Consider the following 69,138-nt stretch of genomic DNA (forward strand, 5'->3'; position numbering starts at 1 on the left):
AGAAATACAGGTTACCACAGGTTATAAACTGAAAATGACATCATTAGTTCCAATACCACCCCGCGCCATCTCCGTTCCAGTACAAAGGCTGTATCTCGAGCCTTCCCACATCCGTCTCCCTACCAATTTAATATAATTTAAGGTTTTCTCGTGTAGATAAGCATTCTAGCCAGTCTGATTCATTTGTACCAAGGAACAGATAGTCATTGTTCTAAACTCTTGACCACATTCACACATTATATTCGGTACTGGGATCAGATAAGAAAATTCATACATATACAGTAACATTTAGTATTCTGATTAGTACATCCTGATTGAAATGTATACATAATCAGTCATTATAGATAAAAATTCCCTTAACACTTTGTGACTGTCTCCACTGCAAAGTGAAGTGGATGTTGTAAATATGAAGATGTACATTCTTCATGTTGTAAATGTAGTTATAGATTTGTGTGGGTTACTAAACCGCATTATCTCTCCAGGTTGAATGATTGCAACCTAACTGAGAAATCCTGTGAGGTGCTGGCTTTAACTCTCAGCTCAAACACCTCAAGTTTGAGAGAGCTAGACCTGGGAGGAAATGAACTCCAGGATTCAGGAGTGAGATTCATCTGTGCTGGACTTGAGAATCCACAATGTAAATTGGAGACACTGAGGTAAGGCAACCCTCACAGAGTTTAACTTACATTTCACTTGGTCCTGGATTTAATCCAAGGCAGTGCACTGGACAGCTGACAGTGTGACTTTCAAAGCCCATTTATGTTAGATCGACATGCGCTACATTTAGAGTGAATGCGATTTCCACAAACATTGGGATAATGTTGTCAGCATTGTCGGCTGTCCAGTCTCTGCTCAAAACGTGGATTAAATTCCAACCTTTGTCTCTGATGCCATAATTGGGACTTGGTCTCTGATGTCATAATCAATGACAATTTGTCCGTTTTTTATCATTAATTGTATCATCTTTAGATGCTAAACTGACATTTTCTGTAATATTTTATACTGTGTAACTTTTCCCCCTCACTTTCCACAGGCTGTCAGGCTGCAGCATCACAGAGGAAGGTTGTACTTCTCTGGCTTCAGCTCTGAGGTCAAACCCCTCCCACCTGAAGGAGCTGGACCTGAGTGGAAATACTCCAGGAGTCTCTGGAGTAAAGCTGCTCTCTTCTGTACAAGAGGATCCCCTCTATACACTGGAGAGACTGCGGTGAGTTTTTTTAAGATCACAGTTTTATGAACACAATAATATAGTGAACAATTAGCCATTGTAGACATCCAGACACCCGGATCATATTCATTTGTGCAAACTGTAGCGAAACATTTTTCAACACATGCTAGTTTCTTATTGGACAAGTTCAGGTAGTTCCTGCCAGTTTTGTTCAGTGTTCTTCTCTTTGATGTCTAGTGAATACGACCCCTATATGTCTAAGCTGCTGTATGAGGACTTAGATCCACTTCCCTTCTTTCCTTCCCAGGTTAAATGATTGACAGCTCACAGATTCAGTGAAGGAATGGCCTCAACTCAAAATCCTTGGTTGTGGGAGTGTGCTGCAGTTAAATGCTTCTGGGACAGTTACAAAATTAATTTCAAAGTGCTTCAATATAAATATTCAATGCTTTGAAATCGACAATGATAGCTCCTTGAATCAGAGAACCCTGGCAAAGTGGTGCGAGGAAAATAACCTCAACAAACACGTCACCGGGGGCCCACTGCCTGCCCTACAGGACATCTACAGTACCCGGTGTCACAGGAAGGCCAAGAAGGTCATCAAGGATCTCAGCCACCCGAGCCACGGCCTGTTCACCTCGCTACCATGTAGAAGGCAGAGACAGTACAGGTGCATCAAAACCGGGACAGAGAAACAGGACAGCTTTTATCTCCAGGCCATCAGACTGTTAAATAGGGGGAGGGGTGGGTGGTTGGATAAATGGGATGAGAGGTTGAGGTCCACTTTTTAGTTTTCTTGTTTGAATCCTGTACCAATATTTTTGATAACTGTAACACCCCCTCCCCCCAACAAAAAAATGGCAAAATAAACTGGTCATTCAGTTTGTTATTACTTTTACTTCACCTCATTACACTGTAGTATATGGACTGACTGTAGTATATGGACTGACTGTAGTATATGGACTGACTGTAGTATATGGACTGACTGTAGTATATGGACTGACTGTAGTATATGGACTGACTGTAGTATATGGACTGACTGTAGTATATGGACTGACTGTAGTATATATGGACTGACTGTAGTATATGGACTGACTGTTACCCCTGGCTGGAAGGATGACTTGTCAATCTGTCAGTAAGTTGGCGTTATAGGTAATGTAAATGTGGTTTGATGTTGGTTGTTTCTGTTGCGTGTCAGTGGACTGTGTGTTCTGTTCGCTCAGTAAAAAGCCAGTTTATAATTACATGTTATATCCATCACATATTGACTATAGTAGTAAGCTTCTTCAACTCAACAAACTTATTGTCTTCTTAGTAACTCTGCTGTGCATTTTACGAGACTGCTAGTGCAGCGGTTTAAGGTACTGCATCTCAATGCAAGAGCGGTTACTAATGTCCCTGGTTCGAATCCAGGCTGTATCACATATGGGCCATGATTGGGAGTCCCATAGGGCGGCGCGCAATTGGCCCAGCGTCGTATGGGTTTGGCCGGGGTAGGCCGTCATTGTAAATACATTTGTTCTTTATTGACTTGCCTAGTTAAATAAACAAATATTTCAGTGTATTTGATTTCTCTGTATTGTCTTGTGTGTTGTACTAATTGCTTGGATTTTTATTGTAGCACCATGGGATTTTGAAAAGCGTGTTACAAATCAACTGTATTTTTATTACAGTAATGTACAATTACTCACAGTAATGTACAATTACTCACATTGTATGTTAAATCTACGATAAACTGTATATTTCAAATTAATAATAAAAATGAATAATATTGAAATTCATTTAAGTTTTATTTCAAGTAGTATTTAATTTTCATAGTAAAGTTGTTATTCCTAATGCCATCTGTGATTAACTCATTGAATGACTTGGGGCGCTATTCAATCTGCATCACTGAAGCGGTTCAGATTGAGCTATAGAAATGTAAAGGTCATTTCCCATTGAGCCAAATTATTCAGCATTTACCATGAATGTAGTCTCCATTAAAGCGGGAACATTGCCTTTAAAATGTCAATCACGCCGTAATGCTGAACTTCCTCCATATGCATTGACTCTAATTTGAAGGGGTGGTCATATACATAGTGTATGTGGGTAGCAGGGGGTTGTTAATAGTTGCTACTACACAGCAGAATGCTGTCGTGAATTCGGACAGCATACTGACAGGGACTCAACCCCAGTTCTCTTCACATTCAGTGACAACAACATTTTTAGCTGTCTGCCACAGCATATTGAAGTTGAAATTAAACAATGAATATGAGCTGATATTGCAGACGTTCAGCTTTAATTTGGGGTATTTACATCCAAATCAGGTGAACAGTGTAGGAATTACAGCACTTTTTATATGTGGTCCCACCCTTTTTAAGGAACCAAAAGGTAATTGGACAATTGGCTGCTCAGGTATATGTTGCTGTTAACCCTCAATATGAAGTCCAAGGAGCTGTCACTGCCAGTGAAGCAAGACATCATTAGGCTGAACGAACCCATCAGCGAGATAGCAAAACCATTAGGTTTGAACAAATCAACTATTTGGTACAATCTTATAAAGAAAGAAAACACTAGTGAGCTCAGGTGCACCAAAAGGCCCGGAAGACCATGGAAAATACCAGCAACAGTGTGTGAAAACCTTGTGAAGACTTACAGAAAACGTTTGACCTCTGTCATTGCCAAAAAAGGGTATATAACAAAGTATTGAGATAAACTTTTGTAATTGACCAAATACTTATTTTCCACCACAATTTGCAAATAAATTCATTAAAAATCCTACAATGTGATTTTCTGGATTTTTTCCCCCATTTTGTCTGTCATAGTTGAAGTGTTCCTATGATGAAAGTTACAGGCCTCTCATCTTTTAAGTGGGAGAACTTGCACAATTGGCGGCTGACTAAATACTTTTTTTGCCCCACTGTAGGTGTGCCTTGTTAAAAGTTAATTTGTGGGATTTATTTCCTTCTTAATGTGTTTGAACCAATCAGTTGTGTTGTGACAAGGTAGGGATGGTATACAGAAGATAGCCCCATTTGGTAAAAGGCCAAGTCCACATTATACCAAGAACAGCTCAAATAAGCAAAGAGAAATGACAGTCCATCATTACTTTAAAACATGAAGGTCAATCAATCTGGAAAGTTTCTTCAAGTTCATTCGCAAAAACCATCAAGCCTTAGGATGAAACTGGCTCTCATGAGGATCGCCACAGGAAAGGAAGACCCAGAGTTACCTTTGCTGCAGAGGATAAGTTCATTAGTTACCAGCCTCAGAAATTGCTGCCCAAATACATGCTTCACAGAGTTCAAGTAACAGGATACCAATAATAAGAAGGATACCAATAATAAGAAGAGACTTGCTTGGGCCAAGAAACACGAGCAATGGACATTAGACCGGTGGAACTCTGTCCTTTGGTCTGATGAGTCCAAATTTGAGATTTTTGGTTCCAACCGCCATGCCTTTGTGAGACGCAGAGTAGGTGAACAGGTGATCTCTGGATGTGTAGTTCCCAATGTGAAGCATGGAGGAGGAGATGTGATGGTGTGGGGGTGCTTTGCTGGTGACACTGTCAGTGATTTTATTTAGAATTAAAGGCACACTTAACCAGCATGGCTACCATAGCATTCTGCAGCGATACGCCACCCCATCTGGTTTGCGCTTAGTGGGACAGTCATTTGTTTTTCAACAGGACAATGACCCAACACACCAGGCTGTGTAATAGCTATTTGACCAATAAGGAGAGTGATGGAGTGGTGCATCAGATGACCTGGCCTCCACAATCACCCGACCTCAACCCAATTGAGATGGTTTGGGATAAGTTGGACCACAGAGGGAAGGAAAAGCAGCCAACAAGTGCTCAGCATATGTGGGAATTCCTTCAAGACTGTTGGAAAATCATTCCAGGTGAAGCTGGTTGAGAGAATGCCAAGAGTGTGCAGAGCTGTCATCAAGGTGGCTACTTTGAAGAATCTAAAATATAAAATCTATTTTGATTTGTTTAACACTTGTTTTGGTTACTACATGATTCCATATGTGTTATGTCATAGTTGATGTCTTCACTATTATTCTACAATGTAGAACTGAGTGACTTTGTGACTGTCTCCACTGCAAAGGAAAGTGGATGTTGTAAATATAAAGATGTACATTCTTCATGTTATAAATGTAGTTATAGATTTGTGTAGATTACTTACAGTTGAAGTCATATGTTTACATACACCTTAGCCAAATACATTTAAACTCAGTTTTTCACAATCTAATCCTAGTAAAAATCACTGTCTTAGGTCAGTTAGGATCACCACGTTATTTTAAGAATGTGAAATGTCAGAATAATCGAGATAATTATTTATTTATTTCATCACATTCCCAGTGGGTCAGAAATTACCTTTAATTTGTTTTACTTGGGTCAAATGTTTCAGATAGCCTTCCACAAGCTTCCCACAATAAGTTGGGTGAATTTTGGCCCATTCCACCTGACAGAGCTGGTGTAACTGAGTCAGGTTTGTAGGCCTCCTTGCTCGCACACGCTTTTTCAGTTTTGCGCCATTTTTGCAAATGTATTAAAACTGAAATATTTCATTTACATTTAAAAATTTCAATCACGCTGTAATGCTGAACTTCTGCCATTTGCATTGAATCGTGCCCTTGGTTTCCATGCCTATGGATGTTCATACTCACAGTAATGAATAGGTCTACCTGTGTGGACTCAAGGTCTTTATGGTGTTCTCTGCTGGTCCAACTTAAATCTATTTCAAATGGGAACCAAAACATTTCACTACTATTCCATGTTTTAACAGTTGATGTCCTTCCTAGACACCCTGCTGTACGTCTTACCTTTTTATTTCAGTGTATTACAGATCTCTGTAGTCTCTGTGCTGTAGTATTGACTACTTATTGCTTAATGTGTTTTTATTTTAGCACCTTGGGTTTTAAAACAAGTAGCATTTCTTACATTCTATGTAACTCTGTGTGTTAATCTATGGTAACCTGTATTTCATGTTCCTTAAATATATGAAGTAAAACTGTCCTGTTGCCGTGTGACATTGTGTCAATCTGTGATTAATTGAATGACTTGGTTTCCACAGCTATGAATGTTCATACTCACATATAACTACATATTAGGCCTAACTGTGTACACTTTAAACAGTAACAAAGCGGTCACACTGCCACTGTTATGGAAATAAGATTAGGAATGGGGCTGGATAAATCTAACCACTATCAAATTAATAGACAAGAGTTATGGATGAAAGACTTGACCAACCATGATATTGTTTACAATGACATGGTTAACAAACAGAAATAAAACCATCTTAAATTTGGAGTTAGGATTATGTAGGACAGTTGAATTAAACTCATGAGGCATTTAAGTTATATTCTTCAAGAGTCAATGAGTAAATATCATTAATAAAATGTTCAAAAAATGGATGTACCAATTGCAGATGGCCCCTTTAAGGTGTTCTCTGCTGCTCCAACTAAAATGGATTTGATGTGGAACAAAATAAATGTCGCTACAATACCATATTTTAATAGTTTCTAAATGCTATATGAAGAAACTAGGTCAGGTGACTATTGCTCCCCTAACCTGAATCTATACAAAGCCACCAAATAATGAAGTAGATCTGAAAACAGGCAGACTGTTTTACTATTTAATACATTGTATTACACAAGAGGACAATGACAGTCTGACCTTTTCACAGAAAGACAACTCTAAACATCTCATTGAGGGTCTTCTGGTTGGTCAGTATAGCAGAGAGACATGCAGTCTCAGCAGCTCCTTACTGCTGTGTGTGTGTGTGGGTGTGTCAGTCAGTAACCAGACCGGTGTTGATGGTTTTGTTGACATCTCCGATAGTGGCCTAGATCTCTCTGCTGCCTTCAACATAATGAACCATCAGATCCTCCTCTCCACCCTCTCAAGGCTGGTCATCTCAGGCTCTATCAGATCCTCCTCTCCACCCTCTCAAGGCTGGTCATCTCAGGCTCTATCAGATCCTCCTCTCCACCCTCTCAAGGCTGGTCATCTCAGGCTCTATCAGATCCTCCTCTCCACCCTCTCAAGGCTGGTCATCTCAGGCTCTATCAGATCCTCCTCTCCACCCTCTCAAGGCTGGTCATCTCAGGCTCTATCAGATCCTCCTCTCCACCCTCTCAAGGCTGGTCATCTCAGGCTCTATCAGATCCTCCTCTCCACCCTCTCAAGGCTGGTCATCTCAGGCTCTATCAGATCCTCCTCTCCACCCTCTCAAGCTCTATCAGCTGGTCATCTCAGGCTCTATCAGATCCTCCTCCTCTCCACCCTCTCAAGGCTGGTCATCTCAGGCTCTATCAGATCCTCCTCTCCACCCTCTCAAGGCTGGTCATCTCAGGCTCTATCAGATCCTCCTCTCCACCCTCCTCAAGGCTGGTCATCTCAGGCTCTATCAGATCCTCCTCTCCACCCTCTCAAGGCTGGTCATCTCACCTATCAGATCCTCCTCTCCACCCTCTCAAGGCTGGTCATCTCAGGCTCTATCAGATCCTCCTCTCCACCCTCTCAAGGCTGGTCATCTCAGGCTCTATCAGATCCTCCTCTCCACCCTCTCAAGGCTGGTCATCTCAGGCTCTATCAGATCCTCCTCTCCACCCTCTCAAGGCTGGTCATCTCAGGCTCTATCAGATCCTCCTCTCCACCCTCTCAAGGCTGGTCATCTCAGGCTCTATCAGATCCTCCTCTCCACCCTCTCAAGGCTGGTCATCTCAGGCTCTATCAGATCCTCCTCTCCACCCTCTCAAGGCTGGTCATCTCAGGCTCTATCAGATCCTCCTCTCCACCCTCTCAAGGCTGGTCATCTCAGGCTCTATCAGATCCTCCTCTCCACCCTCTCAAGGCTGGTCATCTCAGGCTCTATCAGATCCTCCTCTCCACCCTCTCAAGGGTCATCTCAGGCTCTATCAGATCCTCCTCTCCACCCTCTCAAGGCTGGTCATCTCAGGCTCTATCAGATCCTCCTCTCCACCCTCTCAAGGCTGGTCATCTCAGGCTCTATCAGATCCTCCTCTCCACCCTCTCAAGGCTGGTCATCTCAGGCTCTATCAGATCCTCCTCTCCACCCTCTCAAGGCTGGTCATCTCAGGCTCTATCAGATCCTCCTCTCCACCCTCTCAAGGCTGGTCATCTCAGGCTCTATCAGATCCTCCTCTCCACCCTCTCAAGGCTGGTCATCTCAGGCTCTATCAGATCCTCCTCTCCACCCTCTCAAGGCTGGTCATCTCAGGCTCTATCAGATCCTCCTCTCCACCCTCTCAAGGCTGGTCATCTCAGGCTCTATCAGATCCTCCTCTCCACCCTCTCAAGGCTGGTCATCTCAGGCTCTATCAGATCCTCCTCTCCACCCTCTCAAGGCTGGTCATCTCAGGCTCTATCAGATCCTCCTCTCCACCCTCTCAAGGCTGGTCATCTCAGGCTCTATCAGATCCTCCTCTCCACCCTCTCAAGGCTGGTCATCTCAGGCTCTATCAGATCCTCCTCTCCACCCTCTCAAGGCTGGTCATCTCAGGCTCTATCAGATCCTCCTCTCCACCCTCTCAAGGCTGGTCATCTCAGGCTCTATCAGATCCTCCTCTCCACCCTCTCAAGGCTGGTCATCTCAGGCTCTATCAGATCCTCCTCTCCACCCTCTCAAGGCTGGTCATCTCAGGCTCTATCAGATCCTCCTCTCCACCCTCTCAAGGCTGGTCATCTCAGGCTCTGCACACTCCTGTATTGCATTCTACCTAGCAGGTTGCCTCTACCAGGTGAGGTGGAGAAGGCCAGTGTCTGCACCACGAGGTCGCGCTACTGTTGTTCCTCAGAGCTCTGTACTAGGCCCTCTCCTGTTCTCTCTGTACACCAAGTCAATTGATTCTGTTTTATGCTGATTATCCTCAGATGGTCTCTTTTACCACTGCTATGTGGTTTATAGTATAAACCATCTGTTCTAGTGGCACATGGAGTTATTGCCCCCCATGATAAAATCAGAGGGGGGACTATGGACCTGTCTCCCTCCATTCATCACACACGATATCTCAGTCACCACTGACCTGATTTTGACAAAACTTTGGTGAATGATGGGTCTTGTCATAGAGATCCGGTACGTACACAATTACACTGATTGGCCCAAGGGGAGGCGCTATATTAATCAACTGAAATTCTGAACTTTGAAGAAGCATATCTCCTGAGTCCTGTTCAGTTTGAATAGTTGGGAAACATTTTACTTGACACCCAGCGTCACAACACATTATGACACGGTCATAACCAAGTCATAATATGTCATAACCGCTGATATAACGTGTCATAAACTTTTATAATATGGTCATAACGCTGTTATGACACATTTTTAGACCTGTTGTGACATACTGTATTTTGTGTTATAGGTGTGGTTATGACAATGAGTGTGAAAACCCACAATACCTACCACACAAGGCAAAACATTTCATTACACCATGGCCTATGTGTCAAAAGTATATTTATGGGATATTTTATTTTTATTGACCATATTCAATTATCATTGTAATTACACACATGTTGATGTCAGACATGCACCTACCCCAATGCTCTGTTGCTGTTGACTGGGATGAATGCAGGAGCAGATTTCAGGAGCAGGATATCATGGGGAGTGACATTTTTACTGTTGGCTTGTTATGAAGTGTACTGCCCCTCACACTGCATTTTCAAATGGATTTGGCAAATCTCATTTTTATTTTATTTTTCAAGATAGTTAATTGTTTGTTCCAAATAAAAGCAAAGTGAAAATGAGACTTGGTCTTTCAGCCCTGTTCTTATTTCTTAAAAGTGCATCCATCCCTCCGCCCTTCCTTTAATCACTGATTTGACATGATTGGACCGGTGAACAAAAGGGCGCCTTGACATTCACTTGTACAGTTGTTTGCTTTATCTTGGCCAGGTCTCAGTTGTAAATGAGAACTTGTTCTCAACTAGCCTACCTGGTTAAATAAAGGTGAAATCAAATGTAAAATCAATTTAAAAAAGTTCCAATCAGTAATTAGGTTACTTAAATGAAGGGAGATGGGATGATGGTAGTTTTAAAATAATTTGAATGGTGTGTGTGTACACCTGTGTCCCTTTCCATAGTGTAGTTCAGTAACTGGAAAATGTTTTGTAATTTAGAAAATATATTTTTAAATGATCCTTTATTTAACTAGGCAAGTAAGTTAAGAACAAATTATTAATACAATGACAGCCAACAGTGGGTTAACTGGGAACAGTGGGTTAACTGGAAACAGTGGGTTAACTGCCTTGTTTAGGTTGCAGAAAGACCCATTTTTTCCTTGCAGCTCGGGGATTCAATCCAGCATCCATTTGGTTACTGGCCTAACACTCTAACCACTAGACTACCTGCAGTAAAGGTGTCACGGTCGTCGTCACCGTCCTACTAGCCACTACCGATCCCTTTTCGTGTATCTGTTGGTTTTGTCTGATTGGTTTCACCTGTGTGTTGTTTAGTTTATTAGTGTCTGTATATAATGTAGGTTGTCCAGCCCTTGTTTTGTGCGGGATTGTTTTTTGTATTCATGTCAGTTGGTGTAGTTCTTGTGTTCTTATTTTCCGGTTCGTATTTTATCCTGTGTTGGATTGTTCACCCTGTGTGTATTGGGTTGACCGTGTTTCTTGTTCACCGGAGAATAAACTTTCATATCGCTATCTGCTCTCTGCGCCTGATTCCACCCACCTTGTTAAGACGTGACAAAAGGAGTAATGTAAAATTGGAATTTTAGCCTAGATATGCAAATTGTTTTGCTTTAGTGTGCTCATACTGAACACATCACAGCCAGGGATGTTTGGCTATGCAGGACCATAAACAAAGAAAGAGAAACTGGTTAGCAGAACGTTTCTTTTGAAAGCCAGTTTGTGGGTTATGCCCTCTGAAAGCAGGTTTAATCCTGATGGCAGGCAGTGACGTGAGTCTTTGTGCTGACACATGTTTTGAATAAATACGTTGTGGGTGTGGTCCTACAGTAATGCTACGTGACCCGTTTGGAAAGCACCTGCCCCCGCCCCTCGACGGTATGAAAACAATAACTGAGAAGTTGGACGTTGAAAGATTATTGCTGAACCTGATTGCGGGGGGTTTCGCCGGAAATACTACCTCGAAACGTTAAAACATGAGAAGGGAATAAATTGGGGAAACCAGGGCCCTGTTTCAGAAAGCTGGTTTATTGAAAACTCAATGTTAGTTGACTCAGAGTTCAAGGAAACTTGGTTTTCGGTTTACCAAAGCCAGTTCAATTTAACTCTTGATTCAGTTATTATGGCAACATACTCCATGAAGTTAACCTGCTCGCTGGCACTTTCTCCTCCCCTTTAGCTTGAGGCCTGCAGTCTGAAGGAGGTGTCAGACATGGCGTGTCCTTTTCTTGAAGAGCCAGTTGATTTTGAAGCACAAATACTCTGCAGAAATCTCTGTCGGGAGAGGGTGATCAGACCATGCTTGGATGTTTAATCATTCCCTGATGATTATATTTCAGCATTTCCATTTTTCTGCACAATCGATCAATCATCTGAACAATATTCTCAGCCCTCATATCGTTCATATGACACATTGTTGACATGTTCTCAGTTCGGAAAAATGTCTTTGTTTTGCACTTTGTTGTTTTTTTGCCAACGGGAGTTTTCTATATCGGTGGCAGTGAGAATATTTCAATGCAACCGTCTGTTGGGCTGTCAGAAATGTGACTCTAGCACTGAAACGTTTACTATACACTTTTGTGGTGTTCCCAAGTCACAGACCATCAAATAAGAATTCCACAAAATTGCAGGTATCAGTCTAAGCAATTATTTATTTATTTAGTATGAAGCTTTGACACTTTAAGCACTACTCAGTTAGTTTGATATGTTTGAGGGTTTCCGGGTGTGATTGGCTGCATAGATGGCCCTCATATTCCTATCACAGATCCTTCAGTAAATGAAGGATATTATGTCTGAGTGTACACTGAGCGCTAGATTTGCCGTTGTGAGTTTTTATATATATAGCTATATCCTACTTTAATCAATATTTTGTTTCCTCCTATTGCAGCTGAAAATGTAAACTGTATCCTCGTATTCTCATAGGAGAGTTCGATGGTTACCTGCTCGGTGACAGAGGGTACCCCTGCCAGCCCTATTTGCTGACCCCTGATCCTGAGCCCAGCCTGCAGCAACGTTATAACTTGGCTCACTGCAGGACATGAGCCAGGGTAGAGATGACCATTGGGATGCTCAATGCCCGGTTCCAGTGTCTTCGTAGGCTCAGGGTCACCCCAGAAAAGGCATGTGTATTGTGGCATGTGTGATTCTCCTCAACATTGCCAATACTGAACAACATCTCACTGAGGTAAGTTGTGCTGTGGAGGTGGATGGACCCTCTTCCTCATTGTAATTTAAATCATTGTAATACATCATAATTTGCAAATAAATTCATTAAAAATCCTACAATGTGATTTTCTGGATTTTTTTCCTCATTTTTGTCTGTCATAGTTGAAGTTTACCTATGATGAAGATTACAGGCCTCTCTCATCTTTTTAAGTGGGAGAACTTGCACAATTGGTGGCTGACTAAATACTTTTTTGCCCCACTGTATATCATTAATTTGAATAACTAACCTCTTATGTAGGCCCTTGTGTCCTGGGGGGTGGTTGGGTCAGATGAGCTACCTCCAGAGATACAGTTGAAGTCGGAAGTTTACATGTACTTAGATTGGAGTCGTTAATACTCGTTTTTCAACCACTCCACAAATGTCTTGTTAACAAACTATAGTTTTGGCAGGTCATTTAGGACATCTACTTTGTGCATTACACAAGTCATTTTTCTAACAATTGTTTACAGACAGATTATTTCACTTTTAACTCACTGTATCACAATTCCAGTGGGTCAGAAGTTTACAGACACTAAGTTGACTGTGCCTTTAAACAGCTTGGAAAATTCCAGAAAATGATGTCATGGCTTTAGAAGATTCTGATAGGCTAATTGACATAATTTGAGTCAATTGGAGGTGTACCTGTGGACGTATTTCAAGGCCTACCTTCAAACTCAGTGCCTCTGCTTGACATCATGAGAAAATCAGACAAGACCTCAGAAAACAAATTGTAGACCTCCACAAATTGTAGACCTCTGGTTCTGTCATGCCGTGACCATAGAGAGCATTTTTATTCTCTATTTTGGTTAGGTCGGGGTGTGACTAGGTGGGGGGGTGTTCTAGTCTAGGTTGTTTATTTCTATGTTGGCCTGGTATGGTTCCCAATCAGAGGCAGCTGTTTATCGTTGTCTCTGATTGGGGATCATATTTAGGCAGCCATTTCCCCACTGTGTTTTGTGGGATATTGTTTTGAGTTTAATGCATGTAACACCTCTATTGTCACGGTTCGTTGTTTGGTTTTTCTCTTTTGTTTGGAAGTTTCCCTCAGTAATAAAGATGTGGAACTCTATGTATGCTGCTCCTTGGTGACAGGTTCATTCTTGGGAGCAATTTCCAAATGCCTGAAGATACCATGTTCATCTGTTCAAACAATAGTACGCACATATAAACACCATGGGACCACGCAGCCGTCATACCGCTCAGAAAAGAGACGCATTCTGTCTCCTAGAGTTGAACGTACTTCGGTGCGAAAAGTGCAACTCAATCCCAGAACAACAGCAAAGGACCTTGTGAAGATGCTGGAGGAAACGGGTGCAAAAGTATCTATATCCACAGTAAAACGAGTCCTATATCGACATAACCTGAAAGGCCGCTCAGCAAGGAAGAAGCCACTGCTCCAAAGCCGCCCTAAAAAAGCCAGACTACAGTTTGCAACCGCACATGGGGACAAAAATAGTACTTTTTGGAGAAATGTCCTCTGGTCTGATGAAACAAAAATAGAACTGTTTGGCCATAATGTTATGTTTGGAGGAAAAAGGGGGAGGCTTGCAAGCCGAAGGACACCATCTCAAATGTGAAGCACAGTGGTAGCAGCATCATGTTGTGGGGGTGCTTTGCTGCAGGAGGGACTGATGCACTTCACAAAATAGATGGCATCATGAGGTAGGAAAATGATGTGGATATATTGAAGAAACATCTCAAGACATCAGTCAGGAAGTTAAAGCTTGGTTGCAAATGGGTCTTCCAAATGGCCAATGACCCCAAGCATACTTCCAAAGTTGTGGCAAAATGGCTTAAGGACAACAAAGTCAAGGTATTGGAGTGGCCATCACAAAGCCCTGACCTCAATCCTATTTGTGACAATTTGTGGGCAGAACTGAAAAAGAGTGTGTGAGCAAGGAGGTCTACAAACCTGACTCAGTTACACCAGCTCTGTCAGGAGGAATGGGCCAAAATTCACCCAACTTATTGTGGGAAGCTTGTGGAAGGCTACCTGAAACGTTTGACCTAAGTTAAACAATTTAAAGGCAATGCTACCAAATACTAATTGAGTGTATGTAAACTTCTGACCCAATAATTCTCTCTGCTATTATTCTGACATTTCACATTCTTAAAATAAAGTGGTGATCCTAACTGACCAAAGACAGGGAATTTTTACTAGGATTAAATGTCAGGAATTGTGAAAAACTGAGTTTAAATGTATTCGGCTAAGGTATATGTAAACTTCCAACTTCAACTGTATCTATATATTTTTTATAATTATTTGTGATGCTGTGTGCATTTTAAGCTGTATATTACGTATGGAAAGTAGGCCTGTTAGTAGTAGTAGTAGGCCAATTAGTAATAATAGTAGTAGTAGGCCTGTTAGTAGTAGTAGTAGGCCTGTTAGTAGTAGTAGTAGGCCTGTTAGTAGTAGTAGTAGTAGTAGTAGTAGGCCTGTTAGTAGTAGTAGTAGTAGGCCTGTTAGTAGTAGTAGTAGTAGTAGTAGTAGTAGGCCTGTTAGTAGTAGTAGTAGTAGTAGGCCTGTTAGTAGTAGTAGTAGTAGGCCTGTTAGTAGTAGTAGTAGTAGTAGTAGTAGTAGTAGGCAGTGTTAGTAGTAGTTCAAAATAGTAGTAGGCCTGTTAGCTAGTAGTTAGTTACTGTAGTTTAGTTGTCTTTAACCATAGTGAAAGAAAAGGAGACCATAGTAGTAGAATGGTGTGAGCATACCCTAACAACAGAATGGTGTGAGCAGGCCTGTTAATAGTAGTGAGTGTAGTAGTAGTAGTAGAATACTAGCAGCAGTGTGAGCAGTATTTAGATAACCCTTCACAAACTAGCTTCAAAATAGTTTTTGTGTGGTATTGCTGCTGTTAGCTATTTAGCGAATGGTGTGAGCAATACTATTTGTTAGTTACTGTTGAATTAAAGTTTAAAATAAATTTGCTTGTCTTTAACCCTAACAACAGAATGGTGTGAGCATAGAATGAATAGAATGGTGTGAGCGAGACCAGAATGGTGAGTGAATGGTGTGAGCCAACAACAGTGCATGGAGGATTTGGTGTGAACATGGTCCATTTTCTGTTTTTGGTGTGAATACCCTAACAACAGAATGGTGAGCACCCTACCTAACAACAGAATGGTGTGAGCATAGAATGGTGTGAGCATACCCTCAACAGAACAACAGAATGGTGTGAGCGTACCCTAACAACAGAATGGTGTGAGCATACCCTAACAACAGAATGGTGTGAGCATATCCTAACAACAGAATGGTGTGAGAATGGTGTGAGCATAACAACAGAATGGTCCTAACAACAGAATGGTGTGAGCATACCCTAACAACAGAATGGTGTGAGCATACCCTAACAACAGAATGGTGTGAGCATACCCTAACAACAGAATGGTGTGAGAATGGTGTGATATCCAGAATGGTGTGAACAACAGAATGGTGTGAGCATATCCTAACAACAGAATGGTGTGAGCACCCTAACCAGAATGGTAACAACAGAATGGTGTGAGCGTACCCTAACAACAGAATGGTGTGAGCACAACAGAATGGTGTGAGCATACCCTAACAACAGAATGGTGTGAGCATACCCTAACAACAGAATGGTGTGAGCATACCCTAACAACAGAATGGTGTGAGCGTACCCTAACAACAGAATGGTGTGAGCATACCCTAACAACAGAATGGTGTGAGCATACCCTAACAACAGAATGGTGTGAGCATACCCTAACAACAGAATGGTGTGGGCATAAACCCTCATTAAAAATATTCACATCATTGACATCATCATCTATAAGGAAATAGAAAGCATTTTACATTAAGACCATTTTCAGAGCAGATCAGAATCCCCCTTGTGATTGATGCATTATGTTTGTCTCCTAACGTTGCTTTATTAAACTTGGAATATACTTCATGCTCGGGAGGAAGAAATCCACCAACTATCTCTGGTTTTCAATGCTCACATCTCTCAAATCAACCATACACTTCTAGAACATCATGTTTCTGTTCTATTAATTAATAGTGGTTTCTACCCTGTATATAATCTTAACGTTTCAGAACTCTATGACCTCAATGTTTAAATAGGGACTTTTTTTCTCCATTTTCTGCTTTCAGTTTAGTTGTGTTTTACTTGAGAAAGGATGCAAGCTGGGTTACACCAGTCTCAGAAGTTGTATTTCTGTTTAGCTTAAAAGTGATCTACCATTAGGCTGCAAGTGTTGTACAAGGTGTTGTTTTTTAAAAGTCCAGTGTACAAGGGGTCAAAATGAGTCTCTCTGGGGAGAATGAGGAGGCTGGCCCTCCCTCTAGTATCTGTGAAGAGACTGAAGAGAAAGCAACTGCTTCTAGAATGAATGAGTCCCTCCCTCTAGTATCTGTGAAGAGACTGAGGGAGAAATGTCCCTCAGGGAGTGAAAAATGTCCCTTAAAAGGAGTTTTCCTACAGAACAGGACACTGACAGGGAACATGAGAGGTAAGATCATCAAATAGGTAATTGTGAAGGAGTTGAGAGTTTGTAACAACTATCGAACAAGCCAGTATTGTTGTGATTTGTCTTTATTTCATACAATAGATCAAGTGAATCAGACATTTTGTTGGATACATTTACTATATCACAAATCTATTCCTAGCTGTTATATGAATTAAGACTGATGACAATTATAAAGTAACCATAGAAAAAACAGTTAAACATTTTTATAAGTGCGCGCACTCCATGTTGTATATTAATATCCTGCTCTAAACAGGATCAAGACAGACAGACCAGTCTCACCTGCACCTAGTGGTGTCTCCATGAAGAGTGACCAGTCAATGGGACTTCCTATTCTCTTTAGGAAAGCAGAACTTTCCACTGAGCAAAGGTGAGAACTGAGACTATTCTTTCAAATCTGCATTCATGGGAAATATTGGAATGCAAAAGTAAAAAAATGTGAAGTGTGTGAAAATTGTTCTATTTTGGAAACACATCCTGATTTAAACACTTAAATAGGATCAAGACAGACAGACCAGTCTCACTTGCACCTAGTGGTATCTCCATGAATGGTGTGTGTGTGTGCATTTCCATTGTAGTTCATAGTTCAATAATTGGTAAATGTTTTGTAATTTGAAATGGGGAAGTAGCCTAGATATGACTTCCTGAACAGATGTTCAGTTTCTGTTGCAAATTGTTTATTTTGAAAGCAAGTTTGAGGTGGTTATGCCCTCTGAAAGCAGTTTTAAATCCTGATGGCTGGTAGTGACTGGAATCTTTGTGCTGACAGATGTTTGGAATAAGTAAATACGTCATGGGTGTTGTCCTATAGCAGAAGGGCAACGCGAACAGAACAGGGAAGCACTTGAAATACTGTTGCAGCCCCAAAATAACAGAAAACATCAAGCTGTATTACTCTAAAGAACTTATGAGTCTTCAGATCTGCTGGCGATCAAGGAAATATCACATAATCTGATGTCTCCTTTCTGCTTGTTTGCTCCTTTGAGATGACAGTTTCCTTGGAGAGGTTCATGGAACCAGTGATCTGTCCAATGAGCACTAGATGTTTTTCATCTGAAAAATAAGACATCATCAATCTATTCTAGCCAATACATTTAAGTAATATTAACACACTTTCAATAACACACCCACATACTACACACAACCTGCACTTATTGAAATGCATGCATGAACCCCCCCCACCCCCACACACACACACACACTTTTGTTGGTATTGTAAATGGGTCATGTTTGACATAACTTTATAGATGGCCATTTCATGCATTTATGGAACCTGTCTTTAGGACAAATAGGACAAAGATAAACACTCACCACACATACACAGGTCCCATAAGTTACCGCAAATGTTTCATGGGCTACACATTCCCCACTTCTCTCTCTCGTGCACACGCACAATTCTCTCTCTCGTGCCCACGCACACAATCAATTACGGAACGCTGTTTGGGTCTTTACGTGTTAAAAAAGATACACGTCAAATAACACTATTTGACATGTCAAAAGTTGTACTGTTACACTAGCAAGGTACCAAGCTAAGGCTAGCTAGCTACCCCAGAAGTTGAAGTTGCCGTCGAGCAAATAATGCTTTATTACCAACGCGGCATTGTAAACACATCGTTCGTGGCCGGTGTTTGCTTGTTTGCAGACTTTTTTGTACAGCTTTGACAATGCTACTGATAGTAGTGGTGGCGCCTGGCTTGCACGTGCAAATTCATCACACACAACATTCTATAATAGAACGGTGTTATTTGACGCATCAAATGAAAAGCTTATTTAACGCGTCAAGTGTATTTTAGACACGCAAATACCCAAACGGCCCTCCATTATCAATCAATTACACACACACACAGGTCCCATAAGTTACTAGCCACATAGAGTAGTTAGCTACACATCCTCCACTTATCTGCCTCTAATGCCACTCACTCACTCACTCACACACACTTGGCTTTAATAAACTAGCCAGCTAGTCAGTATACTTGTGCCTCATCACACAGACACTGACAGATAACGTTAGACAGACACAGAAACACACAGCCAACATCTCATCTCCTTGGGGGTAAAAAGCAAATAGCAGGGCTACCCTTCGTTGGACTTGCAAGTGCACCTGACCATGCAAGCATTTTCAATTTGTTGCACAGCATCACTGACATATTTCACCTCGACTGACTGAAGCACAGTAATTGACCGGTGGTCTTCATCGGTTGCCTCCCAAGGCGGGGCTCGGTCTCGAAATTGGTGAGCTCGTCTGAGTCGCTGATGATGGCGGCGCTCCGGCTCAGGTAAAAAAGTAGTAGCCAATAAATTGACGCCACTGATCGACTGAACCAGCTCAACATCATTACTATTTAAACATCTAGCGATTTCACTCTCCCTGGAATCCATCGATACAGTAGAAAGCTAAGATAACTATCTACAAGCTCATGTGTAGTCAGTACTGATAGTCACCTTGTTGATGGGTTTTGAAAAGCGAGTGTACCCTGAGGAACACTTTTTTTCTGCGGATAATACAGTAACTTTTACACATTTGGGCAAACAGGAAAATCCTCCGATTGAATAGCCTGTTGTAGATTGATTCAAATATATTGTAACAACCCTGGGTTTATAAGCGCAGATATCGACTCTGCCGCTTGAGCATGCTTTTGCGGCACAGTCGATAGCGCGCTGGACTTCGGCTGGGTCGAGGGTTCGAGACCTGCTCCCTGCCTATTTCATTACAATATATAGCTAGCTAGCTAGTTTGTATTTCATTTATCATTTCGGAATAGGGGAGGGTTGCAACAAATCTAAATGTTCAAAAAGACAATGTGTATATATGCAAATTGCCCATTGCAACTTCCAACTGAATTTTCCAGACAGAGTGAGTCACATACAGGGGAGGCGTATACAAGCAGATATGGAAATGTGGATAGGGTGGAATACATTTTATATTAAAACCTGCAAAAGAGCAAATGTAAACTAGGGATACAATGCACTACCCTCCCCTGTATCCAATGAAAAACCACATAACACTCCCCAAAGGATTTTTTTTGGGGGGGATAACCCTCCCCTATTTCGATCTGTCCCCTTTTCGTTGGATTCCCCTCAGGTGAAACTCTATCTCCTTATATAACAGGTTCTGAATGTAGTTAGCTGTGTCTGGAAAAAGGTATGGTATTTGCAGTAGACAAAATACACGTATGCAAGGAAGTGCACACAATAGGCGCTGGATGTAGTTGTCTGTGTCTGGAAACTGTATGCTATTTTCAGGAGACAAAAGACAGGTAGGCAACTTCTCCGAATTGCTTAAAAGAACATGCACCAGTAACAAAATAGGCTAGCCTACTGTTAATCCATGTGTTTACAGATATACCTAACCCGAAGTTAAAACGCCATAAAGTACAGCTGCTAGGGCTGTGGCGATACCAGTATCGCAAATGGAAACGCAAAGCAGACCAACCACTTTGGTCCTTTAAAAACCTACTGTATGTGAAATAGTGTGTGCTAATGTTTTGTCACATCTACTGAAGAGATAAAGTACAGCTGCTAGGGCTGTGGCGATACCAGTATCGTAAATGGAAACGCAAAGCAGACCAACAACTTTGATCCTTGGCTGCATTCCAAAAACGTAAAAATGTCAAATACACACCATCTCCTCTCAGCCCTTAAATTAAGTGGACACTTCTGATTATGTATCATGATGTATGCCGTTGACACTTGCAGGGAAATGTGTCACTTATGCACTACAGTCATTTCATATCTTTACGTCGAATGCTAGCCATCCGACGATATCAAGTTAATCGAAAATTACAATGTATAAGTGTGATGTCAGGGAAAGTTGTATGCGCTAGCTAACGTTTCCAAACGCGAAACAAACAAAAGCAAAATTCATTTTACGATACTTGTTTGTGCCGTCATGTGCATTATTAGCACAATTTAATTTATTTACATGTGTTTTTACTTTTGTATGTTCACTTCTCCATATTGATGTTGGTTATACGTTTTGGCTGACCTTTCTTAGGGGATGTACAATCATCGCCAATAGAATTATGGGGCGTTTCAGGCCCCGGAGTGAACATAATTGTACACTCGCAAATTCAATCACAAACAAGGTGCTGAGGGGCTTACGTTGCTAACTTCAGCGGGGATTCCCCCAAGGGCATAAGGCGAGGGGAAGTGGAGGAGGGTGTGTCTTTATATGTTTGAAACGCAACCTTTGTCAATTCAATTCAAGGGCTTTATTGGCATGGGAAACATGTGTTAACATTGCCAAAGCAAGTGAGGTAGACAACATACAAAGTGAATATATAAGGTGAAAAACAACTAAAAATAACAGTAAACATTACACATACAGAAGTTTCAAAACAGTAAAGACATTACAAATGTCATATTATATATATATATATATATATATATATATATATATTATATATATATATATATATACAATGTACAAATAGTTAAAGGACACAAGATAAAATAAATAAGCATAAATATGGGTTGTATTTACAATGGTGTTTGTTCTTCACTGGTTGCCCTTTTCTCGTGGCAACAGGTCACAAATCTTGCTGCTGTGATGGCACACTGTGGAATTTCACCCAGTAGATATGGGAGTTTATCAAAATTGGATTTGTTTTCAAATTCTTTGTGGATCTGTGTAATCTGGGGGAAATATGTCTCTCTAATATGGTCATACATTGGGCAGGAGGTTAGGAAGTGCAGCTCAGTTTCCACCTCATTTTGTGGGCAGTGAGCACATAGCCTGTCTTCTCTTGAGAGCCATGTCTGCCTACGGCGGCCTTTCTCAATAGCAAGGCTATGCTCACTGAGTCTGTACATAGTCAAAGCTTTCCTTAATGTTGGGTTAGTCACAGTGGTCAGGTATTCTGCCGCTGTGTACTCTCTGTGTAGGGCCAAATAGCATTCTAGTTTGCTCTGTTTTTTTGTTAATACTTTCCAATGTGTTAAGTAATTATCTTTTTGTTTTCTCATGATTTGGTTGGGTCTAATTGTGCTGTTGTCCTGGGGCTCTGTAGGGTGTGTTTGTGTTTGTGAACAGAGCCCCAGGACCAGCTTGCTTAGGGGACTCTTCTCCAGGTTCATCTCTCTGTAGGTGATGGCTTTGTTATGGAAGGTTTGTGAATCGCTTCCTTTTAGGTGGTTGTAGAATTTAACGGCTCTTTTCTGGATTTTGATAATTAGTGGGTATTGGCCTAATTCTGCTCTGCATGCATTATTTGGTGTTTTACGTTGTACACGGAGGATATTTTTGCAGAATTCTGTGTGCAGAGTCTCAATTTGGTGTTTGTCCCATTTTGTGAAGTCTTGGTTGGTGAGCGGACCCCAGACCTCACAACCATAAAGGGCAATGGGCTCTATGACTGATTCAAGTATTTTTAGCCAAATCCTAAATGGTATGTTGAAATTTATGTTTCTTTTGATGGCATAGAATGCCCTTCTTGCCTTGTCTCTCAGATCGTTCACAGCTTTGTGGAAGTTACCTGTGGCGCTGATGTTTAGGCCAAGGTATGTATAGTTTTTTGTGTGCTCTAGGGCAACAGTGTCTAGATGGAATTTGTATTTGTGGTCCTGGTGACTGGACCTTTTTTGGAACACCATTATTTTGGTCTTACTGAGATTTACTGTCAGGGCCCAGGTCTGACAGAATCTGTGCATAAGATCTAGGTGCTGCTGTAGGCCCTCCTTGGTTGGTGACAGAAGCACCAGATCATCAGCAAACAGCAGACATTTGACTTCGGATTCTAGCAGGGGGAGGCCGGGTGCTGCAGACTTTTCTAGTGCCCGCGCCAATTCGTTGATATATATGTTGAAGAGGGTGGGGCTTAAGCTGCATCCCTGTCTAACCCCACGACCCTGTGTGAAGAAATGTGTGTGTTTTTTGCCAATTTTAACCGCACACTTGTTGTTTGTGTACATGGATTTTATAATGTCATATGTTTTACCCCCAACACCAGAGTCGAAAGCTTTTTTGAAATCAACAAAGCATGAGAAGACTTTGCCTTTGTTTTGGTTTGTTTGGTTGTCAATTAGGGTGTGCAGGGTGAATACATGGTCTGTTGTACGGTAATTTGGTAAAAAGCCTATTTGACATTTGCTCAGTACATTGTTTTCATTGAGGAAATGTACGAGTCTGCTGTTAATAATAATGCAGAGGATTTTCCCAAGGTTACTGTTGACACATATTCCACGGTAGTTATTGGGGTCAAATTTGTCTCCACTTTTGTGGATTGGGGTGATCAGTCCTTGGTTCCAAATATTGGGGAAGATGCCAGAGCTAAGTATGATGTTAAAGAGTTTTAGTATAGCCAATTGGAATTTGTTGTCTGTATATTTGATCATTTCATTGAGGATACCATCGACACCACAGGCCTTTTTGGGTTGGAGGGTTTTTATTTTGTCCTGTAACTCATTCAATGTAATTGGAGAATCCAGTTGGTTCTGGTAGTCTTTGATAGTTGATTCTAAGATCTGTATTTGATCATGTATATGTTTTTGCTCTTTATTCTTTGTTATACAACCAAAAAGATTGGAGAAGTGGTTTACCCATACATCTCCATTTTGGATAGATAATTCTTCGTGTTGTTGTTTGTTTAGTGTTTTCCAATTTTCCCAGAAGTGGTTAGAGTCTATGGATTCTTCAATTGCATTGAGCTGATTTCTGACATGCTGTTCCTTCTTTTTCCGTAGTGTATTTCTGTATTGTTTTAGTGATTCACCATAGTCTACACCTATTCAGCATCGTTCACACCCTCTTAAACCGTAGCCCCACCTATCTCTTTAAGGATTCACATATGAGGCAATGTGCTAAAAGGAATGAGTAAGAAGGTGTAATAAACAACCAAATATTTCAAGACTAAAAGTGGTGAAAGTAGTAGTAAAAATACACTTTATCTCGTCCTTGGCCTATATCCTAATCTGACTTTGGTGCAGGTCATGTTATTCTTCACATTACAGTCTCTAGTAAAAAAACACACTATATAATCAAATCAACGTTTTATTTGTCACATGCGCAGGATACAGAAGGTGTAAACGGTACAGTGAAAAATGGTTACTTGCATACTAGCAAAATAAATAAAAATAGAAAATGTTCAGATACAAATATTGTATAAATATTTGCTAATTATTAGATGACGTTTACCCAGACACACTTGTCTAAATTGATGGGTCATGTGAAAGATATTCTATAACCACCCCCCAGCCACATCTAGCTAAGTGGATGGGTCACTATTGTCGAGACATGTACACATGTTCATATAAATAACATTTTATTTGTCACATACACATGGTTAGCAGATGTTAATGCGAGTGTAGCGAAATGCTTGTGCTTCTAGTTCCGACAATGCAGTAATATCTAACGTGGCAGACCAATCCGAACTCATCTCCCGGCATGTCCAGCCTATCCATTATCTCAGCTAAACATGGCTAGAGGGAAGGTTGCTTTTCTGTGGCTTAACCAACTAGGCTCGTAACTAGGCTCGGAAGTAACAAAACTATATTTTTTTGTAGTGGATTTATTCCTGTAGTATAGGCAATGAAATAGGCAATGCAACACTAAAATAAACAAACATTTCCAAGAATAGAAAATGTAATGATTCTAGATTCTTATTGTTATTAACACTTAAGTAGGCTTATTTGTTAGGCTACTCGTTTATAAGAATAAGAATAATTATTATTCGGGACACCGCAGCAAACTTGTGGGGGGATTTCTGTTGTTGAAATCATTACTAAGAGATAAAGACAGTGACCATTCCTTTAGTCAGTCTAAAGTGATGATGTGTGCATGTTTTTCTGTATTTTTAAGTATGGAAGGTGTAGGCTATACATGACTATTAACATTATTATAATTATTATTAGGCCTGTTAGCAGCAGTAATAGCAGTATTAAGATGCCCTTCACAAAACTTGTGGCAAAATAGTTTTTTGTTTGGTATGGCTGATATTAGCTATATAAGCCATAATATTTGGGCTAGTTACAGTTGAAAAAATAGTGGCTTGTCCATAGTGAAGGCAAAGGAAACTACAGTTTGGCAAGTATCCATTCAGCTTGGGGGATTTTAACATTCAATTTAACCACTTCTCTGCTGTGTGTCAAATAAAGTGCTTTGTGTGTTCACAGATCAGCACATCCTGATCAGAGGTCTGCCATGAATTCCCCCGAAGAGAGGCACCTTGTACACAGTTAATTTGAAATGCAAATCTGACTCAATGGGTGTTGTCATCATCAACCAACATAGTTAATTCTCCTCCAGTGCTACCAACAATATTTTTTTCCAGAAGTCACAGAATTTTCAGAGCGGATCAGAATCCCACTTGTGATTGGTAGATTATTTTTGTCTTCTAACGTTGCTTTATTAAACTTGGAATATACTCCATGAGTTAATGCTCAAGAGGAGAAAATGAAGCACCTCTCGACAGATGCTAAGTGTAACTGCCACTACTGGTAATAATCCCTGGTTTTCAGTGATCACAACTCTAACCAAATCAACCCAATCAACTTATAGCACATATAGGACATATAGCACATAAAGTAAGCATTTTGTCTTTATGACAGACTTTTAAGTCACAGGCAAAGTTTTGTTGCTCTCGGCAGAAAAACCTAAATTTGTCAGTTAAGTTTTTTGTTACATTGAATGTTATTGGTAACTATCCACAACTCTAGGATCTCAATGTTAAAATAGGGACCTTTCTTTTCCATTTCCTGGTTTCAGTTTTGGTGTTTTTCTTCCGACAGCAAGGGGGATGCAAGCTGGGTTGCACCTTTGCACAACTAGCAAAACTTAATTATGTACCAACAGTGAATTACAGACATAAAGTAATTAAGGCTATAAAGCACCAAGACTTTATTTTGCACAACCCCCTATCAGCGTAGATCAGCTTCAACTGTCTAAGAAGTTGTATTTCTGTTAAGCTTGAAATTAATGTTCTATTGCACTACAAGTGTTGCAAATAGTGCTGTTTTTTAATAGTCCAGTGTGGGGTACACTGTGCCAAAATGAGTCTCTCTGGGGAGTATGAAGAGGGAAGCACTCCCTCTAGTATCTGTGAAGATACTGAAGAAGAAGCCACTGCTTCTGGAATGAGTTTCTCAGGGACTGAGGGAGCGATGTCCCATAAACTAAGTTTTCCTGCCGAACAGGACACTGACAGAGAGCTTAAGAGGTAAGATAATCAAATAGGTAAGTGTGAAGGAGCTAATATTTTGTCAAAATTCTTGTACGAACCAGTATTGGTTGCGAAGAATGGATAATATTAATTTATTTGTACATAATGTTTCCGCCATCGTGACCGAAAAGAGGTTCTGGACATCAGAACAGCAATCACTAACCTCAATTTTGATGAAGACTTTTACTTCAATGAGTCTTTAGTGCAAGACATGCATACTGATCACCAGGGACTAGACCCTAATCCCCGACACTTGGAAGAGAAAAAGATGTCACTATAGGAGCCGCTGTACGGGCACCCTTATGAAACTACGTTGGCAAGTGGATAGACCGCCTCTACCATCCATTCTATTGGCGAACGTGCTATCTTTGGAGAATACAGTTCCTTCGGGAAAGTATTCAGACCCCTAGACTTTTTTCACATTTTGTTTCATTCCAAACTTATTCTAAAATGGATCAAATTTGTTAAAATCCTCAGAAATCTACACACAATACCCCATAATGATAAAGCAAATTTTATGGCAAATTTTTTACAAAAAAACAGAAATACCTAATTTACATAATTATTCAGACCCTTTGCTATGAGACTCGAAATTGAACTGAGGTGCATCCTGTTTCCATTGATCACCTTCAATGTTTCTACAACTTGATTGGAGTCCATCTGTGGTAAATTTAAATTGATTGGACATGATTTGGAAAGGCACACACCTGTTTATATAAGTTCCCACAGATGACAGTGCATGTCAGAGCAAAAACCAAGCTATGAGGTCAAAGGAATTGTCCGTAGAGCTCCGAGACAGGATTGTGTCGAGGCACAGATCTGGGGAAGGGTACCAAAACATTTCTCCAGCATTGAAGGTCCCCAAGAACACAGTAGCCTCCATCATTCTTAAATGGAAGAAGTTTGGAACCACCAAGACTCTTCCTAGAGCTGGTCGAATGGTCAAACTGAGCAATCGGGGGGAAAGTGACCAAGGAAGGTGACCAAGAACCCGATGGTCACTCTGAAAGAGCTCTCTGTGGAGATGGGAGAACTTTCCAGAAGGACAACCATCTCTGCAGCACTGGCCAGCCGGAAGCCACTCCTCAGTAAAATGTACATGGCAGCCGTTTGTCAAAAGGCACCTGAAGACCCTCAGACCGTGAGAAACAAGATCATCTGGTCTGATGAAACCAAGATTGAACTCCAGACTCTGGCTGGGCCACTCAAGGACATTCAGAAACTTGTACCGAAACTTGTACAGAAACTTGTACCGAAGCCACTTAGTTGTCTTGGCTGTGTGCTTAGGGTCATTGTCATGTTGTAAGGTGAACCTTCTCCCCATTCTGAGGTCCTGAGCGCTCTGGAACAGGTTTTCATTGAGGATCTCGCTGTACTTTGCTCTGTTCATCTTTCCCTCAATCCTGACTAGTTTCCCAGTCCCTGGCGCTGAAAAACATCCCAACAGCATGATGCTGCCACCACCATACTTCCCCATAGGGAGGGTGCCAGGTTTCCTCCAGACTTGATGCTTGGCTTTCAGGCCGAAGAGAATCTTGTTTCTCACGGTCTGAGAGTCTTTAGGTGCCATTTTGGAATAAGGCTGTAAGGTCATAAAATGTGGAAGAAGTCGAGGGATCTGAATACTTTTCCAAATGCACTGTATTACCTCAACTACCTCGTACCCCTTGTGCACATTGACTCGATACCGGTACTCCTTGTACATAGCCTCGTTATTGTTATTTTATTGTAAACTCTGCGTTGTTGGGGAAAGGCTCGTAATTTAAGCATTTCATGGTAAAGTCTACACCTGTTGTATTCGGCGCATGTGACATACAATTTTATTTTGACATTATTTAATTCAAAACAGATATTTCATTCAAACAGACATTTTGTTGGAGACAAATGTACTAGATCACCAATCTATACCTAGCTGTATGTGCATTGACTGGTGACAAATAAGTAACCAACCATAAAAAAACTAATCTAAAATGTGTGCAAACTCACATATGTGGTCCTTCTGTAGCTCAGTTGGTAGAGCATGGCGCTTGTAATGCCAGGGTAGTGGGTTCGATTCCCGGGACCACCCATACGTAGAATCTATGCACACATGACTGTAAGTCGCTTTGGATAAAAGCGTCTGCTAAATGGCATATATTATATTATATGTTGGATATTCAAATCCTGCCTTAAACAGGATCAAGACAGACAGACCAGTCTCACCTGCACCAAGCTGTGTCTCCATGAAGAGTGACCTGTCGATGGGACTTCCTATTTTCTTCAGGGATGGATCCACTGAGCAAAGGTGAACTGAGACATAACATGGTGTTTGATTATGGCATTTCCTTTTATTTACCATCTTCTGTATAGATGAAGACTGATGTTATTGCTCTCTGTGCTCATTTCTACCCAGCAGTATCTCTGAGGAGAATGACCAGTCAATGGATCACCAACCCAGAGTCCCTACTGATGAGAAAGTGTGAGTGATCGCAGTTTACACTGTATCCTACCTATTTTCTATACATTTTATTCACCAGTCATGTGTCTGACATCTGGTACCTTTTTACTCTGTGAATTTCCAGATAATACGCTCCAATTCATCATTTAGGAAGCCTAATTTTGCTTGTCATTAGATCCCTTGTCTACAGGACAACATCATTCAGTCTGACATACTAGAAATGTGAATAAAATTGCATGATTACTAAACTCAGCAAAATAAGAAACGCCCCTTTTTCAGGACCCTGTCTTTCAAAGATAATTCTTAAAAATCCAAATAACTTCACAGATCTTCATTGTAAAGGGTTTAAACACTGTTTCCCATGCTGTTTCCCCATAAACAAGTAATGAACATGCACCTGTGGAACGGTCATTAAGACATTAACAGCTTACAGACGGTAGGAAATGAAGGTCACAGTTACGAAAACATAGGACGCTAAGGCCTTTCTACTGACTCTGAAAACACCAAAAGAAAGATGCCCAGGGTCTCTGCTATCTGCGTGAACGTGCCTTAGGCATGTTGCAAGGAGGCATGAGAACTGCAGATGTGACCGGGGCAATAAATGGCAATGTCCGTACTGTGAAACGCCTAAGACAGCGCTACAGGGAGATAGGAATGACAGCTGATCGTCCTCGCAGTGGCAGACCACTTGTAACAACACCTGCACAGGATCGATACATCCGAACATCACACCTGCGGGACAGGTACAGGATGGCAACAATAATTGCCCGAGTTACACCAGGAACGCACAATCCCTCCATAAGTGCTCAGATTGTCCGCAATAGGCTGAGAGAGGCTGGACTGAGCGCTTGTAGGCCTGTTGTAAGGCAGGTCCTCACCAAACATCACCGGCAACAACGTAGCCTATGGGCACAAACCCACCGTCGCTGGACCAGACAGAACTGGCAAAAAGTGCTCTTCATTGACGAGTCGCTGTTTTGTCTAATCAGGGGTGATGGTCAGATTCGCGTTTAGCGTCGAAGGAATGAGCGTTACACCGAGGCCTGTACTCTGGAGCGGGATCGATTTGGAGATGGAGGGTCCATCATGGTCTGGGGCGGTGTGTCACAGCATCATTGGACTGAGCTTGTTGTCATTTCAGGCAATCTCAACACTGTGCGTTACAGGGAAGACATCCTCCTCCTCCCTTCCTGCAGGCTCATCCTGACATGACCCTCCAGCGTGACAATGCCACCAGCTATACTGCTTGTTCTGTGTGTGATTTCCTGCAAGACAGGAATGTCAGTGTTCTGCCATGGTCAGCGAAGAGCCCGGATCTCAATCCCATTGAGCACGTCTGGGACCTGTTGGATCGGATGGTGAGGACTAGGGCCATTCCCCCCAGAAATGTCCAGGAACTTGCAGGTGCCTTGGTGGGATAGTGCGGTAACATCTTACAACAAGAACTGGCAAATCTGGTGCATTCCATGAGGAGGAGATGCCCTGCAGTACTTAATGCAGCTGGTGGCCACACCAGATACTGCCTGTTACTTTTGATTTTGACCCCCTTTTGTTCAGGGACACATTATTCCATTGCTGTTAGTCACATGTCTGTGGAACTTGTTCAGTTTATGTCTCAATTGTTGAATCTTGTTAAATTAGCTGAAAATAAGAAAATTAAAGCAGTTGACAGTGAGAGGACATTTCATAATAGTGAGACCCAAGGTACCCAAGGTTTAGTGTAGCTATCAGGAGATGCAGATAGCGTTGTCTCCCAGTAAAATGCACCAAATGTCGTCCTATAATCTTCACTTAGCCTACCAAACTATAGAATGTCAAACTCTGTACTGTTTTATCATTGATCACATCCAGATTAGAGTTTAGTTATATTATAAATGTTTACCCAAATCAATTTAATTAAATTCAACAAGGAACATGTATCTTTCTTTTCCACCTATAGGTACCCAACAGAAGTCCAGGAGAAAATGAAACCCTACTTGAAGAATAGGATATATTCTTTATTTGAGGGCATTGATGATCAAGGAAAAACGACACCTCTTAACGACATCTACACAGAGCTCTACATCACACAAGATGGAAGTGGAGAGGTCAATAATCAGAATGAGGTGAGACAGATTGAGACAGCATGCAGTTGTCAAGTAGAACACGAGACATCAATCCAACTCAATGACATCTTCAAACGCTTACCTGGACAAGACAAGCTTATCAGAACAGTGCTGACAAGGGGAATTGCTGGCATTGGAAAAACAGTGTCTGTGCTGAAGTTCATGTTGGACTGGGCTGAAGAGAAAGCAAATCAAGACATCCAGATCATCTTTCCACTTCCTTTTCGGGATCTGAACTTGATGAGAGATAAAAATCAAAGTCTGATAGAACTACTTCATCACTCCTTTATAGAAACAAAACAATCAGAAATCTCAGAAAACAAAAATATTGTGTTTGTTTTTGATGGTCTGGATGAATGTCGCCTTCCTCTAGACTTCCAGAATAATAAGATCTGCTGTGATGTCACAGAGTCAACTTCAGTGGATGTTCTTCTGACAAACCTCATCAAAGGGAATCTGCTTCCCTCTGCTCACATTTGGATAACATCCCGACCTGCAGCAGCCAATCAGATCCCTCCTGAGTGTGTTGACCAGGTGACAGAGGTACGAGGATTCAATGACCCACAGAAGGAGGAGTACTTCAGGAAGAGAATTGGTGAGGAAGACCTGGCCAGCAGAATCATCTCACACATAAAGACATCAAGGAGCCTCCACATCATGTGCCACATTCCAGTGTTCTGTTGGATTTCAGCCACTGTCCTAGAGAGACTATTGGTTGAAGCAGAGAGTCGAGAGATCCCCAAGAATCTAACTCAAATGTACGCTCACCTCATGATCTTCCTGTCAAAACTGAGGACTCAGAAATATCCTGTAGAGCATGCCAACGATTCTCACTGGGATAAAGAGATGATTCACGCACTGGGAAAATTGGCTTTTCAACAGCTAGAAAAAGGCCATCTGATATTCTATGAGGAAGACCTGAGAGAGTGTGGCATTGACATCAAGGATGCGTCTGTGTACTCTGGAGTGTGCACTCAGATCTTCAGAGAAGAGTCTGGGCTTAACCAGATGAAGGTGTACTGCTTTGTACATCTGAGTATCCAGGAGTTTCTGGCTGCACTATATGTGTTCCTCATGTTCACTAACGACAACAACAATCTGATGGCTAAAGAGAAATCCCTCCGCAACAAAAACAGTCTATATGAAGATGCCGTGGACAAGGCCTTGCAGTTTGAAAATGGCCATCTGGACCTTTTCCTCCGCTTCCTTCTTGGCCTTTCACATGAGTCCAATCAGCATCTCCTACAAGGCCTACTGACACCAACAGGAAGCAGCTCACAGAACAACAAGGAAACAGTCAAGTACATCAAGGAGAAGATCAGGAAGAACCTCCCCCTGGAGAGGTGTATCAATCTGTTCCACTGTCTGAATGAACTGAATGATCATTCTCTAGAGGAGGAAATCCAAAGCTACCTGAGATCAGGAAGTCTCTCAAAATCTAAACTCTCACCTGGACAGTGGTCAGCTCTGGTCTTCATGTTGCTGACCTCCGAGAAGCTGGATGTGTTTGACCTGAAGAAATACATCAGATCAGATGCGGCTCTTCTCAAACTTCTCCCAGTTGTCAGATCCTCTAGAACAGCCCTGTAAGTGCTTAGTCAAATTGATTTCCAAACAGCATGCTAATGTAACATAATAATGAACATCAGTTTGAATGACTAGTTAGGCTGACAATTCAGTCCCAAACGGGGCATTTATTTGTGGGCACCTGGGTATCTTAAGATGCAGCTATGTTTTCCACAGGCTGAACGAATGTAAACTCACCAAGAAAAGCTTTGAGGCACTGGCTTCTGTTCTCAAATCAAACTCATGCTGTCTGAGAGTGCTGGACATGAGTGGCAATAAACTCCAGGATTCAGGAGTGAAGCTGCTCTCTGCTGGACTGGAGGATCCACACTGTAAACTGGAGACATTGAAGTGAGTGACTTTGTATTGAAGGAATTTTATTCCTCTGTTTTAATTCCTAATTAAAATGAAACACTCTGTCAATTCATAAGAATTTGTAAGACCCTTATTTTATAGGAATGGACAGAGCCAGATCTTAAAGTCAAATAGCAGCCTTTATTCATTTACATACATTTACATTTAAGTCATTTAGCAGACGCTCTTATCCAGAGCGACTTACAAATTGGTGCATTCACCTTATGACATCCAGTGGAACAGCCACTTTACAATAGTGCATCTAAATCTTTTAAGGGGGGGGGTGAGAAGGATTACTTTATCCTATCCTAGGTATTCCTTAAAGAGGTGGGGTTTCAGGTGTCTCCGGAAGGTGGTGATTGACTCCGCTGTCCTGGCGTCGTGAGGGAGTGTGTTCCACCATTGGGGAGCCAGAGCAGCGAACAGTTTTGACTGGGCTGAGCGGGAACTGTACTTCCTCAGTGGTAGGGAGGCGAGCAGGCCAGAGGTGGATGAACGCAGTGCCCTTGTTTGGGTGTAGGGCCTGATCAGAGCCTGGAGGTACTGAGGTGCCGTTCCCCTCACAGCTCCGTAGGCAAGCACCATGGTCTTGTAGCGGATGCGAGCTTCAACTGGAAGCCAGTGGAGAGAGCGGAGGAGCGGGGTGACGTGAGAGAACTTGGGAAGGTTGAACACCAGACGGGCTGCGGCGTTCTGGATGAGTTGTAGGGGTTTAATGGCACAGGCAGGGAGCCCAGCCAACAGCGAGTTGCAGTAATCCAGACGGGAGATGACAAGTGCCTGGATTAGGACCTGCGCCGCTTCCTGTGTGAGGCAGGGTCGTACTCTGCGGATGTTGTAGAGCATGAACCTACAGGAACGGGCCACCGCCTTGATGTTAGTTGAGAACGACAGGGTGTTGTCCAGGATCACGCCAAGGTTCTTAGCGCTCTGGGAGGAGGACACAATGGAGTTGTCAACCGTGATGGCGAGATCATGGAACGGGCAGTCCTTCCCCGGGAGGAAGAGCAGCTCCGTCTTGCCGAGGTTCAGCTTGAGGTGGTGATCCGTCATCCACACTGATATGTCTGCCAGACATGCAGAGATGCGATTCGCCACCTGGTCATCAGAAGGGGGAAAGGAGAAGATTAATTGTGTGTCGTCTGCATAGCAATGATAGGAGAGACCATGTGAGGTTATGACAGAGCCAAGTGACTTGGTGTATAGCGAGAATAGGAGAGGGCCTAGAACAGAGCCCTGGGGGACACCAGTGGTGAGAGCGCGTGGTGAGGAGACAGATTCTCGCCACGCCACCTGGTAGGAGCGACCTGTCAGGTAGGACGCAATCAAGCGTGGGCCGCGCCGGAGATGCCCAACTCGGAGAGGGTAGAGAGGAGGATCTGATGGTTCACAGTATCGAAGGCAGCCGATAGGTCTAGAAGGATGAGAGCAGAGGAGAGAGAGTTAGCTTTAGCAGTGCGGAGCGCCTCCGTGATACAGAGAAGAGCAGTCTCAGTTGAATGACTAGTCTTGAAACCTGACTGATTTGGATCAAGAAGGTCATTCTGAGAGAGATAGCGGGAGAGCTGGCCAAGGACGGCACGTTCAAGAGTTTTGGAGAGAAAAGAAAGAAGGGATACTGGTCTGTAGTTGTTGACATCGGAGGGATCGAGTGTAGGTTTTTTCAGAAGGGGTGCAACTCTCGCTCTCTTGAAGACGGAAGGGACGTAGCCAGCGGTCAGGGATGAGTTGATGAGCGAGGTGAGGTAAGGGAGAGGGTCTCCGGAAATGGTCTGGAGAAGAGAGGAGGGGATAGGGTCGAGCGGGCAGGTTGTTGGGCGGCCGGCCGTCACAAGACGCGAGATTTCATCTGGAGAGAGAGGGGAGAAAGAGGTCAGAGCACAGGGTAGGGCAGTGTGAGCAGAACCAGCGGTGTCGTTTGACTTAGCAAACGAGGATCGGATGTCGTCGACCTTCTTTTCAAAATGGTTGACGAAGTCATCTGCAGAGAGGGAGGAGGGGGGGGGAGGGGGAGGAGGATTCAGGAGTGAGTTTCATCTGTGCGGGACTTGAGAATCCTCAATGTAAATTGGAGACACTGAGGTAAGGCAACCCTCACAGAGTTTAACTTACATTTCACTTGGTCCTGGATTTAATCCAAGGCAGTGCACTGGACAGCTGACAGTGTGACTTTCAAAGCCCATTTATGTTAGATCGACATGCGCTACATTTAGAGTGAATGCGATTTCCACAAACATTGGGATAATGTTGTCAGCATTGTCGGCTGTCCAGTCTCTGCTCAAAACGTGGATTAAATTCCAACCTTTGTCTCTGATGTCATAATTGGGACTTGGTCTCTGATGCCATAATTGGGACTTGGTCTCTGATGTCATAATCAATGACAATTTGTCAGTTTTTTATCATTAATTGTATCATCTTTAGATGCTAAACTGACATTTTCTGTAATATTTTATACTGTGTAACTTTTCCCCCTCACTTTCCACAGGCTGTCAGGCTGCAGCATCACAGAGGAAGGCTGTGCTTCTCTTGCTTCAGCTCTGAGGTCAAACCCCTCCCACCTGAAGGAGCTGGACCTGAGTGGAAATACTCCAGGAGTCTCTGGAGTAAAGCTGCTCTCTTCTGTACAAGAGGATCCCCTCTATACACTGGAGACACTGCGGTGAGTTTTTTAAGATCACAGTTTTATGAACACAGTAATATAGTGAACAATTAGCCATTAGCCATTGTAGACATCCTGTAGCGAAACATTTTGCAACACATGTTAGTTTCTTATTGGACAAGTTCAGGTAGTTCCTGCCCGTTTTGTTCAGTGTTCCTCTCTTTGATGTCTAGTGAATACGACCCCTATATGTCTAAGCTGCTGTATGAGGACTTAGATCCACTTCCCTTCTTTCCTTCCCAGGTTAAATGATTGACAGCTCACAGATTCAGTGAAGGAATGGCCTCAACTCAAAATCCTTGGTTGTGGGAGTGTGCTGCAGTTAAATGCTTCTGGGACAGTTACAAAATAAATTTCAAAGTGCGTGTATTTAAATATTCAATGCTTCGAATCAACAATGATAGCTCCTTTTTAATCGCCCAATCAATCAGAGAGCCCTGGTGAAGTGGTGCCAGGAAAATACCTCTCCCTCAACCAATGCATCACTGGGGGCACACTGCCTGCCCTCCAGGACAACTACAGCACCCGGTGTCACAGGTTCTCAACAACCTTATTGTCTTCCTAGTAACTCTGTTGTACATCTTACCAGACTGATAGCTTTATTTCAGTGTATTTGATGTCTGGATTGTCATGTGTGTTGTACTAATTGCTTCGATTTTTATTGTAAGCATCCTTGGGTTTTTGAAAAGCGTGTTACAAATATATATATATTTTTCATTATAGTAATGTAGAATTATTCAAATTGTATGTAACCCTGTTTTAATCTTTGATATACTGTATATTCAAAATTAATAATACAAATTTAATAATAGTCCAATTGATTGAATATAAGTAGTATTTAATTTTAACAGTAAAATGAATAATAGTAGTTAGTTATTCCTATTGCCGTGTATGACTTGGGGCGCTATTCAATCTGTATAACTGAAGCGGTACAGATTGCACTATAGAAATGTAAAGGTCATTTCCAACTGAGCCGACATATTCAGCATATACCCCCAAAAAAACATTTGAATAGTTTATGTCCTTACAAGTAACTCTGCTGTACGTCTTACCTATCTTTTTATTTCAGTGTATTATAGATACATTATTATTATTATACAGTGTATTATAGGCCTCTGTAGTCTTTCTACTATTGAATACTCATTGCTTGGATGTGTTTTTATTGTAGCACCTTGGGGTTTAAAACAAGTAGCATTTCTTACATTCTATGTAACTCTGTGTGTTAATCTATGGTAACCTGTATTTCATGTTCCTTAAATATATGAAGTAAAACTGTCCTGTTGCCGTGTGACATTGTGTCAATCTGTGATTAATTGAATGACTTGGTTTCCACAGCTATGAATGTTCATACCCATATATAACTACATATTAGGCCTAACTGTGTGAACTCAATGTCTTTAAAGGGGGCAATCGGCGGCTTAAACTATAACAAAGTGCTCACGCTGCCACGGTTTTAGTGAACATTTTTAGGGCTGGAGAAATGTAACCAGTATCAAACTCATATTCAGAGTTATGGATGCAATACCTGATATTAAAATGTAACCATGTTTGAGGCAATACAGTGTTTGTTTACAATTACATTGTTAACAAACAGAAGTAAAACCAGCTTATATTTTGGGTTATGATTATGTATGACAGTTGAATTAATCTCATGAGTCATTTAAATTCTATTCTTGAAGAATACTGTTGTCCCCCAGGGCTCTGTACTAGGTCCTCTCTTGTTCTCTCTGTACACCAAGTCAACTGATTCTGTTATATTCTGTTTATGCTCACATGGTGTATATTACCACTGCTATGTGGTATACTGTATATACCATTTATTCTAGTGGCACATTGACTTATTGTCCCCCACAATGAAATCAGGAGGGGGGACTATGGAGCTGTCCCCGTTTGTATATTAGTCACAAATGATATCTCAGACACCACTGATCCAATTTGTTTACGAAACTTGGGTGAATGATGTGTCTTGCCATAGCGATCCGACATTTACAAAATTAACCTTCATTTTTGTCATTTAGCAGACGCTCTTTTCCAGAGTGACTTAGTGACAGTAGTGAGTGCTTACATTTTCTTAGTACTGGTCCTCCATGGGAATGGTATTCACAACCCTGGTGTTTGTTGCAAGCACCATATTCTCTACTAACTGGCCAACTGAGCTACACGGCACTAGGTTACTTAAATTAAGGGAGAATAGATGATGGCACATGTAAAATAATTTGAACATTGTATGTGTGTACAGCTGTGTGCATTTCAAAAACGCAGTTCAGTTGCTGGAAAATGTTTAGTAATGTGAAATGGGAAAGTAGCCTAGATATGCCTACGTTTTGTTTTAGTGTGCCTATACTGAACACATCCCAGCCAGGGACTCGATCTTTGGCGATGTAGGAACATTAAGCAAAAATAATAATAAAATAAAATAATACATACCGTAGCATATCACACTAATTACTGTCTCATGTTTACGTACAGAATAATATGAAATGTTCTGAAACCAGGTTGGCTGAAGAGAATTACTTGGTTGTATGAGAGTTGACTTCAGAAGAGTAATATGTTTCTAAACCCTTCTACATTAATGTGGATGCATTATTATGATCCATTAATACGGATAATCCTGAATGAATCTTGAATAATGTGTGAGAAAGTTATATACTCTACGTGATCAAAAGTATGTGGACGCCTGCTCGTCAAACATCTCATTCCAAAATCATGGGCATTAATATGGAGTTGGTCTCCCCTTTGCTGGTATGACAGCCTCCACTCTTCTGGGAAGGCTTTCCACTAGATGGTGGAACATTGCTGCAGGGACTTGCTTCCATTCAGCCACAAGAACATTAGTGAGGTTCGGCACTGATGTTGGGCGACTAGGCCTGGCTCGCAGTCGATGTTCCAATTCATCTCAAAGGTGTTCGATGGGGTTGAGGTCAGGGCTCTGTGCAGGCCAGTCAAGATTTTTCACACCGATCTCGACAAACCAACTCTGACCTTGCGGGAGGTCCAGAGAAACTGCATTACGCCAGTGGCCACTATAGGTTTATAATGGGCTGCAGAATAGCATTTTGGTGTTGTAGCGAATTTGGAGAGCAGCTTGACATGGGACACATACACACACACACAGCCTCCAGTCTCCAGGATCCTAAGATCATGTGTTTTAATAGCTGTGCTCACGTAGCCTACTAGCCTATAGTCGTTAGAAGGATAGTTGCCATATGGGGGAAATAAATACTACTCTTAGTAAAGCACCATGGATAAGGTCATTAATAGTTGCTATTATGCACAGAAGTTTTGTCCTAAACTACGCAGCAGAACGTTGTAGCGAAATTGGGACAGCAGACTGACAGGGACTCAACCCCAGTTCTCTTCACATTCAGAGACGAGAATGATTTTTGTTTGTGCTCATACCGCACTATGGCCATTAGTATGATAGTATGAAATTACCAGGGGGAAACTTGGGGTGTGTGTGTGCGTGTGCAAGTTTTTAGATCAGTAGATTAATAAACGTGTGTGTGCGCAGTGATGCCTGTTTAAACAATTGTGTTAGATCGTTAGATTGATGCTGATTGGTTTTGTTTTGCCCCTACAATTTACCACCCACACACACACACCTGCATACACACACACCTGCATACACACACACCTGCATACACACACAGCCTGTCCATCTCTACCTAATACTGTATGTAACCATGGATTCTCCTTCTGAAAATAATCAGTGGTACAACCTCTTCCTGGTCCTAATACTTATAATATGATGGTTATTATGTGCTAAAAGAGCAAGGATTTCCTTGTTACTGAAGCCAATTCTGAAGTATAGTTTCACCAGATAATCTAACTCAGGTATCTCAACAGTGGCGCACACACAGCAACAGGCAACAAGGTAGACATGCAATTAACAAAATCCCCAATTTTAATCATTAAATATAACTGCAACTTTATTCTCAAAGTGTCAACTTTATTCTCAAAATGTTGACTTTATTCGCTAAATTAAATTGAGAGTTTATTGATGCAGTGCCTTAGACCGCTGTGCCACTCGGGAGACCATTATTGTGGTTGTTCATTTCTTTACTATCAAATGAGGAGAGACAAACTTATCACACAAGTCAGAGTTATACTTAAACTAAATCTTTATTCACTTATTAATAAGGAAAGCATGTCACACCACACAGAAGTTAATGATGTGAGTGCTTTGCAATAACGATTGCTGGTCGACAAACCACACTTAGATGATTCATCGAGAGCCTCTAGACAAACTATACAAATAACTTTTATAGCAAATATACACCCCCTTAGTCTACATGACAAACAACAGATGTGTGGAATGGGTCACAAGGTTAGGATTCGTATGAAAGATATATATTTTTTACATTTCACCTTTATTTAACCAGGTAGGCTAGTTGAGAACAAGTTCTCATTTGCATCTGCTACCTGGCCAAGATAAAGCGTAGTAATTCGACACATACAACAACACAGAGTTACACATGGAATAAACAAAACATACAGTCAATAATACAGTAGAACAAAAGAAAACAAAAAGTCTATATACAGTGAGTGCAAATTAGGTAAGTTAAGGAAATAAATAGGCCTTGGTGGCGAAGTAATTACAATATAGCAATTAAACACTGGAATGGTAGATTGGCAGAAGATGAATGTGCAGGTAGAGATACTGGGGTGCAAAGGAGCAAAATAAATAAATAAATACCAGTATGGGGATGAGGTAGGTAGATAGATGGGCTGTTTACTGATGGGCTATGTACAGGTGCAATGATCTGTAAGCTGCTCTGACAGCTGGTGCTTAAAGCTAGTGAGGGAGATGTGAGTCTCCAACTTCGGAGATTTTTGCAATTCGTTCCAGTCATGGGCAGCAGAGAACTGGAAGGAAAGATGACCAAAGAAGGAATTGGCTTTGGGGGTGACCAGTGAGATATATCTGCTGGAGTGCGTGCTATGAGTGGGTGCTGCTATGGTGACCAGTGAGCTGAGGTAAGGCGGGGCTTTACCTAGCAGAGACTTGTAGATAACCTGTAGCCAGTGGGTTTGGCGACGAGTATGAAGTGAGGGCCAACCAACGAGAGCATACAGGTTGCAATGGTGGGTAGTGTATGGGGCTTTGGTGACAAAACGGATGGCACTGTGATAGACTGCATCCAGTTTGTTGAGTAGAGTGTTGGAGGCTATTTTATAGATGACATCACCGAAGTCGAGGATCGGTAGGATGGTCAGTTTTATGAGGGTATGTTTGGCAGCATGAGTGAAGGATGCTTTGTTGCGATTTCGGAAGCCGATTCTAGATTTAATTTTGGATTGGAGATGCTTAATGTGAGTCTGGAAGGAGAGTTTACAGTCTTTAAAAAAAAAAAAAAATTACCTTTATTTTACTAGGCAAGTCAGTTAAGAACAAATTCTTATTTTCAATGACGGCCTAGGAACAGTGGGTTAACTGCCTGTTCAGGGGCAGAACGACAGATTTGTACCTTGTCAGCTCAGGGGTTTGAACTTGCAACCTTCCGGTTACTAGTCCAACACTCAAACCAGTAGGTGTCTTACCAGTATTTGTAGTTGTACACGTATTCTAAGTCAGAGCCGTCCAGAGTAGTGATGCTGGACAGGCGAGCAGGTGCGGGCAGTGATCGATTGAATAGCATGCATTTAGTTTTACTTGTGTTTAAGAGCAGTTGGAGGCCACAGAAGGAGAGTTGTATGGCATTGAGGCTCATCTCGAGGTTAGAGGTTAGTTAACACAGTGTCCAAGGAGGGGCCAGAAGTAGAACAGAATGGTGTCGTTTGCGTAGAGGTGGATCAGAGAATCACCAGCAGCAAAAGATAAAGCACACATGGAATAAACAAAACATAGAGTCAATAATACAGTAGAAAAAAATAACATGTGGTGCCAGGTTAAAAACTCCCTCAATGTGATCAAGACAAATGGTGATTGTGGACTACAGGAAAAGGAGGTCTGAGCACGCCCTCATTCCACATCAACAACAAACTATCATGGTCCAAACACACCAAGACAGTCGTGAAGAGGGCACGACAAAGACTATTCCCCCTCAGGAGACTGAAATGATTCGGCATGGGTCCTCAAATCCTCAAAAAGTTCTACAGCTGCACCATCGAGAGCATCCTGACTGGTTGCATCACTGCCTGGTATGGCAACTGCTCATTCCTCGACCGCAATGCACTACAGAGGTTAGTGCGTAAGGCCCAGTACATCACTAAGGCCAAGATTCCTGCCATCCAGGACCTCTATACCAGGCGGTGTCAAAGGAAGGCCATAAAAATTGTCAAAGACTCCAGCCATCCTAGTCATAGACTGCGCTCTCTGCTACTTGCACAGCTAGTACTACCAGAGCACCAAGTCTAGGTTCAAAAGGCTTCTTAACAACTTCTACCCCCAGGCCATAAGACTCCTGAACAGCTAATCAAATGGCTCACGGACTATTTGCATTGCCCCCCTCTTTTACGATGCTGCTACTCTGCTGCTCCTCTCTGTTTATTATCTATATTACCTCAATTACCTCGCCCCCGCACATTGATTGACTCTGTACCCTGTATATAGTATAGTAACCCTGTATATAGCCTCACCACTGTTATTTTACTGCTGCTCATTCCTTATTTGTAACTTTATTTATTTTTTACTTACTAATTTCTTTCCTTAACACACATTTTTCTTACAACTGCATTGTTAGTTAAGGGCTTGTAAGCATTTCACTGTAAGGTGTTGTAACCTGTTGTATTCGGCACGTGTGACAAATAACGATTTGATTTGAATGTGTCGGAGGAAACACCGTACAGCTCAGTGACCGTCAGCGTTCAATAAATAGTCAGTAGAGCGCGATGGGACAAGGACATCCCAGCAGGCCAAACCCTTCCCTAACCCGGACGACGCTGTGCCAATTGTGCGCCGTCTCATTGGTCTACAACCGGATTGAACCCGGATCTGTAGTCACTCCTCTAGCACTGCGATGCAGTGGCTTAGACCGCTGCGCCACTCGGAAGGCTAGCATATTTTGTTTTGTTGACATTTGGAAGGTTTACCAACAAATTTGCTGTTTCCATCAGGCCTGTCATGACATTTTTATCCAAAATGTACTTTGCACACGTAAAAAGGTTGGATGGAAACCTGGTTAATTTAGTTATAGATTTGTGTGGATTACTTATTTGCATCATCTCTCTCCAGGTTGAATGAATGCTGGCTTCAACTCTCAGCTCAAACACCTCAATGTAACGGGATTCTTCCATCGAAGGAGAGGAGGACCAAAATGCAGCGTGGTTGAAATTCATGTTTGTTTTTAATAAGAAAACTATACATGAATAAACTACAAAAACAACAAACGTGTAAACCCGAAACAGTCCCGTGTGGAACAAACACTGACACAGGAGACAATCACCCACAAAACCCAACACCAAACAGGCTACCTGAATATGGTTCCCTATCAGAGACAATGACTAACACCTGCCTCTGATTGAGAACCATATCAGGCCAAACACAGAAACAGACAAACTAGACACACAACATAGAATGCCCACTCAGATCACACCCTGAACAAACAAAACATAGAAACATACAAAGAAAACTATGGTCAGGGTGTGACACTCAAGTTTGAGAGAGCTTGACCTGGGAGGAAAGAAACTCCAGGATTCAGGAGTGAGATTCATCTGTGCTGGACTTGAGAATCCACAGTGTAAATTGGAGACACTGAGGTAAGGCAACCCTCACAGAGTTTAACTTACATTTCACTTGGTCCTGGATTTAATCCAAGGCAGTGCACTGGACAGCTGACAGTGTGACTTTCAAAGGTAATGCTTGAGTCGAGATGCGCTACATTTAGATTGAATGAGATTTCCACAAACAATGGAAACATATTGTCAGCATTGTCAGCTTTCCAGTGCACTGCTCTATAACTTGGATTCAATTCTTGCCTTGGTCTCTAATATCATAATAGGGCCTTGGTTTCTAATATCATAATAGGGCCTTGGTCTCTAATATCATAATAGGGCCTTGGTCTCTAATATCATAATAGGGCCTTGGTCTCTAATATCATAATAGGGCCTTGGTCTCTAATATCATAATAGGGCCTTGGTCTCTAATATCATAATAGGGCCTTGGTCTCTAATATCATAATAGGGCCTTGGTCTCTAATATCATAATAGGGCCTTGGTCTCTAATATCATAATAGGGCCTTGGTCTCTAATATCATAATAGGGCCTTGGTCTCTAATATCATAATAGGGCCTTGGTCTCTAATATCATAATAGGGCCTTGGTCTCTAATATCATAATTGGGCCTTGGTCTCTAATATCATAATTGGGCCTTGGTCTCTAATATCATAATTGGGCCTTGGTCTCTAATGTCATAATTGAAGGCAATTTCAATTTTTATCACTGATTGTATTGTCTTTAGATGCAAAACGGACATATTTTCTGGAAGTTTTTATATTGTGTATATTTTCTCCCTCACTTTCCACAGGCTGTCAGGCTGCAGCATCACAGAGGAAGGCTGTGCTTCTCTTGCTTCAGCTCTGAGGTCAAACCCCTCCCACCTGAAGGAGCTGGACCTGAGTGGAAATACTCCAGGAGCCTCTGGAGTAAAGCTGCTCTCTTCTGTACAAGAGGATCCCCTCTATACACTGGAGACACTGCGGTGAGTTTTACTGATCAGGTTCATGAGCACACTGATATAGTGATCAGTAAGCCATTGTAGACATCCAGACACGGGGTCATATTCAACACATGCTAGTTTCTTATTGGATAAGTTCAGGTAGTTCCTGCCCGTTTTGTTCAGTGTTCTTCTCTTTGATGTCTAGTGAATACGACCCCTATATGTCTATGCTGCTGTATGAGGACTTAGAGCGACGACTTCGTTCCTTCCCAGGCTTCGTTATTGAAAGCTCACTGTTACGCTATGGAGCACTGGCCTCAGATCCAAGTCCTTGATTTTGATTAAAATGTAAATGTGGTCTGATGTTCGTTGATGTGTGCTGTTTCTGTTGCGTGTCAGTGTAGTGTGTGTTCCGCTAGCTTAGTAAAAAGCCCTCCTTTTATAAGGACATCATGTTATATCCATCATGTCTGTACATATTGACTGTAGTTCAGTGTGTTCCGCTAGCTTAGTAAAAAGCCCTCCTTTTATAAGGACATCATGTTATATCCATCATGTCTGTACATATTGACTGTAGTTCAGTGTGTTCCGCTAGCTTAGTAAAAAGCCCTCCTTTTATAAGGACATCATGTTATATCCATCATGTCTGTACATATTGACTGTAGTTCAGTGTGTTCTGTTAGCTTAGTAAAAAGCCCTCCTTTTATAAGGACATCATGTTATATCCATCATGTCTGTACATATTGACTGTAGTTCAGTGTGTTCTGTTAGCTTAGTAAAAAGCCCTCCTTTTATAAGGACATCATGTTATATCCATCATGTCTGTACATATTGACTGTAGTTCAGTGTGTTCTGTTAGCTTAGTAAAAAGCCCTCCTTTTATAAGGACAATGACAGTCTGACCTCTTCACAGAAAGACAATGAACATCTCATTGTGGGTCTTCTGGTTGGTCAGTAAAGCAGAGAGACATGCAGTCTCAGCAGCTCCTTACTGCTCTGTGTGTGTGGGGGGGGGGGGACTACCTGCTTACTGTTGCCTTGTTATAAAGTGTTGCCTTGTTATAAAGTGTCCTGCCTCTCACATTGCATTTTCATATGGATTTGCCAAATTTACATTTTCTGAATTTCTCATGTTTGTTAATGGTTTGTTCCAAAAGCCAAGTGAAAATGAGACTTGGTAGTAGAAGACTACGACTGGGTATTTCAGCCTTGTTCTTATTCCTTCACAGAATCACTGATTTGACATAATTGGACAGATGAACAAAAAGGCTCCATTCACTTCTACAATCAGTGATTAGGCTACTTAAATGAAGGGAGAATAGATGGCACTTTTAAAATAATTTGAATGGTGTGTGTGTGTGTGTGTGTGTGTGTGTGTGTGTGTGTGTGTGTGTGTGTGTGTGTGTGTGTGTGTGTGTGTGTGTGTGTGTGTGTGTGTGTGTGTGTGTGTGTGTGTACACCGGTGTACATTTCCATAGCGTAGTTCAGTAAGTGGACAATGTCTTGTAATGGAGTAATGGGGAAGTAGCCTGGATATGCCTGCCTAAACTTGTCCTACAAGAACTGATGTTAATTTCCGTTGCAAATTGTTTATTTTGATAGAAAGGTTAAAAAGGTTATGCCCTCTGAAAGCAGTTTTAATGTTGATGGTTGGCAGTAACTTGAGTCTTTGTGCTGCCAAATGTTTTCATGGGTGTTGTCCAATAGCAGTAGTGCTTAGTGAACAGTTTGGGAAGCACCTTCCCCTCCCCCCGTCTTGGACGGTTGAAAACAATAACTGTGAGAGAAGTTGGAGGTTGACAGACTTGTTGAACCTGATCACCGGTGTTTTCGTGGGAAAGAGCACCTAAAAAGCGTTAACTTGTAAATGGAGTCAGTTAGGGACATCAGGTGGAAATGAGCACAACAGACAAACTTCAGCCCATTGTAGTCTGGAAAATGATTTGCATTAGACAGAAGATGGGTAGACATAGCGACAGGAAGTAGGGGTGCTGCAGCAATCTATGTATGTTTTTGTACATATATTATATTCACAAATGTAGTGGACTGGGCCTTTACTACTCCTGTATTAGGTAACCGATATAGACTTCTGTAGAACGGGCAAAACAATTATTTCAGCATCTCCACTTTGGCAACAAAGGTAGTTGTATAATTACGAACAGTATCTTGCAGGATTCAGTAGTTGGAATTGTAAGAGTTGTTGTCCTGTCCCTTTCTCTGTGATGTCATTCTAATGGAATCCAGAAAGAACAAAACCCTGTTCTCTAATCACAGGCCTATTCAGGAAGTTCATTTCCTTGGAAAGAGAACTGCTCTGTGCTTGTTCCTCAGATCTGTGGTTCGTCAGTGTAAGTTGAGAGGGGTGTATCTTGGCTATAAAAGATCTCTGTAATTTTCTGGTGGTACTTCTCAACGGTTCATTAGAAATAGGGAATTGTTGAAAGTCAAATGCTATTGCAAAGCTTATTATTATTAAAGATGTAGTTTAAGTATAACTCTGACTGGTGTGTAGTTTGTAACGCTCCTCATTTGGTAAAGCTGAAATATGCCACCACAGATAAGACAGTGACAGGGGTCTCAGCAGTGTCAGGAAGCCAGGGAAGACTAGTTGGTGACAAAGGTGAAGTGAATTAGTGCAGATACAATACTTTGTTCTCTCTGTGCAGCAAACACTGGACAAGCCATATTATATTTTAAGGCAGTCTGACAAACCTCAAGTTGATTTCCAAACTGTATCAAGGGTTGATAGAGGCTTTTCCGGATGACACAAAACATTTACATTTACATTTAAGTCATTTAGCAGACGCTCTTATCCAGAGCGACTTACAAATTGGTGCATTCACCTTATAGCATCCAGTGGAACAGTCACTTTACAATAGTGCATCTAAATCTTAAAGGGGGAGGGGGTGAGAAGGATTACTTATCCTATCCTAGGTATTCCTTAAAGAGGTGGGGTTTCAGGTGTCTCCGGAAGGTGGTGATTGACTCCGCTGTCCTGGCGTCGTGAGGGAGTTTGTTCCACCATTGGGGGGCCAGAGCAGCGAACAGCTTTGACTGGGCTGAGCGGGAACTGTACTTCCTCAGTGGTAGGGAGGCGAGCAGGCCAGAGGTGGATGTTCCTCACATGTTAACAAACATGTGAGGAAGACCTGGGAGATGCTATTGATGATGATGACTGGATACAGATATGTGTGAATGCCCCGTCAGGTTCATATCATCTCAGACATACATTAGTGAAGTTTCAGACCATCCATAGAATGTACTATATGACAGTGGAATTCCTCTGCTGGAGGTGTAAATCACAACAGTGGACATATTTGCATATGTTATAGTCTTGTGAAGGCTGGATGAATTCTGGCAAAGCGCATGTTCTTTTATCTCAGCATGTCTACAGATTCTCCCTTATCCCTGCTTGGAAATGTTAATACCGGAGACTGTTATCTGGAGAAACTGTGTAACCAAGCATTTATAGAGGCTAAGAAATGCATTGCCATTAATTGGAAGGTTTGTTATCCTCCCACAATGTCAAGTTATGTATCACTAGATTTAATTTATTACCAGTTAAGGGTATACTGGGCAACTTTCATAAGATCTGGATGCCTTATATGGAATACAGTACGACTAAAGGGGTCTGTAGTGAAAACATGCCACATGAGGGGAAATACGCATCAAGGTAATCCCTAGCTGCTGGGCTGCTCAGTCCTGGCCCTGGGGGTCTGCCGTCCTGTGGGTTGTCACTCTGGCCTAACACACCCGAAAACCAATAATGAATGTTTCACTTAGATCCTAAAGCTGAGTGGGATGTGTTGGGTTGGGACGCTGCAGGGTGGTGGACCCCTAGGGACAGGTCGGGGTGACCCAGCTATATTGTGTGCAAGTAAAAATAGCTCTACAGTACTATTAGTCCTATGTCATTAATTATATGGAGGATTGGCTGTTTCTGTGTGTTAATGTATATTTAAGGTGTATGTGGGGTTTTTTGTTTTAGTTTTTTGTTTCCAAACCTTTCCCTTGGGAATTAAAGAAATGTAAGGTGTGAACTAGGAAGGCAATTGTTTTGGGAGAGTTGAGTTATTGACTAGACCGGTGGGGGTCAGGCGTGCAGGTGGCTCGGGCTGGCTGGTCGGTCGGCAAACAAATAAACAATACAACTAACCGTGACTACAGAGATGCTACGTGCACTAACTCAAAATATACACATCTCAAAACAATATCCCATAAAACACAGGTGGAAAAATACTACTTAATATGATCCCCAATTAGAGACAACGATAGCCAGCTGCCTCGTGAATCATACCAAACACCCAAACATAGAATCATACCAAACACCCAAACATAGAAAAACTAAACTAGAACACCACATAGAAAATAATAACTAGAAAAACCCCCTGACCTACTCGACCATAGAAAATAAGAGTTCTTTATGGTCATGACGTGACAGGTCCTCTTACAGTGCAGTAATATCTAAAAATTCACAACAATACACACACACACACACACACACACACACACACACACACACACACACACACACACACACACACACACACAAAAACCTAAAAGAAAAAAAATTGAATCAAGAAATATATAAATATTAGTACGAGCAATGTTGGACTCTTGAGAATAAATAATATAAATGCATGTATATGTCACAGGAGGTTGGTGTCCCCTTTATTGGGGTAGGATAGTCTCATGGTAATGACTGGATGCGGAATCGGTGGAATGGTATCAAACACATGGTTTCCATGGTTTCCAGGTGTCTTGTGCCATTCTATCTGCTCCATTTCAGACGTTATTATGAGCCGTCCTCCCCTCATCAGCCTCCACTGGTATATGTGATGGGATGTATAGACGTTATTATGAGCCGTCCTCCCCTCATCAGCCTCCACTGGTATATGTGATGGGATGTATAGACGTTATTATGAGCCGTCCTCCCCTCAGCAGCCTCCACTGGTATATGTGATGGGATGTATAGATGTTATTATGAGCCGTCCTCCCCTCAGCAGCCTCCACTGGTATATGTGATGGGATGTATAGATGTTCCCCTCAGCAGCCTCCACTGGTATATGTGATGGGATGTATAGATGTTATTATGAGCCGTCCTCCCCTCATCAGCCTCCACTGGTATATGTGATGGGATGTATAGACGTTATTATGAGCCGTCCTCCCCTCAGCAGCCTCCACTGGTATATGTGATGGGATGTATAGATGTTATTATGAGCCGTCCTCCCCTCATCAGCCTCCACTGGTATATGTGATGGGATGTATAGATGTTATTATGAGCCCTCCTCCCCTCATCAGCCTCCACTGGTATATGTGATGGGATGTATAGATGTTATTATGAGCCGTCCTCCCCTCAGCAGCCTCCACTGGTATATGTGATGGGATGTATAGATGTTATTATGAGCCGTCCTCCCCTCATCAGCCTCCACTGGTATATGTGATGGGATGTATAGACGTTATGGACAGTATGTCAAATCAAATTGTATTGGTCACATATACATGGTTAGCAGATGTTAATGCGAATGTAGCGAAATTCTTGTGCTTCTAGTTCCCGACTATGCAGTAATATCTAACAAATAATCGAACAAATTCACAACAACTACCTTATACACACAAATGTAAAGGGATGAATAAGAATATGTACATATAAATATATGGATGAGCAATGGCCGTGCGGCATAGGCAAGATGCAGTAGAATGTATAGAATACAGTATATACAGTTGAAGTCAGAAGTTTACATACATTAAGGTTGGAGTCATTAAAACTCGTTTTTCAACCACTCCACACATTTCTTAACAAAGTTAACAAACTACAGTTTTGGCAAGTCGGTTAGGACATCTACTTTGTGATACAAGTAATATTTTCAACAATTGTTTACAGACAGATTATTTCACTTATAATTCACTGTGTCACAATTTCAGTGGGTCAGAAGTTTAAATACAGTAAGTTGACTGTGCCTTTAAACAGCATGGAAAATTCCAGAAAATTATGTCATGTCTTTAGAAGCTTCCGATAGGCTAATTGACATCATTTGAGTCAATTGGAGGTTTACCTATGGATGTATTTCAAGGACTACCTTCAAACTCAGTTCCCCTTTGCTTGACATCATGGGAACATGTTGAATTTATTATGGATTTATTATGGATAAATGAATAAACAATATCCCCATTTTAAATAGAATTGTGTCTAGGTAAACTTATACTCTGTATGTTTAAATAGACAATATGAGTTCATAAGAAGAAATTGTGTGACAGGAGAAAGGAGTAATAAAACCATTCCAACTGGGCAGGAACAAATGGGTTGTAGACTGTGTAAACACATAAGGTCGTTAACCTATGGTTGACCCAACCTGAAACTTAGCTCTGGGGTTTTTAGATTAGGCAGAGAATGCATTCCTAGGGTTTCTGTTAATTAAACCTGTCAGTTCAGTGGTGATCGATAATGTTGAGGGGTCAAAGTTATCTGGGAGTGTGTTAGTAAGATAGAATGAACTTTTCACCTTACTTTGTCCTGTCGAGAGGGAGGGAGTTCGTTTAAGACAGTGAAATGATGTCATGATCTGTATTTAAACTGATGCATTTGTTTTGAGTGGTAGTGCGCTCCGAGAATAAATTATATTACCTTACCTATTATTTAAAGACTGGTCTGCGTCTATTTTATGCAAACAAGAAATCTTACAAAATTCTCATAAAATAGACAAAGGGCTTTCAATTGATGAAAGCACATCGGCATAATTAAATTATACTAACAGAAAATCAAAAGAAATCAGCCAAGACCCCAAAAATGGTAAACCTTCACAAGTCTGGTTCATTGGGAGCAATTTCCAAACGCCTGAAGGTACCACGTTCATCTGTACAAACAATAGTAAGCAAGTATAAACACCACAGGACCACGCAGCCTCCATACCGCTCAGGAAGGAGACTCATTCTGTCTCCTAGAGATGAACGTACTTTGGTGCGAAAAGTGCCAATAAATCCCAGAACAACAGCAAAGGACCTTGTGAAGATGCTGGAGGAAATGGGTACAAAATGATCTATATCCACAGTAAAACGAGTCCGATATCGACATAACCTGAAAGGCCACTCAGCAAGGAAGAAGCCACTGCTCCAAAACCGCCATAAAAAAGCCAGACAACGGTTTGCAACTGCACACGGGGACAAAGATCGTACTTTTTGTAGAAATGTCCTCTGGTCTGATGAAACAAAAATAGAACTGTTTGGCCGTAATGACTATAGTTATGTTTGGAGGAAAAAGGGGGAGGCTTGCATGCCGAAGAACACCATCCCAGCCGCGAAGCACGGTGGTGGCAGCATCATGTTGTGGGGGTGCTTTGCTGAAGGATGTACTGGTGCACTTCACAAAATAGATGGCATCATGAGTTAGGAAAATTATGTTTATATATTGAAGAAACATCTCAAGACATCAGTTAAAGTTAAAGCTTGGCTGCAAATGGGTCTTCCAAATGGACAATGACCCCAAGCATGCTTCCAATGTTGTGGCAAAATGGCTTAAGGACAACAAAGTCAAGGTATTGGAGTGACCATCACAAAGCCCTGACCTCAATCCTATATAACATTTGTGGACAGAACTGAAAAAGCGTGTGCAAGCAAGGAGGCCTACAAACCTGACTCAGTTACACCAGCTCTGTCAGGATGAATGGGACAAAATTCACCCAACTTATTGTGGGAAGCTTGAGGAAGGCTACCTGAAACGTTTGACCCAAGTTAAACAATTGAAAGGCAATGCTACCAAATACTAATTGAGTGTATGTAAACTTCCGACCCACTGGGAATGTGATGAAAGAAATAAAAGCTGAAATAAATCATTCTCTCTACTATTATTCTGACATTTCAAATTCCTACAATAAAGTGGTGATTCCAACTGACCTAAAATTGGGAATTTTTATTAGGATTAAATGTCAGGAATTGTGAAAAACTGAGTTCAAATGTATTTGGCTAAGGTATATGTAAACTTCCAACTTCAACTGTACATATGAGATGAGTAATGTAGGATATGTATACATGATCAAAGTGGCGTTATTTAAAGTGACAAGTGATACCTTTTATTAAATGTATTTAAGTGGCCAGAGATTTGAGTCTGTATGTTGGCAGCAGCCTCTCTATATTAGTGATGGCTGTTTAACAGTCTGATGGCCTTGAGATAGAAGCTGTTTTTCAGTCTCTCGGTCCCAGCTTTGATGCACCTGTACTGACCTCGCCTGGATGATAGCGGGGTGAACAGGCAGTGGCTTGGGTGGTTGTTGTCCTCAATGATCTTTTTGGCCTTTCCGTGACATCGGGTGGTGTAGGTGTCCTGGAGGGCAGGTAGTTTGCCCCTGGTGATGCGTTGTGCAGACCGCACTACCCTCTGGAGAGCCTTGCGGTCTTGAGGGCGATGCAGTTGCAGTACCAGGCGCTGATACAGCCCGACAGGATGCTCTCGATTGTCCATCTGTAAAGGTTTGTGAGTGTTTTAGATGGGGGGGTGAGTGGTTATTTTCCTGACACCACACTCAGAGGGCCGTCTCGTTTGTTGTTGGTAATCAGGCCTACTACTGTTGTGACGTCTGCAAATTTGATGATTGAGTTGGAGGCGTGGCCACGCAGTCATGGGTGAACAGGAAGTACAGAGGGGGCTGATGGAGTATGTACAATTATCACATGAAATTATGAATCGGGGCACTAGTCCATTATTTGACAAAATTGATCAGTTTAGTTGTGTTCATTTCAATTCAATAAAAGGTTCAACATATGAAATTAAAATGATACTTTTCTCCCTCACTTTCCACAGGCTGTCAGGCTGCAGCATCACAGAGGAAGGCTGTGCTTCTCTGGCTTCAGCTCTGAGGTCAAACCCCTCCCACCTGAAGGAGCTGGACCTGAGTGGAAATACTCCAGGAGTCTCTGGAGTAAAGCTGCTCTCTTCTGTACGAGAGGATCCCCTCTATACACTGGAGAGACTGCGGTGAGTTTTACTGATCAGGTTCATGAGCACACTGATATAGTGATCAGTAAGCCATTGTAGACATCCAGACACGGGGTCATATTCAACACATCCTAGTTTCTTATTGGACAAGTTCAGGTAGTTCCTGCCCGTTTTGTTCAGTGTTCTTCTCTTTGGTGTCTAGTGAATACGACCCCTATATGTCTATGCTGCTGTATGAGGACTTAGATCCACTTCCCTTCTTTCCTTCCCAGGTTAAATGATTGACAGCTCACAGATTCAGTGAAGGAATGGCCTCAACTCAAAATCCTTGGTTGTGGTAGTGCCCCGCAGTTAAATGTTTTTCCAACAGTTACTAAATGAATTTCAAAGTGCATGAATGTAAATATTTAATGTTTCGAATCAATGATAATAGCTCCTTGAATCTCTCAATCAATCAGAGAGCTCTGGTGAAGTGGTGCGAGGAAAATAACCTCAACAAACACGTCACCGGGGGCCCACTGCCTGCCCTACAGGACATCTACAGTACCCGGTGTCACAGGAAGGCCAAGAAGATGATCAAGGATCTCAGCCACCCGAGCCACGACCTGTTCACCTCGCTACCATGTAGAAGGCCGAGACAGTACAGGTGCATCAAAACCGGGACAGAGAAACAGGACAGCTTTTATCTCCAGGCCATCAGACTGTTAAAGAGGGCGGAGGGGTGGGTGGTTGGATGGGTGTGGCTGAAGAAACGGGATGAGAGGTTGAGACCCACTTTTTAGTTTTCTTGTTTGAATATTGTACCGGTGTTCTGTTAGCTTAGTAAAAAGCCCTCCTTTTATAATGACTTGTTATATACATATTGACTGTAGTTCAGTGTTACTATAGTCAGCTTCATCTCAACAACCTTATAGTCTTCCTAGTGACTGAACATCTTACCAGACTGTATTTCAGTGTTACTATATTCAGCTTCTTCATCTCAACAACCTTATAGTCTTCCTAGTGACTGTACATCTTACCAGACTGTATTTCAGTGTTACTATATTCAGCTTCTTCATCTCAACAACCTTATAGTCTTCCTAGTGACTATACATCTTACCACTGTATTTCAGTGTTACTATATTCAGCTTCTTCATCTCAACAACCTTATAGTCTTCCTAGTGACTATACATTTTACCACTGTATTTCAGTGTATTATCTGTCTCAGGATTGTCTTGTGTTGTACACTGCTTTGTAGCAGCTTGGCTTTTTGAAAATGTAGCATTTCTTACATTCTATGTGACCCTGTGTGTTAATCTATGTGACCCTGTGTGTTAATCTATGTGAACCTGTGTGTTAATCTATGTGACCCTGTGTGTTAATCTATGTGACCCTGTGTGTCATTCTATGTGACCCTGTGTGTTAATCTATGTGACCCTGTGTGTTAATCTATGTGACCCTGTGTGTCATTCTATGTGACCCTGTGTGTTAATCTATGTGACCCTGTGTGTTAATCTATGTGACCCTGTGTGTCATTCTGTGACCCTGTGTGTTAATCTATGTGAACCTGTGTGTCATTCTATGTGACCCTGTGTGTTAATCTATGTGAACCTGTGTGTTAATCTATGTGACCCTGTGTGTTAATCTATGTGACCCTGTGTGTTATTCTATGTGACCCTGTGTGTTAATCTATGGTCAACTGTATTTCATATTCTTTATACCAAGTAAAGCTGTTATTCATATTGCCGTGTGACATCGTGTCCATCTGTGATTGAATTACAGCTATGAATGTTCCTACAGTAATAAATAGGTCAACCTGTGTGGTGAAAGCTATGATTCCTTATTGATGTCACCTGTTAAATCCACTTCAGTGTAGATGAAGGGGAGAAGGATTGTTAAGCCTTCAGACATGGATGTGTACAGTATGTGTACTGTGTACAGGATGTGTACAGTATGTGGGCCAAGGCATTTAAGGTGTTCTGTTGGTCCAACTAACATTGATTTGACATGGAACAAAAACATTTCACTACTAAACCATCTAAATGGTATATGAAGCAGCTAGTTCAGGTGACTATTGCTGCCCAAACCTGCATCTAAAGAACCTAAACCTTTATTATACAAAGTCACCAAATAATGAAGTAGATGTTTTACTATTAAATACATTTTATTACACAAGCGGACAATGACAGTCTGGCCTTTTCACAGAAAGACAACTATGAACATCTCATTGTTGGTCAGTAAAGCAGAGAGACATGCAGTCTCAGCAGCTCCTTACTGCTGTGTGTGTGTCTAAAGACCAATATATTGGACAGCTAGATACTTCCTCCCCCACCATTAGTCCCCCCCATATTTTCTGCTCTCTCCTCAGCCCCAGTTGTGTTGGTCTTCCTCTGTGGTGGTCAGTATGTCAGTAACCAGGCCGGTGCCAATAGTTTTGTTGCCATCTCTGAGAGTGAACCGTTGACCTTTCTCCAGAATCATAGGCTGGCGCAGCGTGAGGGTCAGAGATGTGTCTTCACCTGGCATCACCATGTCCTGTTAGAGAGGAGGAGAAGGTCAAGCACAGCCCTGGAACTATGCTACACACTTTATTTCAGAATACACAAATCACATTGGGGGGAAAAAATTGACAGATGGACACATACCTTGTCTCCTGCCAGGTAGACCCTGCAGGCCATGTCCCAGGTGAGGGAGAACATGACTGGCATGAAGTTACTGACAAAGGGCTTGTGTCTGCCTCCCTCCTCCTTACTCAGAACATAGACCTGGGATGAAGAGATGTTTTAATGACACATTCTACATCCATTCCATTAAAGAACACGTATCCTAACCTTGGACTATGAGAATAATACACTAGTACATAAACACAATTTACAAATATACCACAAATACTATATACCATAGCTCTAGACAGACATATTTCATTTGATCAAATAGTTGAGGGTCAAATTTAAAACGCTGAATAAAGGGAAATTATTTCAGAAGACGATATACTGGGAATACATTTACATTTAAGGGCTGCAGCTGAAGATACAGACCTGGACTTTTTTATTTATGATACCCTGGAGATATGATACAGACCTGGACTTTATGATCTGATACAGACAAATTGATACAGACCTGCATTCACAGACCTGGACTTATTTATGATCTGATACAGACCTGGGCCTGGAGTGAACAGACCTGGACTTTACATACAGACCTGGGCCTGCTATATGATCTGAAATGGGCCTTTTATTATGATACAGACCTGGGCCTGGACTTTATGATATGATACCCTGTTTATGATACTAGACCTGCAATATGATACGATACAGATACACCCTGGACTTTATGATATGATACAGACCTGGACTTTATGATACAGATACAGACCTGGACTTTATGATACAGACCTGATTTACAGACCTGGGATATGATACAGACCTGGACTTTATGATACGATACAGACCTGGACTTTATGATACGATACAGACCTGGACTTTATGATATGATACAGACCTGGACTTTATGATATGATACAGACCTGGGCCTGGACTTATGATACAGACCTGATACAGACCTGGGCCTGGACTTTATGATATGATACAGACCTGGGCCTGGACTTTATGATCTGATACAGACCTGGGCCTGGACTTTATGATATGATACAGACCTGGGCCTGGACTTTATGATATGATACAGACCTGGGCCTGGACTTTATGATATGATACAGACCTGGGCCTGGACTTTATGATATGATACAGACCTGGGCCTGGACTTTATGATATGATACAGACCTGGGCCTGGACTTTATGATCTGATACAGACCTGGGCCTGGACTATATGATATGATACAGACCTGGGCCTGACTTTATGATATGATACAGACCTGGGCCTGGACTTTATGATATGATACAGACCTGGGCCTGGACTTATGATATGATACAGACCTGGGCCTGGACTGGACTTATGATATGATACAGACCTGGGCCTGGACTTTATGATATGATACAGACCTGGGCCTGGACTTTATGATATGATACAGACCTGGGCCTGGACTTTATGATATGATACAGACCTGGGCCTGGACTTTCTGATATGATACAGACCTGGGCCTGGACTTTATGATATGATACAGACCTGGGCCTGGACTTTATGATATGATACAGACCTGGGCCTGGACTTTATGATACAGATACAGACCTGGGCCTGGACTGGACTTGGACTTTATGATATGATACAGACCTGGGCCTGGACTTTATGATATGATACAGACCTGGGCCTGGACTTTCTGATATGATACAGACCTGGGCCTGGACTTTCTGATATGATACAGACCTGGGCCTGGACTTTCTGGTGGGGCTGGATGGAGCCTGGTTTGCTCATAACCATCCCTCTCCTAATGTCCTCCCTCTTCAGCCCTCGGACCAGAGCCCCCAGGTTATCTCCTGCCTCTGCTCTGTCCAGAGACTGGTGGAACATCTCAATGCCTGGGGAGGAGAGAGGGGGAGCGAGGGAAAGAAAGAGATGGAGACGGGAGGTGAAGGAAGAACAATTTTTGAGAATGGAGCTGTTTTGAGGTTTAGGATGGAGTTCACGGGTTACCAGAGGGATATTTTGGGTAACTGTCCAGTAGTCTTATTAGTGGGTAATTGGTGCTAGAAGTGCAGTGGAGAAACTGTTGTAGTTGTAACTTGGCGTTAGAGCTAGTTCTGTCACCACACTGTACTAGGGGTTAGAGCTAGTTCTGTCACCACACTGTACTAGGGGTTAGAGCTAGTTCTGTCACCACACTGTACTAGGGGTTAGAGCTAGTTCTGTCACCACACTGTACTAGGGGTTAGAGCTAGTTCTGTCACTACACTGTACTAGGGGTTAGAGCTAGTTCTGTCACCACACTGTACTAGGGGTTAGAGCTAGTTCTGTCACTACACTGTACTAGGGGTTAGAGCTAGTTCTGTCACCACTCTGTACTAGGGGTTAGAGCTAGTTCTGTCACCACACTGTACTAGGGGTTAGAGCTAGTTCTGTCACCACACTGTACTAGGGGTTAGAGCTAGTTCTGTCACTACACTGTACTAGGGGTTAGAGCTGTCAGTTCTGTCACCACACCACTCTGTACAGAGGGCTACTACTAACCCTAGGGGTTAGGCTAGTTCTGTCACACTAGGGTCTGTACTACTGTGACAATGAACAGCAATTAGTGTTAAACTGTACTTACAGGAATAATTATAGTAATATGAACACAGTTTTACAGCATATGTTACCCTGTGTGCTACAGCTCTAAAATTGAAATCAATATTTCTATAGTGGTGTGGCTCCCCATTCTTACCAGTGACCACAGACTTAAAGGCACGGTTCTGTCCCACTCTGTACTCACAGTCTGTCGCCCTTCTTTAATGACACCCCTCTCCAAAGTGCCAGTCACCACCGTACCCCTGCCTGAAAGAGGGATGAATGAATACACGTTTAATAAATGGTGTTGATACCCAGAGAGAGACGTGGTCAGACAACAGCAGACAGATCAGAACAGAGAGAGACGTGGTTAGACAACAGCAGACAGATCAGAACAGAGAGAGACGTGGTTAGACAACAGCAGACAGATCAGAACAGAGAGAGACGTGGTTAGACAACAGCAGACAGATCAGAACAGAGAGAGACGTGGTTAGACAACAGCAGACAGATCAGAACAGAGAGAGACGTGGTTAGACAACAGCAGACAGATCAGAACAGAGAGAGACGTGGTCAGACAACAGCAGACAGATCAGAACAGAGAGAGACGTGGTCAGACAACAGCAGACAGATCAGAACAGAGAGAGACGTTACAGAGAGAGACGGTTTAGACAACAGCAGACAGATCAGAACAGAGAGAGACGTGGTTAGACAACAGCAGATCAGAACAGAGAGAGACGTGGTTAGACAACAGCAGACAGATCAGAACAGAGAGAGACGTGGTCAGACAACAGCAGACAGAACAGAGACAGAAGTACTGACAGCAGACAGATCAGAACAGAGAGAGACGTGGTTAGACAACAGCAGACAGATCAGAACAGAGAGAGACGTGGTCAGACAACAGCAGACAGATCAGAACAGAGAGAGACGTGGTCAGACAACAGCAGACAGATCAGAACAGAGAGAGACGTGGTTAGACAACAGCAGACAGATCAGAACAGAGAGAGACGTGGTTAGACAACAGCAGACAGATCAGAACAGAGAGAGACGTGGTCAGACAACAGCAGACAGATCAGAACAGAGAGAGACGTGGTCAGACAACAGCAGACAGATCAGAACAGAGAGAGACGTGGTCAGACAACAGCAGACAGATCAGAACAGAGAGAGACGTGGTCAGACAACAGCAGACAGATCAGAACAGAGAGAGACGTGGTCAGACAACAGCAGACAGATCAGAACAGAGAGAGACGTGGTCAGACAACAGCAGACAGATCAGAACAGAGAGAGACGTGGTCAGACAACAGCAGACAGATCAGAACAGAGAGAGACGTGGTTCTGTCAACAGCAGATCAGAACAGAGAGAGACGTGGTCAGACAGCAGACAGATCAGAACAGAGAGAGACGTACAGACAGCAGACAGATCAGAACAGAGAGAGACGTGGTCAGACAACAGACAGATCAGAACAGAGACAGAAGTACTGACAGCAGACAGATCAGAACAGAGAGAGACGTGGTCTGACAGCAGACAGATCAGAACAGAGAGAGACGTGGTTAGACAACAGCAGACAACAACAGCAGACAGATCAGAACAGAGAGAGACGTGGTTAGACAACAGCAGACAGATCAGAACAGAGAGAGACGTGGTTAGACAACAGCAGACAGATCAGAACAGAGAGAGACGTGGTTAGACAACAGCAGACAGATCAGAACAGAGAGAGACGTGGTTAGACAACAGCAGACAGATCAGAACAGAGAGAGACGTGGTCAGACAACAGCAGACAGATCAGAACAGAGAGAGACGTGGTTAGACAACAGCAGACAGATCAGAACAGAGAGAGACGTGGTTAGACAACAGCAGACAGATCAGAACAGAGAGAGACGTGGTTAGACAACAGCAGACAGATCAGAACAGAGAGAGACGTGGTTAGACAACAGCAGACAGATCAGAACAGAGAGAGACGTGGTTAGACAACAGCAGACAGATCAGAACAGAGAGAGACGTGGTTAGACAACAGCAGACAGATCAGAACAGAGAGAGACGTGGTTAGACAACAGCAGACAGATCAGAACAGAGAGAGACGTGGTTAGACAACAGCAGACAGATCAGAACAGAGAGAGACGTGGTTAGACAACAGCAGACAGATCAGAACAGAGAGAGAGACGTGGTTAGACAACAGCAGACAGATCAGAACAGAGACAGAGAGAGACGTGGTTAGACAACAGCAGACAGATCAGAACAGAGACAGAGAGAGACGTGGTTAGACAACAGCAGACGTGGTTAGACAACAGCAGACAGATCAGAACAGAGAGAGACGTGGTTAGACAACAGCAGACAGATCAGAACAGAGAGAGACGTGGTTAGACAACAGCAGACAGATCAGAACAGAGAGAGACGTGGTTAGACAACAGCAGACAGATCAGAACAGAGAGAGACGTGGTTAGACAACAGCAGACAGATCAGAACAGAGAGAGACGTGGTTAGACAACAGCAGACAGATCAGAACAGAGAGAGACGTGGTTAGACAACAGCAGACAGATCAGAACAGAGAGAGACGTGGTTAGACAACAGCAGACAGATCAGAACAGAGAGAGACGTGGTTAGACAACAGCAGACAGATCAGAACAGAGAGAGACGTGGTTAGACAACAGCAGACAGATCAGAACAGAGAGAGACGTGGTCAGACAACAGCAGATCAGAACAGAGAGAGAACGTGGTTAGACAACAGCAGACAGATCAGAACAGAGAGAGACGTGGTTAGACAACAGCAGACAGATCAGAACAGAGAGAGACGTGGTCAGACAACAGCAGACAGATCAGAACAGAGAGAGACGTGGTTAGACAACAGCAGACAGATCAGAACAGAGAGAGACGTGGTTAGACAACAGCAGACAGATCAGAACAGAGAGAGACGTGGTTAGACAACAGCAGACAGATCAGAACAGAGAGAGACGTGGTTAGACAACAGCAGACAGATCAGAACAGAGAGAGACGTGGTTAGACAACAGCAGACAGATCAGAACAGAGAGAGACGTGGTTAGACAACAGCAGACAGATCAGAACAGAGAGAGACGTGGTTAGACAACAGCAGACAGATCAGAACAGAGAGAGACGTGGTCAGACAACAGCAGACAGATCAGAACAGAGAGAGACGTGGTTAGACAACAGCAGACAGATCAGAACAGAGAGAGACGTGGTTAGACAACAGCAGACAGATCAGAACAGAGAGAGACGTGGTTAGACAACAGCAGACAGATCAGAACAGAGAGAGACGTGGTCAGACAACAGCAGACAGATCAGAACAGAGAGAGACGTGGTTAGACAACAGCAGACAGATCAGAACAGAGACAGAGAGAGACGTGGTTAGACAACAGCAGACAGATCAGAACAGAGAGAGACGTGGTTAGACAACAGCAGACAGATCAGAACAGAGAGAGACGTGGTCAGACAACAGCAGACAGATCAGAACAGAGAGAGACGTGGTTAGACAACAGCAGACAGATCAGAACAGAGAGAGACGTGGTCAGACAACAGCAGACAGATCAGAACAGAGAGAGACGTGGTTAGACAACAGCAGATCAGAACAGAGAGAGACGTGGTTAGACAACAGCAGATCAGAACAGAGAGAGACGTGGTTAGACAACAGCAGACAGATCAGAACAGAGAGAGACGTGGTTAGACAACAGCAGACAGATCAGAACAGAGAGAGACGTGGTTAGACAACAGCAGACAGATCAGAACAGAGAGAGACGTGGTTAGACAACAGCAGACAGATCAGAACAGAGAGAGACGTGGTTAGACAACAGCAGACAGATCAGAACAGAGAGAGACGTGGTTAGACAACAGCAGACAGATCAGAACAGAGAGAGACGTGGTTAGACAACAGCAGACAGATCAGAACAGAGAGAGACGTGGTTAGACAACAGCAGACAGAACAGAACAGAGAGAGACGTGGTTAGACAACAGCAGACAGATCAGAACAGAGAGAGACGTGGTTAGACAACAGCAGACAGATCAGAACAGAGAGAGACGTGGTTAGACAACAGCAGACAGATCAGAACAGAGAGAGACGTGGTCAGACAACAGCAGACAGATCAGAACAGAGAGAGACGTGGTTAGACAACAGCAGACAGATCAGAACAGAGAGAGACGTGGTCAGACAACAGCAGACAGATCAGAACAGAGAGAGACGTGGTCAGACAACAGCAGACAGATCAGAACAGAGAGAGACGTGGTTAGACAACAGCAGACAGATCAGAACAGAGAGAGACGTGGTCAGACAACAGCAGACAGATCAGAACAGAGAGAGACGTGGTTAGACAACAGCAGACAGATCAGAACAGAGAGAGACGTGGTCAGACAACAGCAGACAGATCAGAACAGAGAGAGACGTGGTTAGACAACAGCAGACAGATCAGAACAGAGACAGAGAGAGACGTGGTTAGACAACAGCAGACAGATCAGAACAGAGACAGAGAGAGACGTGGTTAGACAACAGCAGACAGAACAGAACAGAGAGAGACGTGGTTAGACAACAGCAGACAGATCAGAACAGAGAGAGACGTGGTTAGACAACAGCAGACAGATCAGAACAGAACAGAGAGAGACGTGGTTAGACAACAGCAGACAGATCAGAACAGAGAGACAACAGCAGACGTGGTTAGACAACAGCAGACAGAACAGAACAGAGAGAGACGTGGTTAGACAACAGCAGACAGATCAGAACAGAGAGAGAGCGTGGTTAGACAACAGCAGACAGATCAGAACAGAGAGAGACGTGGTTAGACAACAGCAGCAGACAGAACAGAACAGAGAGAGACGTGGTTAGACAACAGCAGACAGATCAGAACAGAGAGAGACGTGGTTAGACAACAGCAGACAGATCAGAACAGAGAGAGACGTGGTTAGACAACAGCAGACAGATCAGAACAGAGAGAGACGTGGTTAGACAACAGCAGACAGATCAGAACAGAGAGAGGCGTGGTTAGACAACAGCAGACAGATCAGAACAGAGAGAGACGTGGTTAGACAACAGCAGACAGATCAGAACAGAGAGAGACGTGGTTAGACAACAGCAGACAGATCAGAACAGAGAGAGACGTGGTTAGACAACAGCAGACAGATCAGAACAGAGAGAGACGTGGTTAGACAACAGCAGACAGATCAGAACAGAGAGAGACGTGGTTAGACAACAGCAGACAGATCAGAACAGAGAGAGACGTGGTTAGACAACAGCAGACAGATCAGAACAGAGAGAGACGTGGTTAGACAACAGCAGACAGATCAGAACAGAGAGAGACGTGGTTAGACAACAGCAGACAGAACAGAACAGAGAGACGTGGTTAGACAACAGCAGACAGATCAGAACAGAGAGAGACGTGGTTAGACAACAGCAGACAGATCAGAACAGAGAGAGAGCGTGGTTAGACAACAGCAGACAGATCAGAACAGAGAGAGAGAGACGTGGTCAGACAACAGCAGATCAGAACAGAAGAGAGTGGTCAGACAACAGCAGACAGATCAGAACAGAGACAACAGATCAGAACAGATCAGAACAGATCAGAACAGAGAGACGTGGTTAGACAACAGCAGACAGATCAGAACAGAGAGAGACGTGGTTAGACAACAGCAGACAGATCAGAACAGAGAGAGACGTGGTTAGACAACAGCAGACAGATCAGAACAGAGAGAGACGTGGTTAGACAACAGCAGACAGATCAGAACAGAGAGAGAGCGTGGTTAGACAACAGCAGACAGATCAGAACAGAGAGAGACGTGGTTAGACAACAGCAGACAGATCAGAACAGAGAGAGACGTGGTTAGACAACAGCAGACAGATCAGAACAGAGAGAGACGTGGTTAGACAACAGCAGACAGATCAGAACAGAGAGAGAGACGTGGTCAGACAACAGCAGACAGATCAGAACAGAGAGAGACGTGGTTAGACAACAGCAGAAGAAGATCAGAACAGAGAGAGACGTGGTCAGACAGCAGACAGATCAGAACAGAGAGACGTGGTTAGACAACAGCAGACAGATCAGAACAGAGACAGAGAGAGACGTGGTTAGACAACAGCAGACAGATCAGAACAGAGAGAGACGTGGTTAGACAACAGCAGACAGATCAGAACAGAGACAGAGAGAGACGTGGTTAGACAACAGCAGACAGATCAGAACAGAGACAGAGAGAGACGTGGTTAGACAACAGCAGACAGATCAGAACAGAGACAGAGAGAGACGTGGTTAGACAACAGCAGACAGATCAGAACAGAGACAGAGAGAGACGTGGTTAGACAACAGCAGACAGATCAGAACAGAGAGAGACGTGGTTAGACAACAGCAGACAGATCAGAACAGAGAGAGACGTGGTCAGACAACAGCAGACAGATCAGAACAGAGAGAGACGTGGTTAGACAACAGCAGACAGATCAGAACAGAGAGAGACGTGGTTAGACAACAGCAGACAGATCAGAACAGAGAGAGACGTGGTCAGACAACAGCAGACAGATCAGAACAGAGAGAGACGTGGTTAGACAACAGCAGACAGATCAGAACAGAGAGAGACGTGGTTAGACAACAGCAGACAGAACAGAGACAGACAACAGGAGAACAGAGGAGAGACGTGGTTAGACAACAGCAGATCAGAACAGAGAGAGACGTGGTTAGACAACAGCAGACAGAACAGAACAGAGAGAGACGTGGTCAGACAACAGCAGACAGAACAGAGACAGAAGTACTGACAGCAGACAGATCAGAACAGAGAGAGACGTACAGACAGCAGACAGATCAGAACAGAGAGAGACGTGGTCTGACAGCAGACAGATCAGAACAGAGAGAGACGTGGTTAGACAACAGCAGACAGATCAGAACAGAGAGAGACGTGGTTAGACAACAGCAGATCAGAACAGAGAGAGCGTGGTCTGACAGCAGACAGATCAGAACAGAGACAGAAGTACAGACAGCAGACAGATCAGAACAGAGAGAGACGTGGTCAGACAGCAGACAGATCAGAACAGAGAGAGACGTGGTTAGACAACAGCAGATCAGAACAGAGAGAGACGTGGTCTGACAGCAGACAGATCAGAACAGAGACAGAAGTACTGACAGCAGACAGATCAGAACAGAGAGAGACGTGGTCAGACAACAGCAGACAGATCAGAACAGAGAGAGACGTGCTGACAGCAGACAGATCAGAACAGAGAGAGACGTGGTTAGACAACAGCAGACAACAACAGCAGACAGATCAGAACAGAGAGAGACGTGGTTAGAGACAACAGCAGACAGATCAGAACAGAGAGAGAAGTGGTTAGACAACAGCAGACAGATCAGAACAGAGAGAGGCAGGTCTGACAGCAGACAGAACAGAACAGAAGCTACTGACGTGGGGAGCAGAGCAGATCAGAACAGAGAAGGCAGAGAGACAGATCAGAACAGAGAGAGACAGTGGTTGACAACAGCAGACAGATCAGAACAGAGAGAGAGCGTGGTTAGACAACAGCAGACAGAACAGAACAGAGAGAGACGTGGTTAGACAACAGCAGACAGATCAGAACAGAGAGAGGCGTGGTTAGACAACAGCAGACAGATCAGAACAGAGAGAGACGTGGTTGACAGCAGACAGATCAGAACAGAGAGAAGGGGTCAGACAGGCAGACAGATCAGAACAGAGAGAGCAGGCGTGGTTAGACAACAGCAGATCAGAACAGAGAAGACGTGGTCAGACAACAGCAGATCAGAACAGAGAGAGACGTGGTCAACAACTGCAGACAGAGCAGACAGGCTCTGTATTAGACAAGGGGGCAGGCAGACTGATCAGAACAGAGAGGACGTGGTTGACAACAGGGCAGACAGAACAGAGAGAGGGCAGGCTCTGTATGGGGACAACAGCAGACAGAACAGAGACAGAGAGAGCAGGCTTAGACAACAGGGCAGACAGATGGAACAGAGAGAGACGTGGTTGGACAACAAGACAGATCAGAACAGAGAGAGACGTGGTTAGGGGACAACAGCAGACAGCTCAGAACAGAGGAGCAAGTGGTTAGACAACAGCAGATCAGAATGGGGAGAGACGGGTCAGGCTCTGTATCAGAACAGAGAGAGACGTGGTCAGACAACAGCAGACAGATCAGAACAGAGAGAGCGGGTCAGACAAACAGGAACAGAACAGAGAGAGACGGGTTAGACAACAGCAGACAGATCAGAACAGAGAGAGACGTGGTCAGACAACAGCAGACAGATCAGAACAGAGAGAGGCGTGGTCTGACAGGGAGCACAGAACAGAACAGAGGGAGGCGTATGGGGAGACAACAGCAGACAGATCAGAACAGGGAGCAAGGCGTGGTCAGACAGGGGAGCAGAACAGAACAGAGAGACGTGGTCAGGGACAACAGCAGACTCTGTAGAACAGAGACAGACAGCAGACTGTAGAACAGAGAGAGACGTGGGGAGACAACAGCAGACAGATCAGAACAGAGAGAGACGTGGTCAGACAACAGCAGACTGATGGGAACAGAGGGGTGGTCTGACAGCTCAGATGGGAACAGAGGGAGAGGCTCTGTATTAGACAACAGCAGACAGATCAGAACAGGGAGAGACGTGGTTAGACAACAGCAGACAGATCAGAACAGAGGGCAGGCGTGGTATGGGGAACAGCAGACAGATCAGAACAGAGAGAGACGTGGTCTGACAGCAGACAGAGCAGAACAGAGAGACGTGGGGACAACAGCAGACAGATCAGAACAGAGAGCAAGGGTGGTCAGGCAACAGACAGATCAGAACAGAGAGGTGGTCAGACAACAGCAGATCAGAACAGAGGGGGCGTGGTCTGACAACAGCAGACAGATCAGAGAGAGACATGGGGGCAGCAGACAGATCAGAACAGAGGGAGAGGCTCTGTATGACAACAGCAGACTGTATGGGAGACAGACAGGGAGCAGACAGAACAGGGACAGGGAGAGGCTCTGTGGGGAGACAACAGGGACAGAACTGTAGGACGGGGGCAGGCTCTGATGGGAACAGAGAGAGGCTCTGTATGGGGACAACAGCAGACAGATCAGAACAGAGACAGAAGTGCTGACAGCAGACAGAACAGAGACAGAAGTACTGACAGCTGAGGGGACAAGTCCATCACACGTGCATCAATCAAATAAACGGTGAAACAGAAAGGTACAAAGGAAACTGATACAGGTGCTTCCAAACAGTTACTGTCACTAAATCACAACGACAGGGAGAGGAGAACTGCATGTTATAGATACACTGATTATTCCTACACAGAGATGTACAGGAAACAGGCACGTTGTTCCCATCACTAAACACATGCTGCACAGACAGAACAATCATTTCAAAGTTGTTTTTAATCAAGATAGTTCAGTGGCTACGGAAACCGTTGTCAAACACTGGGATGAGCCGAGCAAGGGGGCAGGCTCTGTATGGGGAGCAAGGGGGCAGGCTCTGTATGGGGAGCAAGGGGGCAGGCTCTGTATGGGGAGCAAGGGGCAGGCTCTGTATGGGGAGCAAGGGGGCAGGCTCTGTATGGGGAGCAAGGGGGCAGGCTCTGTATGGGGAGCAAGGGGACAGGCTCTGTATGGGGAGAAAGGGGCAGGCTCTGTATGGGGAGAAAGGGGCAGGCTCTGTATGGGGAGAAAGGGGGCAGGCTCTGTATGGAGAGCAAGGGGGCAGGCTCTGTATGGGGAGCAAGGGGGGGAGGCTCTGTATGGGGAGCAAGGGGGGGAGCAGGCTCTGTATGGGGAGCAAGGGGAAAGGCTCTGTATGGGGAGCAAGGGGCAGGCTCTGTATGGGGAGCAAGGGGGCAGGCTCTGTATGGGGAGCAAGGGGGCAGGCTCTGTATGGGGAGCAAGGGGCAGGCTCTGTATGGGGAGCAAGGGGGCAGGCTCTGTATGGGGAGCAAGGGGGCAGGCTCTGTATGGGGAGCAAGGGGGGAGCAGGCTCTGTATGGGGAGCAAGGGGGCAGGCTCTGTATGGGGAGCAAGGGGGGCAGGCTCTGTATGGGGAGCAAGGGGGCAGGCTCTGTATGGGGAGAAAGGGGGCAGGCTCTGTATGGGGAGCAAGGGGCAGGCTCTGTATGGGAGAAAGGGGGCAGGCTCTGTATGGGGAGCAAGGGGGCAGGCTCTGTATGGGGAGCAAGGGGGCAGGCTCTGTATGGGAGCAAGGGGGCAGGCTCTGTATGGGGAGCAAGGGGGCAGGCTCTGTATGGGGAGAAAGGGGGCAGGCTCTGTATGGGGAGCAAGGGGGCAGGCTCTGTATGGGGAGAAAGGGGGCAGGCTCTGTATGGGGAGAAAGGGGGCAGGCTCTGTATGGGGAGCAAGGGGGCAGGCTCTGTATGGGGAGCAAGGGGGCAGGCTCTGTATGGGGAGCAAGGGGGCAGGCTCTGTATGGGGAGCAAGGGGCAGGCTCTGTATGGGGAGCAAGGGGGCAGGCTCTGTATGGGGAGAAAGGGGCAGGCTCTGTATGGGGAGAAAGGGGGCAGGCTCTGTATGGGGAGCAAGGGGGCAGGCTCTGTATGGGGAGAAAGGGGGCAGGCTCTGTATGGGGAGCAAGGGGGCAGGCTCTGTATGGGGAGAAAGGGCAGGCTCTGTATGGGGAGCAAGGGGGCAGGCTCTGTATGGGGAGCAAGGGGGCAGGCTCTGTATGGGGAGCAAGGGGGCAGGCTCTGTATGGGGAGCAAGGGGGCAGGCTCTGTATGGGGAGCAAGGGGGCAGGCTCTGTATGGGGAGCAAGGGGGCAGGCTCTGTATGGGGAGAAAGGGGGCAGGCTCTGTATGGGGAGCAAGGGGGCAGGCTCTGTATGGGGAGCAAGGGGGCAGGCTCTGTATGGGGAGCAAGGGGGCAGGCTCTGTATGGGGAGCAAGGGGGCAGGCTCTGTATGGGGAGCAAGGGGGCAGGCTCTGTATGGGGAGCAAGGGGGCAGGCTCTGTATGGGGAGCAAGGGGCAGGCTCTGTATGGGGAGCAAGGGGGCAGGCTCTGTATGGGGAGCAAGGGGGCAGGCTCTGTATGGGGAGCAAGGGGGCAGGCTCTGTATGGGGAGCAAGGGGGCAGGCTCTGTATGGGGAGCAAGGGGGCAGGCTCTGTATGGGGAGAAAGGGGGCAGGCTCTGTATGGGGAGAAAGGGGCAGGCTCTGTATGGGGAGCAAGGGGGCAGGCTCTGTATGGGGAGAAAGGGGCAGGCTCTGTATGGGGAGCAAGGGGGCAGGCTCTGTATGGGG

General features: G+C 43.4%; 1 protein-coding gene, 1 long non-coding RNA gene and 1 pseudogene across 2 annotated transcripts; 2 read left to right on the forward strand and 1 right to left on the reverse strand.

Annotated features, from left to right (window-relative positions):
- The first annotated feature begins 31 nt into the window (after nucleotides 1-31).
- Nucleotides 32-2,732, forward strand: LOC127930175 (uncharacterized). The gene is made up of 3 exons (XR_008137113.1): nucleotides 32-656; nucleotides 1,034-1,207; nucleotides 1,476-2,732. It is a non-coding gene; the product is annotated as an uncharacterized LOC127930175 (long non-coding RNA).
- A 14,171-nt stretch (nucleotides 2,733-16,903) lies between these two features.
- Nucleotides 16,904-53,190, forward strand: LOC127930349 (NACHT, LRR and PYD domains-containing protein 3-like). The gene is made up of 11 exons (XM_052520023.1): nucleotides 16,904-16,971; nucleotides 17,243-17,356; nucleotides 28,318-28,425; nucleotides 28,534-28,599; nucleotides 30,518-32,269; nucleotides 32,427-32,600; nucleotides 35,089-35,262; nucleotides 35,506-35,512; nucleotides 42,857-42,960; nucleotides 43,726-43,899; nucleotides 53,059-53,190. The coding sequence occupies exons 1-11, from the start codon at nucleotides 16,916-16,918 to the stop codon at nucleotides 53,069-53,071; spliced, it is 2,742 nt and encodes a 913-aa protein (XP_052375983.1). The 5' UTR covers nucleotides 16,904-16,915; the 3' UTR covers nucleotides 53,072-53,190.
- A 1,720-nt stretch (nucleotides 53,191-54,910) lies between these two features.
- LOC127930350 (elongation factor Tu, mitochondrial-like) lies at nucleotides 54,911-58,196 on the reverse strand (annotated as a pseudogene).
- Nucleotides 58,197-69,138: the final 10,942 nt, after the last annotated feature.

The sequence above is a fragment of the Oncorhynchus keta genome, chromosome 5 (assembly GCF_023373465.1).
Source record: "Oncorhynchus keta strain PuntledgeMale-10-30-2019 chromosome 5, Oket_V2, whole genome shotgun sequence".
Classification (NCBI taxonomy): domain Eukaryota; kingdom Metazoa; phylum Chordata; class Actinopteri; order Salmoniformes; family Salmonidae; genus Oncorhynchus; species Oncorhynchus keta.

Bases quoted from the DNA above. Each gene is read 5' to 3' on its own strand.
- LOC127930349 (XM_052520023.1), top strand. From the start codon at position 16,916: ATGTCCCTTAAAAGGAGTTTTCCTACAGAACAGGACACTGACAGGGAA. The intron at 28,600-30,517 runs GTGAGTGATCGC...TTCCACCTATAG, and splicing joins GTCCCTACTGATGAGAAAGT to GTACCCAACAGAAGTCCAGG. The intron at 42,961-43,725 runs GTAAGGCAACCC...CACTTTCCACAG, and splicing joins TGTAAATTGGAGACACTGAG to GCTGTCAGGCTGCAGCATCA.